The sequence below is a fragment of the Pinus tabuliformis genome, chromosome 5_2, assembly GCF_031772625.1.
Source record: "Pinus tabuliformis cultivar Carrire ecotype Pingquan chromosome 5_2, CPIR1, whole genome shotgun sequence".
Taxonomy (NCBI): domain Eukaryota; kingdom Viridiplantae; phylum Streptophyta; class Pinopsida; order Pinales; family Pinaceae; genus Pinus; species Pinus tabuliformis.
Window position 1 is genome coordinate 839,185,043 of NC_142306.1, and position 72,089 is coordinate 839,257,131.

At 38.0% G+C, this 72,089-nt stretch overlaps 1 protein-coding gene and 1 pseudogene across 1 annotated transcript; one reads left to right on the forward strand and one right to left on the reverse strand.

The window, feature by feature from the left end:
- Positions 1-32,654: 32,654 nt before the first annotated feature.
- Positions 32,655-33,314, forward strand: LOC149161937 (putative protein phosphatase 2C 2 pseudogene; annotated as a pseudogene).
- A 27,827-nt stretch (positions 33,315-61,141) lies between these two features.
- On the reverse strand, positions 61,142-63,958 carry LOC149161938 (uncharacterized). The gene has a single exon (XM_089435048.1). It carries the CDS (start codon positions 63,956-63,958, stop codon positions 61,142-61,144), a length of 2,817 nt encoding a protein of 938 aa, XP_089291174.1.
- Between the last annotated feature and the right edge of the window lie 8,131 nt (positions 63,959-72,089).

Consider the following 72,089-nt stretch of genomic DNA (forward strand, 5'->3'; position numbering starts at 1 on the left):
TTAAGTTTTTTCTGTGGGCACACACCATACAAATAAAGTTAGCAATGATGGAGTTTAGTTTATGAATAATTCTTTGAGGAATATAAAATAGATGCATCGAGTAAATAGGAAGTCCTTGCAACACCGCATTGGTCATGATGACCATGCACCCCAATGACAAGCATCTATGGTTGCATTGAGTGAGCATCTTCTTGAATTTTCATACAGTCTAGTCCCAGTCAAGAACTTTGTAATTTGAGGGTTTTAAAAATAACTCGAGGTATTTAAATCCATTAAACAAGGGGCGGATGAAAATGCCAAATAAATTTTTAATTTCAATTATCTCCGCCAAATTACCATCATCCAATATGAGTTCTAATTTGGAGCTATTGATATGTAGCCCAATTTCATTGCCAAATTTCAAGAATACCTTATGAAAGAATGCCCATCCTGAAATGTTCGCGAAACTAACACAGAATGTCGTCCATAAATAAAATATGGGACAGGTTGTAGGTGTTGGAAATCCTACAACTAGAAATGTTGTCAACTTATTTCATTGCAGAAATTTCCATGCTGAAGGAGTCCATAACAAGGATGATGAGTAAAGGTGACATGATGCAGCCTTGTCTAAGGTCCCGATGCATCTTGAAGAACTGAGTTGGCTCTCCATTGATGAGGACAACCATTGAGGTTGATGATATGCATGCCTTGATCCATGAAACATGCTTATGATTAAACCCAATTTTGTACAATATCATAGTGAGAAATTCCCAGTCCACACAGTCAAATGCCCAGGAAAGGTCAATTTCCAGGAGACAAGATTTTAGTTTCCTCGTATTGATAAAATGTATAAATTCTTGTGCCACATCCTATATCCTCCTAGAGGACAAGAAACCATATTTAGATATACGAGGAGAGAAAATATTCTTGACGTGTTAGTGAGGAGTTTAGACATCATTTTGTATATAGCATTGCACAAGTAAATTGGCCTATAGTCAGAGAAAGAAAGTGGTTTATGGATATCAAGAATTAGAGTAAGAAAGGTGGAGTTAATAGAACCTGGAATAAGCCCAGAAAGCTTCACAGTCTTTGCAAGTTGACTAGATCTGATCACATCATCTCAAAGATGTGGAGGAAGAACTCAGCTGGCCAACCATCGGGCCCAAGGCTCTTATCTTTTGCCATCTCCTTCAGAGTCTGGAGCAGTTCAGCTTCAGATATTGGAGTATCCATGAGTAATGTATCATCATCATTGAGCATGATAGGGAAATGATTTATTAAGTCCATTTTATCTGCCATATGAGCTTCATCCCTATTGATGAATTTCTTTTTGAAGTGTTGGAATGCCACCAACTTGATTTCCATAGGGGAGGAGAGGGTAATACCAACTTCATTTTTGATAGTCCATATCGTATTTTTTTGTTTTCTTTTGGAGGCAACCTAGTGGATTTTTTTTTTTTTTTCTCTTATCTCCACCCTTTATCCAAGCATGGAAACTTTTCTGCCTCCATTCCTCTTCCTGTATTTTTAGGTTTGAATTAGATTTAGAGTTCCCCTGTGTTGTTGGGCAGAGAATAGAATAGGAGTAATCAGGTCAATAAGGAGGAAATCTCATGTTCAATGGAGTGCGGTTGCTGATTGAGTGCTTCTCATTGGAAATAGACCCAGGATTTAACAATAATATTCAATCTCCTTATTTTGTATGAAATTCGATATATGGGATCATTTAGAGGTGGAGAAATTGATGTGGACGAGGATTTGTGGATCAGGTTTTGGAACTCGGGATTATGGACCCATATATGATTAAATTTAAAGGGTATATTTCCATTTGTCAATTCATCTTACCACTCAAGAAAGATAGTGTCATGGTATGACATTTTAGAGAATAGAGTCCAAGATTTGATGTTGATCAACCTTTGGCACAAGTGGGAATCCACAAAGAACCTGTCTAATATTTTTGCAATGAGCTCAACCCCCAAGCGACTATTTCTCCAAGGCGGGAAGAGGGGATCAGGGGCGATGTATTTGAGGGGTTTCTTGTAAAAAAGGTCAATGAGGAAAGCAGAAAGTGCATCCATTTTTGACCTGTGACCCGAACACTCACTATTCTCCAAGGTAAAGTTTAGATCCCCTGCCATGATCATATGATTAATGTCCATAATTCCAGAAGATTCAATCAAATCCCAAAGACCTTTACAATTTTTTTGTTTATGGGGCATAAACATTCATAATACAAAGTTTGTGATTCCAACCCCTGCAATGTTCAGATAGTATACTACCGACAAAAAATTTGAATGCATGAAAGGAGAAGTATGTGGGGTTCCAGATGACAGCTAGACCCCCAGAGAAACCCTGTGAGCTAGTGGCACAACCATGCCACTATGGAAATATTTTGAGAAGAATATCTAGAGCATGTTCCTTAGACAACATACTTTCTTGGAGCAAGACAATCGAGGGTCTATTTGTGGATATGCAGTGTTTGAGGGATCAAATTGTATTGGAAGATCCCAAGCCCTTGATGTTGAGAGACAAAAACTTCATTAAGTAATGGATGTTCCAGGATATGATGCTCTAAGGTCTCGGGAAAGAGATTCCTCTGATGATTCAAGAGATCTATTCACTAGTCTAGGATCAAAACAAGGATACAATGTCTCCCCAATAGCTTCAGAAAAATGGGAGTTCAGTTCAGTTTCAATATCCCCACATAGGGAGAGTTTCCTATACTTAGTTTCCTTATTTATTTTCCCCCGGCCGAGATTAGCATTGTTTGGATCCCCTGTGGACTTGGATCTCAAATATTGAGAAGTAAATTTCTTGAATGATATAGATTCAATACCAATTTTCCATGTGGTTGTTTCTCATTTCTTATCTTTGTCTTTGTTCATCTTATTCTCTCGTTGGAAAGACAACCTATGTCAAGTTCAGGTTTGAAGCCTCGCTTAACCTCCATGGGCTTTCACAACTAGCGATGTTTCCCAAACTCAACTTCTATCTTCATTGGTATTTGAGTATTATTCGCCCTTGGTTACCAGTAAGCTCCATTGTGCTAAGCTAGTGTCAAAATTAGGCACTATGTTTTACTTCCACTGCGACATGTGTTTTCAATGTACTCCCTCATGTTGTGAATAACAAATAAATTCTTGTTCTATATTGATTAACTTTAATAAGGGTTTTCTCCTTAGGTTTGCTTGGTGCATTATTGAGTCACGGAGACAAAAAAACATTTTTTAATGTCTTAATCCCTTTTGGTTACAAATTCTCCATGTTTTGCAAGTCTTTAAAATTGGTTCGACAAACTTCCAATTACTTTCTTGTGAAGGTGGCTATTTCCCTTCAACTGATCTTATATTCTCTCCCCTTGATACTTGACAAGGTTTTTTATTCTCCATGGGTAGAGAAACATCCAATGTTGTGTTCGAATTAGGGTTGTGTCCATTCTCTTTTCTAGATTAAACTTGATGGTGAATACATAATCTTCCTTCCTGTGATAGTAACTCAATTTCTAAAAGAGAACCTGAAATTACCATTGAGGGTTTTTACAACTATTGTATCTTTTTACCCCTGCCCATAATTCTTCTTATGTGTCTTTAGCGGTAATGGTTTTCCAACTTCCTTCAGGTTCTGTTGTTACGACATTTACCCTTGCTATAGTTTTTTTTTTTTTTTTGTCACTCTAATTGTTTTGGTAGTTAATGGGTTTTTACACCCCATTTATATACTATAGGGGGTTTTCCCTTTATGTATTTTTTCTACAAGTGTTCATAAAGGTTTTTGGGGTGTTGACCTTTATATGACCAACTTGAGCTCCATCTAAGCGACTTATGCTCTTCTTAGGTAAGACCCTTGCCCCTTTTGGTTATGATTTCAGTGGTTTTTTTTATTGGTCTTATCTAACTGAGTACTTTATTTTTTCAATTTTTTTTTGTCTCCCTTAGTTTCTAGGGTTATAATGATAACTAGAATCCTTCTGTCCCCAATTTTTTAAGCCACAAAACTCTTTCGAGTTACAAGTTTTAATTTACCTTCTTTGATTCGATTTCAGGGTTTTCTTGTAAAATTTATTTAAAACCCTTTAAGGACCATTGTTTGTTTTTATTTCGAGTTAATTTTTGGGCACTCTTCATTGGACTTACTGTAGATAACCTACCTCATAGGAACTAGGAAAATCTTCATCTTCTCTCTTTTGTGCAAGGTTCACAACAACCACAATGGTGACGAGGTTCAAACTATTTTAATTGTTTTGTCTTCCACTGTATTTGGTCATAGGATTCAACCTCAAATATTATAATAGTTTTTATTTTTATTCCAGTCAGTTCTATGGCTGTAAACAATGGTTTTAGCTGAGGTTATAATACCTAACACTAATTACAATATCTATATGTAACTGTGATCAACTAGAGCAACTTCAGGGATTAAAATTTACTCCCAATTCTTTATGAATCACAAAACAAAAAATTTGATAAATAAGTTGTTGATATTCTTTTGAGTGGTAGTTTATTGGATTAAGTGGGTACATTTTCTTAGTTTTTTCATATTAAAGATTAAAAAATAGATAACATATTGAATTTTCTTAGCGTGATTTTTTTAGTAAACATAAGTCAGTTGAATTTGATGTCATATGATTGTACTAATATGGAAATGGTGATTGCTATGTGTTGTCCTGTCTATGTTTCACCCATTTCCCCAACATTGTCATTATACAATCCTTCTCCAATTCCTCCATGTATTGTTGACCATGGGAGATTAAGGACTCTCTACTCTAAAAGGTCAATAAAATTACAAAGTTCATATCAACTTTTCTTCATAGATAGATGGGTTGTTGGAAGAACCAAGGAACTCGGCTTGGCTAGAGGATTTTTTAAGAGCGGACTTAGTGAAGTTAACCAAGGAGAAGAAAAGGAAGAACAAGTGTCCCAGGCCACACTCATACAAAGGGAAATTGAACTTCCTATACATACGTGGCATTGGTTCCTCTTAGGGTTAGTTTGATTTTTTCTTCCCTCCCTCATCTTCATTCATATGTTTACAAGTTGCAATTACCTATATGTTAAAGTAAGTCATTTTCCAATGAGTTTTGGATTTTTCTTTTCCAGTCATATTGGGAAATAGATTTTTATTTTTACGGTCAATTCGATGATTATTGTTAATGATTGTTTTTTTCATATTTCATTTGTATATTTTTTTATATAACAGACATTCACTTGAGGGCATAATATTGTATGTACATATATATGTTGTTGAGACTTGAGTTAGAATGGTTGGTTATTCCAGTCTAGTAAGATATTTTAATCAAGACCATAGTGCCTTATATGACCTCCTAATTGAGATAATACATGGGTGAGCGATAAATGACACCTAATACCAATATGGGAAGGGTTGTTTATTCTAATTCAGTAATACCTCTCAACCAATACATTATAGATTTGTAAATGACACCTACTTCCAATATGGGATCATAATGCCTTTTAGTACCTCATGTGGACAAGATGATACATTACAGAGTGTTTAATGGCACATAACACTGATATGCACATTCGTGAAATTTAGAGGCACTTCCTCATTTTCACTCATGGTCATGATTGGGTTGGGGGAGAAAAAATTATAGGAAAAAAATTGAGAAAACTCTATTGTCAAAATTTCAAAGATATTTTTGATTAATACCATTAAAAATATCGTCTTAATTGTTCTGTCTACCACTGTGTTTGGTCATAGGATTTAGCCTCACATATTATAACAATTTTTATTTTTATTTAACTCAGTTCTGTAACTATATACAACGGTTTTAGATGAGGTTATAGTACTCAACAACGATTACAATATCTGTATGTAATCGAGATCAACTAGCACAACTTCAGGGATCAGAATTTATTCCCAATTCTTTGTGAATAAAAAATTAAACATATGATAATATGTTGTTGATATTCATCTGAGTGGTAGTATATTGGATCAAGTGGGTACATTCAGTATTTTCATATTAAAGATTAAAAATTAGATAACTTGTTGATTTTTCTCATTAAAAAAAAGATAAGTTGTTGCATTTTCTCAGTGCAATTTTTTTTAGTAATTCAATTTCATTGTTGTGGAATTCATTTCAAGTTGTGTGATATCTACCAGAATGGACTCCAACTTTGCAACCAATGAAGACATATAAGGAGGTACAAACCACATTTTAGGAGAGAGAAGAGCTTTGATGGAAGAGAAGACCACATTTTGTGTATTGTACCAGAGTATAATAAGTTTAACGATCCTATTGTTTGATGCATGGTTTTTGTAACTAGGCTCTATTATTCAATGAAATTATTTGTTGCAAGTAGTTGTTGTGTTGTAAAGTGGGTGTTGCCTATTTTTGTGGTTGATGTGAGTAGTTTTGTAAGTGTGACATCAACATAGAGTGTTATTTGTCTTCAATGCTTTTATTGCATTGTTTGTAAATCCATTCTGTTGAAAATTAGGTAGGCTAGGAATTTAACCTAGGACTTGTTCTACCAATGAGCTACATGCCCTTTTGATGATGGGAATATTTACCCATTTGATACCAAGGTTTGAATTTGTACTTCAAAAATTCCATTGGATTAATGCCAAATGGTGTAGTAGCACATAGATAACTTTTTCAACGACAGTTCATTGGAGTAATTCAAGTTTTATTGATATTCACCATCTACTGCTAGCTAAAAACGTGTTGTAGGTATGGTTAACTCAATGTTGAGTTGATTTTATCATTGTAATAACTTTTTTGTTTTCCAGATAAGACTAAAGTTTTGATGAAATGCACCAACTGTAGTTGGAGTTATTATAACAAGAAAGATCAACACCTAGGTCTTGAGCAATGTTCTTTGCAAGTTTCATATTCTACATTTGCCTCTCGTTAGAGTTCCTTCTATTATCGGGAAAACTAGTGTCTATGCAGAACTGCTAGTCCCACTAAGGGTGATAGCTACCTTAGAAACAAACACACTAAAACTACTTTCATTTTCCTTTATGAGAAATAGATGAGAGAAGAATAAAGGAGACCAACCTCAGTCTTGCGCTTGATTCCTTGTTTGATTCCTCTCCCTTCTGATAGTCCTTTGCTACTTGCTTTCTTGTATACCCAGCTTCAAAGAGCACCTGTAGAATCAAAGCAGCATAACACTATACGAGAACATAGATCTATTATCATAAGCAATATAGGATCAGATGTATTATAACCACACAAATGCATAAAACACCAATCACACAAGTATGTGGAGGAAAACTTGAATAGCTTTATTAATAATCAAGAAAGAGCAAAGAGGATTACAACCAATTGTTCCGACCCAGCATCATCCTCTCAGCAAGAAGCCCTTCTTCTCCTCATGAAAAGCTTAGATCACCCAACACTATGATATTGCACCAAGAAACCAGTAGCACTTCCTTACAAGATACAAAATTCCAGCCTCTGGATCTCTGGGATGAGGGATCCATATATAGATTTTGCAAGGGGGGTGAGTCAACTTTTGAGATTTGATTAGTGTCTTCTCTTTGATAGTTCTTGATTCCACTTGGAGATTGATGATCTCTTACTCATCCCTGGTCGAATTCAGAGAGGCAAGTGTCACAGGAGAAGTTTCTGGAAGATTCCATGCTCCTCCACCTTGCGGATTGACCCTGCCATTTGTCCCTTCTCGCCCATCGCACCCCATAAAATGGTTTTTTGACATGCATCGCACCTACTGTGTGTATTCAGGTGGGATGAAATGCACTTTGCCTATGGAGCAGGTGAAATGGTCCAGTTTTGACCAGTTCTGAGTAGTTTTTCATGGAGAAATTATGGGAGAAGATGTAATCAGTTGACCTTGTTCTTTTAGGGGTCGGAACAACACTTTTAGGGACTTAAGAGCCCTTGGTTTATTGAAATTTATGATTGGGGTTGCAGTGCCCAAAAATGTCTATAACAGTTGCATCCTAAAGCATGAGGTCGTTAATTTGTTGATGTCGGGTGAAATGCTTTATCATGAGGATCTGAAGTTCTTTCAATCTTGAAGGAGACCTATAATAAGATACAATACAATATATTATCTTCATACTATTTTCATGATCTAGCTGAGGCAGGCATTCCCATGCTCAACTTTATAAATTCATTTTCATGTACATGAGACAGACAATCGTCTGAGTGTAGACTGATGATTCTTGGTAGAGCCATCATCCCTTAGATTGGGTGATTATCTGTGCAGCAATGATGTACATTTGATGTCTTTATTTTCATGAATATATATTGCAGCCCGGATGGATGAAACTAGATCCAGGGTCTTCAATCTCGTTCGATCTTAACTCAAAGTACAAGTCGATCCATGTGAGAGATGTTCTGGAGTTGAACATGGAAAGACATCGCCTGATTACCAGCCAATGATGTACATTGTTAACAGGTGCAAGAGGAATCACCGATAATGATGATGACCCTCAAGGTACTACAGTACAATTCACGTGGTGTGAATAAAGGACTTGGCGTCGAACACCACGCAAAATCTTTCGGTTGAAGGCCATTGATGTAAACCTATCGCCGGAAGTGAGAAACTTTCCATTGAGGCATGCAAGCTTCAAAGTACTGAAAGGGTTGTTCCTAGATCGACTTCTTGGATAATGAGCTGATGTAGACAAGAAGCGATCCGTCATAGGAGGGCCTTAGTGAATCCCACATCAATGACACAGAACAGAGCAAATGATTTTAATGGAGGTGAAAATGATCTGGTGATATAAGGTTCAGGGTGGCGGTCATGAAAGAATGGAGCGTAAATGTATTGCAGTGGGTGAGACACAGGTGAATTCTCTAAGCAACTTCTCTTGAACATATCGGCGACACTGACATGATGGATTGGTAGCATTAACCCAAAATGTCGATGGTGTGACAGAACCATGGTGATGTGACTAGTGAATGGAACAACCCAACCCGACTCGGATGCGGAGTGAAAGTGTCATGTTCAAGAGCAACTTTCTACCAACAAAGTTTCTTCAAGTTTTCTTCCCAATTTTTCCCCAGTCATTGCTGACCAGTACCTCTTTATTTTTGTAAAGCTTGAGGAGGATAACATATGCTTGTTCTATAATTTTCCCTTTGGGCAAACCCATCGCTATTTTTTAATGATCTTAGCGATAGTGAAACTCGTTCTTGTCTGTTATGGACAAGTTTGTCGCTATTAGGTTTTAACGAGTTTAACGACAAAGATAACTCGGTCCTTTTCAATTTTAGAGAGTCTGACCAAACTGTATTGGAAGGAAACAAAGCATGTGTTGAGATACCTCATAGGCACTACTCAGTTTGGTCTTTGGTACAAATAGTTAGAGGGAGTGGAGTTGCAAGGCTTCACAGATGTAGATTGGGTGGGGAATCCTTTAAACAGGAAGAGCACATCAGGAGTAATTTTCAGTGTTGGGTCAACAACGATTTCTTGTTACAACAAGAAGCAGATATTTGTTGCACTTAGCTCAACATAAGAATAGTACATGGCTGTAAGTCAAGCAACATGTGAGGAGATCTAGATGAGAAATATTTTTGTTGGGTTATTTGGTCAGATGATGGATCCTATTGTGATTTGCTATGATAATCATAGTTTTATCAAACTCTTTCAGAGAGTCTTGTATTTCATGATCGATCCAAGCATATCGACATCTGGTATCACCATCTACGAGACTGTGTGCAGAGGCAAATTATGTTGTTGGAGTACATTCCTACAAAGGAAAAAGATGCAAATATTTTGACAAAGGCTTTGTCAAAGGGAAAATTTGAGTTCCATAGAGGTAGGATTGAGGTATCATACAATCCCTTTCTTGCTAAGAGGGAGTGTTGAAAATGCAACAAGAAAATCTAGTTTGGACTTTGCCTTGGTCAAAATTGATTAAAATTTGAATTTCAATTTCAGTAAAATACTTGGAGGTAGTTAACTGAGGTGACATGGCATTGTCACTCAGTTAACTCAGTTAATTCGAGTTGGAGACACTTGAGTTCAGTTCAATATGATTGATTGCTAATTTCTAGCAATCTATTTTAGTTAATTTGAGTTATTGTGAGTTAAACTAGTTCTAACTGTTAGAGAACTAGTGAAGGGTCCAGTAGTGGGGTGTGTACCTTAGTGATCAACCAGTTAACTATTCAATCAACCCAGATTAAATGATGCATGCAGAGAATTCGATTTACCTAATTGATATTGGAGTTCAAGGGCAGTGTACTATTAGTTGTAGACTATTTCAAAGTGTATAGGCGATGCATGTAGTGAGAGAAGTGCCTAAAGGATTTGCACACTTCTCAATGAGGAATTTTCCCAAGTAATAGGGGCCTAATTCCTCAAGGAACAAGACAAGGAAATAAGAGCTTAGCAGGCATGAAAATTGGTTAAGTGTTGGCCAAATTCAGTTTATGAGGTAGTGAGATAGACTACACTAGTGCAGAGGTTGCTTAGGCCTGAGAAAGCATTGCATTTATTCTCTATTTTTTTATTAATGAAATACATATAGGAAGGGGTTTTGATTAGTTTCTTTCCCCTAGATAAATATCTGTGTATGTTTATTGAATCATGTCACATGTTATTGATTTCCTTTCTCGATTATGAATTGCTTTCTGTAGATGAGTAGAGTAGATTCATGTTTTATGTTTTAGTAAATTACATGAGTAGTTTTGAATCTACATATAATTTCCACAATATGAACCAAAGGAAGGAAACATCCGAGTCAGTAGCCATTTAATTAGGAGTATGTTAAGACCTTGCAATGTTTTGGAGATTTTCCTTTAGAGGCTTCTCCCTTATCCACACAAAATTTTCTTGAAGAAAGAAGCCTTATGGCATGGTTTCTACAATTTTTTTAGGAAAATATGTTGTGTCTCATTCATGGGAGGAATTTGCTCAGATTGAAAATGAGAATTTTATGTTGAGAAATCTCAAGCTTGCAGTTCCTATGGCAGATTGTATTGTTTTCATACAAAATTTTCTTAAAGTTAGAAGCCTTGTGGCCTAGTTTCTACAAACTGTTTAGGACCATATGCTATGTATCATTCATTGGAGCAGCTTGTTGAGACTCAAAATGAGCATTTTAGGTTGAGGAATCTCAAGCTTCCAATTCCTATGGTAGGGAATACTGGTTTCGGTGATGAATATGGTGAATGGAAAGGGGCTCCAGTTATTTGCAATATTAGTGATGCTGCCTTGTAAATTCCTTGCTTCATAGAGTCACCAAATTATTTACCTTTTGCACAATACTATTTTGGATATGATGGAAATAATTCAAGGAATTCCTCATATGCATTAACCTGCACATAAACATTGTTGTGATATAAAAAGATTCTTACTTGCAATGAATGTTGTGAGAAAATATTGCCTTAGTAGAAAATTGATATCATTGATACAATCATCAAATAGATCGAAATATTTGTTAGTTTGATGTTTCTTCTAAGTTCTAACTGCATATTTGATGTAATTAAAATATCCCAAGCTAGAGAGAATATTTGTCTTGTAACTGAGATATTTTATGGAAAGAGAATCAAGAAACATTTTTCTTGTTAAAGGCATCAAGAGATTGATGCCATACCAAATTGAAATTTTTGTGTTTATAAATAAATGATTCATTTCCAATTTTAGATATTACATGAAGTACAACTACCAGGGAAAATTGATGAAAAAAATCATAGAGTCCAAGATATCGAGGGAGAGATAAATACAAGCGAGTGGTTCAAACATTATCAAAGAACAAAAAGAAGACCAAACATGTCAAAATGTCCAGAGGATCTTTTTGAGAAGATACTGCTAGAGAATTCCACTGATGTATTAAGAGTCAAGAAATTTTTTACAGAGAGCCTAAGAATGAACCTAATAATACAAAATAATATTTCATCTTCATAAAGGATGAAAATAAATGATGATGTTGGACTCTACTTCAACAACTGTAGGATGTTAGAATGAAATTGGACCATGTTGAAGTACTAATGATGAAGTTCATGTAGACCAATTCAAGTGCTTCAAAGAAAAGTCAATTAATTTCCAATTAAGAATGGATGTTCAAAATATAAATGTAGAATTCTAATACAATTACAATAGTTTTAGGAAATTTGATCTCTCATTGTATGTCACTTCTGTTAGCACTTTGTAATTTTCCCTAGGTTGACGAGAGAAATATCAGAGGTAACGAAAACCTAATTTAGGCTAAGGTCCAACCCCCCTAGCCTTGGAGAAGGCTCTCTCACTATCTTGTGCTATCAATCAAATAAATGACTGATAGGATCTAGTCTTAGGCTGGTTATACTGATCAAAAAATAGTTCAAGATTTGTTTTTTTTCATTGAATGAGGGTGTAGAGGGAATAACTACTTATGATTAGAGCACTGTTACAGATCCAAATGAATAAGGGATATGATGTAAGTGAAACAGGGGAAAGATAGGAAGACTTACTGGAAATCAATCAAAATTCATTATAGTGGAAGGATGAGAGAGGTAAGAGAAAAATGACAAATTGAGCATCAAGCCACAGATGAGTTCAAATTTCCATAGAAGAAAATGACACATCTATGATCAGCTGAATCAATCAGAGCAATACATGAATTCTGAAAAATATCCTTTCAAGCTGAGCGTGAGGAAGTTATATAGTATGAAGCTGTATATTAGAAACATATTTGAAAGAAATACATATCACATCACAAGAGAAAAAACATACCAATACTTATGACACATGTATCACTGTCCAAATTACATTCACCTTCTTCTATTCATTTGGAAAAAAGATACAAAATTTCAAAAATCTCTAGTCTAGCCTCTTACACTACCAACCATAACTATTTTCCATGTATTTACGTCATTATATACAATGAGGAATTCGAATTACCACTCTAGGTGGTCAAATTCGCTCCATAGAAGTGTTGTGCTCCACAACAACCCCCCATTTCATAACATTTTATTTACAAAATTATTATATGAAATGGGTCCCTTTAGAAGTCAATTGGTATCAATATTGCATTATTTGTAAAAGGTCTGCAAACCAAATGAAGGCATTATATAAAACCTTTTGAAAAACCCATATTGAATCAAATATAACAATCTTTTATCATTGCGATAAAGCGATCGCAAGATCGCATATCGCAATGACATAGAAGACGCAAATAAGTGACATATGGGATCCCGCCGATGCGATATCGCTATTGGCTATCGGCAAAACTCCATGCACATCATAAAGCACCCCATGCCATTAGTCCCGACACGATGCGCAATCGGCAATCGACGATACTTTATATACAAGATAAGCACCTTAAGTCATTCACCCCGTTCCGATGCAATTTCGCAATCGGCAATCGGCAATATCCCATGTATAATAATAAGGTGCCTAGATTCTACCCCCGATGCGATGCGATTTCGCTATCGGCAGTCGGGGGTATGCTATCCGTATGTTTATATAACACCTATTCTCCCGATGCGATGCGATATCGCTATCGGCGATCGGCGTTTCAAAATTACGGACATAAAGATTTAAAGTGTTCCCGATGCCCGATTGCGATATAGCGCGGATTTCGAAAAAGCCGTTAAATGGAGGGATATTATGATACATTCATATTTAAAGTTTGATCTCTTAAATAGTCCATCACCTGCACTCAACTGCCAAAATATCCATAGCACGCTTAACCGAGTCATTCAGCCGAATAATGGTGTAATGAGCATTTAAGAGGTGGCAGGCCTTAAACGACCATCTAATGTATCTGTAAGATCTTCCCATGGATTGGATCCGCAGCCATTTTTAAGAGTTAATCTCTCAGCACGCTTCGATTGATATATCTTTCCCGTATTGGATTTTCATTAGCATATCTCTGTGTTACGTTTATTCTCGCCGTTGTGCAGAATTCATCCATAGAAGGAAGCTCAAACAAGATGGGGAAGAAATCTAAGAAGACCGCAGGCGCTTCCACTACACCAGCTGCAGGACAAGCTCTCATGGACAAGAAGAAGGGCTTAATATCTGATACTACATGCACGGGTCTCACCAGAGTTACTTGGCAAGGCACTTACAACCTAATTGAAGCCGAAGAACCAGTAAAGACAGTAACAGAAGCTACTGCGGATCCTACTCGGAAGTCTGAATGTACTCTCAAGGATTTAGCCGACTCTTTCCTTCACAGAATAGTGGCCAAGGAGCAAATTCTCCCATACACAGACGTAGTGCGGTGGGCGATTCAAGAAATCCTAATCTTGGATAGAACTCTCAGCACTAGAGATGGAAGAATCTTCGGATCGTTCAGGCCGGATGATCTAAGGCAAATGTATCATTTGCCCAAGCCGGAGAAGATATATAATAAAGCGTTACTGGAGAAGTTTGCAAGCGAAAATGAAGTTGAATCCGAACCCATCCGGGATTGGAGACAAAATCCAGCCAAACACAAACACGAATCTTCCGGTAAGTACTCGGTTGATTCTCTTGCTTCTCCTTATTGCTATGCGGGAATAATGATGTGTAGATTATGGGGATTGCATGACTCTGCTAATTTTACCATAGAGATGGTTCCTCTAATGGAGGCAGCTGTAAACGTTATAATTATGGATTGGGCCACCATCCTTTCTGACAAATTAGCACAAGCTGTGCGTGATTTTAGACATCAGACTGTCGTCACTGAAAGGAAAATTCCCCCATTCTATTACAGTGCATATATCTTAGATACACTATTTTTCAATTCTGAATTTCCCGTGCTCGGCTGGAGGTGGACGCCACAAGATCCCACGGCTATCCACATATACCATCAGAAACTATGGAAGTCCTCTTACAAGCACCATCTGTACCAAATCTGCAATGGCTTTATGGTGCCTATTCATTATTCTATTTTTGATAAACCCATTCCCAAGATTTCCTATCAAGCTTCGTTTGATATAACAGCGGTAGCAAGTTGGTTTGGAGAGGAGAGATTTACCTACATAAGAGTTTTCAGCAGCCAAGCCAACCCACATGTTCTCCCTTTGTATATACCAGATAAACTGCTAGCAAGAGAAATCGCTTATCAAATTATGGCTGAGAGTGTTACACAGACTCTCAAGAAAGAAAAGAAGAGGGGTTGGCCCTCTTTTCCCTTGAGGTGTGGTGTCTATACTCTGCATGATCTCAAACATGCAGAAAAGGAAGCCACAAAGATTGAATCCTTAACTCTGGCGACTATCCCAAACAGGCCATATGATCCAAAGAAAGTTGCCTACAATGCACTAGAACAGGCCAAATTGAAAAAATTTGAGCACAAAGAAGATATGTTTGACGACCTATTCGTTGCAGCCGAAACAATAGGTCAGGCTAAAGAACTCGCTCGAATGAAATATAATGATGAAGGGCTGACTGAGTTTAATAAGCTTAGAGAACAGAGGTTGCAAACTCTGCCTCTAGATTTACTAGCAACAACCCCGACGACATCATCAAGCGAGCCTGTTCGGCAACAGTCAAAGGAACCTCCGATTGTAACAAAGGATCATAAAAAGGAACAGGAGGAAAGGCAGAGAAAAGAAAAAGAAGAAAGGCAGAAGAAAGCACACGAGGAGAAACCGAGGAAAGAGAAATAGGAACAACAAAAGAAAGAGCAAGAGGAAAGGCAGAAGAAAGAACAAGAGGAACATCAGAAAAGAGAGCAGGAAAAGGTGCGGAAGGAGTCCCAAGCTGAAAAGGAAAAACAAACCACCACTGATGTCAATATAGATACTACTATTGACCCTAATTTGCTTCAAGAGTGGAAGCAATTTGACTCTATCATCAGTGGGTTGGAATGTTCCAAGGATACAGACACTTCCAAGACAAACGATATACAGGACATCACTTCACCTCAGGTTCTAAGTGGAACCAACGGCCCACCCATTTCCAAGGATGTTGAGATAATACCGAAAGACCCCTCCGACCAAATCATTCTCCAGGTAGAAGATATTCCTCCCCTGGATGTTTTCTACAGCCCGAGGCATAAGGCAGTGCTAAAAAGACAAAGAAAAAGGAGGAAGATTGATCAACCTCCCCTTTTTCCAGAACAAACTATAACGGGCAGTGTGGTTTGGAAGGAGGAATTCGACCCCTCTGATGACCTAACAAAACTGTCACAGTATGCGGGAGCCTATTCGGCAGCAACAATCGACAAGGCATCGGAGGTAAGTCTTCTACTAAAGACTAAGGACCAAGAAATTTTCGCATTACAGGCAGAGTTGGCTGAATCAAAGCAGAAGGCAGAGCAGGCGGAGTAGCAGTTGTCGACACAACAACAATTGAACAGTCAATTAACTCAGCAATTGCAGGCAGAAAAGAAAAGGTTCGACCAAAACGCAATCCAGAAACAGAAGGAATTATCAGAGGCATTGGCACAATTAAGGGCAGCAAACGAGCAAATGATGAAAACAAAAGATGAGCAAATCGCTCAATTGTCATCGCAGCTCGAAAAGATAAAGGGCGCTCAACAGGTGGGTGAATTCAGAGCAGAAGCAGTGCAAATAAACACTGCATTAATATCCCAAATCAGGCTCTTGTGTCAACAAATCACTCAGGCAGAGCCATTGTGTGAGCTAACGACATCAATAAATCAGCAGGTAGAGAAGGCCAGGAATGAGTTAGACCAAGCCGAAGAGATCATAACCGGATATCTTTACTGGCAAGATTCTGATCAAGGGAGAGAAGCAAATTTGCCCAAGATTTCAGAAACATATAAAGACATACTTTTCACAGAATGGCACACTCAGGTGATGAAAGCAGAAAGGGTAGCTTCAAGATGTAAATCAACTTCCAGCAATCTGGTTGATCTAGTTAACAACACTCTCTACTTAGCAAATATGATTTCCCAATGTACACCAGGAAAGATGACAACAACAAATACATTGGAACAATCATGCTATCCTGATTTAGAGGAGAAAGGGAGATTAATCGCTGGGATTAATAGTTTAACTATGGAAGCATATTGGCTCTTCCTGGTAAAGCCGCATACACAGAGAGCCGCCCTAAAGTGCCTAACAGATGCAATCGGGTGTATAATTCCCGATATTCAGGATGCCACCTATGCCGCCCAGCTCAGTTCGCGCCTCAACAGGCCTCCTGAAGTAGAGCCAATGCTTGCGATAAGTCAGCTCAGATTTAAAGGCAAGCAACCTACCTGATGAATCATGCCGCCGATTGCCAGATCGCTGAGGAAAATAGGATCAAAATTTATTGATACCGATTTAGTTGCATTTCAGTTTAATAGATATTTAGATTAATTTAGTATTTATAGACCCTTTCATTGTTTTGGAAAGGGTCGTAAAGTTTTGTACCAGACTTAAAGACTGAAGTTTGCACTATTGTGCTTCAGTCAATATTCTTTTATGAAACTGGACCAGTCTTTCTTAATTCAACAAAGAAGCTTTTTGTGCAATTGTGCACTATTGTCGTTGTTGTGAATGTTTCTGCATTGAAGAAAGAATTACAAGTAGCGATTCATATCGGGAGTGTCAAAGCAGCTCATATGGTATTTCTATCTATGTCTGAATTCATTCCTGTTATGTGAATTGTTATTTGATTATCCTTGCTATTGTTGATTATATGCATGTGCTGTAACAGCAGATCTACATTCATACCACTATTGGATGTTTTATGATATGTTTCCCTTTCAATCATGTATATGTCGATAATATAAATGATGAGTGCGGTAATATTGCTGTAATCGCTGGGCTTAACTATTTAGGCACAGTAATCTTGAATGAATTAATATCTATGTCTGATCGATGGAGTCATCTATATGCCTGTCCTTAGACACAGACCATTAAACGCTGCACTTTAAAGTTCAATAGATTCCCGGGATAGGTTATAGTCCTTGTATTCTTGTTAAATAGTTTAGTTATCCGCCCATCGCTAGCTTAGTTTTATAAATCATCCATTCATCTCGATTATCTACTTTTGGGACACTGGTCCCATTATCCCCAGTCGGAGCCACTATTCCAAACGGAAAAGGAGCTGTACTAAGGTCCGGACCGGGTGGTTATCCCCGATGTTATTGCAGCGATTTTCGAGGCATCAACATTTTTGGCGCTAGAAGGAGGGCCAACGACTATGAATGGCACATAAGCCAAAACCTATAAGCCATTCTAAGAGTAATCCTCCCTCCGAATCTCCTCGGTCTTCCTATTTGCATACTGGTTCGCGAGTACCCAAACAAGAAGAAGAGTAATCAACTACCGCTGCTCAAACCCATCATACTCCAGAACAATTAAGTCTTGAATCACCTGAAGTCCAGTCTCTTATCCACAAACTTCAGAGCTTCTCGATTTCACCACAGAAATCTGAGGTATCACAAAGCAGTGCGACTTCGCAGTTCAATTTAACTCATCCTCTCACTAGACTTCAGAGCGAAAAGCTTGGTATTGAACCCACTGAGTTCCCTTTACCCAAAAGGAAAAAGGCGAAGAAAAATACTGAAGGATCTGATAGTGAAGATCTTTCATCCACATCCTCCATTGCATCTTCCCCTCTGCAAAGTCAACCATCCACTCCCCCATTACATATTGTCGTTCACCAGGGATTAGAAGCTTCAACATCTCAACCTGCCCACTCCTCAGTATTATTTCCTTCTCATACATCTGGAATTCCAACAGTAGTATCAACCACTGTTGCTATTACAATGGCAGATCCATGGAACAGACCTGGTGTAGTCAACATGCCTGCGCCATTGCATCCATTACTAGATTATCCTGAAAAATGGCTACCCAAGTTTAATCCAGATGATGGAACCCAAGCTGAGGAACACATCAATAATTTCATGTTAGCAATCAACATGAAAGGAGTAACAGAACAAGATGTTGTTGTTAGACTTTTCCCTTACACCTTACAAGGATCAGCAGGATCCTGGTATTTTTCTTTACCCTCTGGTTCCATTACCAGTTGGAACACTTGCCAAGAGCAGTTTCTTACCAAATATGGAGATGATAGGTCTTTGGCTACCTTAATAAACGATCTCTCCAATCTGAGAATAGAACATAGGGAACCAATTAAGGAATTTAATGCACGCTTCAATAAACTCCTAAATAAAATCCCTACAGCCTCCAAACCAAGCGAACAAATTCGGAGCGAATGGCATATAATAGCTCTGCCTGCCAATATAACCATCTTTGTAGATAGAGCAGGGAAACCTACCTTAGCCGAAAATATGAAAGAAGCGCTTGCTGTGGAAAAACGCATCAATGCCCTGGAAAAGAAAGTTGCCCTGGAAGACAGAAAAGCCAAAAAAGTCTCTTTCAAAGATGACTCAAAGAAAAAGACCCCAAAAGACCCATACGACATGGAAGGTTTGCAAAAGGTCTTAAAAACGTTATCAAATGAAATGGTCGAAATAAAGAAACAAGTGGCCGAAACCTCAACCAAAAGACCCTTTAGAACTTTTAAGAGAAATGAGTCAAAGCCCCCAAATGTCATATCTAACGCAGAATCAGAGCAAGAAGAAGAAGAGGAAGAGGAAACAATCGCACCAACTGATGATGAAGAAGAAGTAGTAGAATGTCATGGAATGTGGGATTTTATACTCCCCAACTTCGATACTGATAATGAAGAAGAAGCGTTCTGAGTTACTACTAGGAGCAAAAGTACTTCTGAACCTGTTCAGGTATCATCAAAGAAGAGGAGTGCAGGTGCCACTACAACCAAAGAAAAAACACCTGCAAAGAAATCACCTGCAGCAGTTTCCCAAAACCAGCCTTTAAATTCTAATACTCCTTCAACATCCAAAACATTAGTCGTATCCGATTCAATGGAGTATAATATTGTTGATGACATGAAGAAAACTAAAGCAAACATTACTATGTTTGAGCTCAGTAAATTAAAGCATCAGCAGAAATTACTTCTTAAAGAATTGAATGTTGTTCCCTCTACATCGCTTCCCAGTGCAAAAGCCGCTAATGATTCAGGCCAACCTCCTCCAGGTATGGTTGAAGCTACCGATTCAGTTCTAATTGGAGATAGATCAAATTCTCATACTCCACCCTTCCTGCTAACATATGAAATTTATAACAGAAACCTGCACAACTGTTTAATCGACTCAGAGGCATCATCTAACATAATGCCAGCTTCAGTTTGCTCTAAACTGAACATTGAACCCCAGAAGTCTGCTATTCATATTGTACAGTTGGACAGGACCAAAGTGCAGGTTGTGGGAGAAATTAATTCCGTAACTATCAGGTTGTCTGCTGATCCTAGAGTAGTACAAAGGATTGACATCCTAATAGCCGATATACCTGAATTTTACGGTTTAATTCTCAGTAGGGATTGGTCCGAAAAATTGCATGGGTATATTTCCACTGATTGGTCACATATGTGGCTTCCCTACAAGGGCAAGCCAAATCAAATAAGCATCGATCGAGAGAAACATATGACTCACACAGTTACTGAATTTGAGCAAGAAAACCAACCTGTAGCGTTCAACAACAACATTTTGGGGAATTATTCGTCAGAATCATTCGTTGGCAACTTTGTTGCCCAACCATCTCCTTTTTCAGTCAATCATTTTACATCTCAGATTGAAATTTTTTCACAAACTGATAAGTCTAGATGTTTCAATGATGCTGAGAAAACTGTAAATACTTTTGTTAATACCTCTTTTTTTGGTCTTTATATTTTGATGGCTCCAAGTCCAGCGAGGGCTCAGGAGCAGGTTGCATTTTGGTTAGTCCACAAGGAGAAAAGATAATGCTGTCATGTAGGTTGGAATTCGAATGCACTAACAATACAGCCGAATATGAAGCCTTAGTCCAGGGACTGTATAAAGTGATCGGTCTTAAAGTGCAATACTTGAAAGTATTTGGCGTTTCTGAAATTATTGTTAAACAGGTGAGGAATGCAATTCATTGTCTTTCAAATCACCTCAAGCACTATCAATCGCTAGTACAAGAACTTACTTCGCACTTTTCCGCGTTCAACATTTCCTCCATCCCCAGGTCCCAAAACTCGGCAGCCGATCTCCTAGCCAATGTAGCTTCCAAGCTTCTACCTTCTGAAGACTACAGCCTAGATAGATTTTCCGTAGAATTGCTTTTTAGGCCTTCAATCCCTGACAATGTCACTAATTGGAGAGTATTCAACCATGATGAGGATATTTTACAATTTCTAACTTCTGAAAAGTCCTATGACGATCAAATTATTGAGGAAAATGACCATGATCTACAAATGAAATAAATACCTCAGGAAAATGAAATTCCTAAGCCTGTGGTAAAGCTGGAAGATCTTTATGATATCAAAGACAGGTTTAAACCTGTAATTAATGCAAAGCTCCAAAGTTCTAACCTTAGGTTCGAATTGATAAATCTAGGTACTGAGCATGCCCCTCAAAATATTAATTTAGGATTAGGACTTTCCTTAGAAGAGAAGGAGGCATTCATCAAACTGTTAAGAAAAAATAAACAGGTTTTTGCTTGGAAATATGATGATTTGAAGACTTATGATACATCCATTATCCAACATACCATTCCTATGCTTCCCGATCAGAAACCGATTCAACAGAAGTTAAGAAAAATACATCCAAATTTGGAGAGCCAGATTAAATCGGAACTTAACAAACTCTTGAAGGCCAAGATTATTTTTCCTGTCCGACACTCAAACTAGGTCTCTAATATGGTGCCAGTTAGAAAGAAAAATGGCGACATTCGAATTTGTATTGATTTCAGAAATTTGAACAAAGCGAGCTTGAAGGACAATTTCCCATTACCTACTATGGAGCAAATACTCCAATCAGTAGCAGGCTCTGAATTGATGTCCTTTCTTGATGGTTTTTCAGGATATAACCAAGTTTTGTTTCATCCTATGACCAGCTTAAAACCACATTCAGAACAAAATGGGGAACGTATGCATATCAGAAAATGCCTTTCGGACTTATAAATGCAGGAGCGACATTCCAAAGAGCTATGGATATAGCTTTTAGAGGGTTAATTAATAGAACAGTAGTCGTCTATCTAGACGATATTACTGTATTCTCTACGGAGAGGTATAATCATTTGCATGACCTAAATCAAATCTTTCAGTGTTGCAAAAGATATGGTATTTCTCTTAACCCTAAAAAGTCTTTCTTTGCTCTTGATCAAGGAAAACTCTTGGGTTTTATTGTGTCCAAAGATGGCATTTATATCGATCCTGATCGGATCAAAGAAATCTCTGAAATTCCTTTCCCACACAATAAAAATTCGATGCAGTCGTTTTTAGGCCAGATCAATTTTGTTAAAAGATTTGTTCCAGATTTTTCTCAAATTATTTTGCCACTTCAAACAATGATTAAGAAAAATGCAGTCTTTAAATGGGGATCAGCAGAGAAGGAAGCTTTTGATCTAATCAAACAATCAATAATCAATGCCCCAGCCTTGAATACTCCGAATTTTTCTAATCATTTTACATTGTATACCATTGCATCCGACTTTTCTTATGCTGCAGTACTCACGCAACTAAATGATCACAATTTGGAAGCACCCATTTCGTTTTTTAGCTCAAATCTTCAGGGTGCTGAATTGAATTACTCCGATGTAGAAAAACAAGCCTTTGCTGTATTTAAAGCAGTCAAGCATTATAGACCCTTCCTTTTGAAAACCCACACAAAAGTTATAGTTCCTTTCCCAGCGGTTAGGCAACTATTAATCCAGAAAGAACTAGGTGAAAAAAGGGCAAATTGGGTCACAGCGCTTCAAGAGTATGACTTAGAAATTAGGCCAGCAAAGATTGTTAGGGGCCAAGGTTTTTGCAGGATATTGGCAGGAGCATCCAACATTCTAGAATCAAGTGATACAGAGCAAACTGAAGAAATCAATCAGATAAGTGTTACTGATTTTGAATCACAATATGCAGATTTAATCTTTTATTTAAAGAATGGTTATGCACCTACAAACTTATCTTACAAGAACAAAAGGGCCATTAGGTTGAAAGCAAAGAATTTTACAATTATCGATGACGTGCTTTTTAGGCAGAATTATGATTCTATCTTGTTAAGATGCCTTGAGAAACCTGAAGCCGAAAAGGTTTTGCAGGAGTTACATGATGGACCAGCGGGAGGAAATTTTGGAGCTGATACAACAACTCACAAAATTATTCATGCTGGTTACTATTGGCCTACTCTGTTTAAAGATGCCCACGAGTATGTAAGGAAATGCCTCAATTGTCAAACTGCTAGTGGAAGACAACGTAAATCAGCTTTCCCTCTGCAACCAGTCAACATTGAACAACCATTTGAGCAATGGGGATTGGACATCATTGGGGAGATTACTCCACCATCTTCCAAACAACATAAGTATATCCTTACCGCTATCGATTATTTTACTAAGTGGGTGGAGGCAATCCCTTTAAAGACAGCAAATTCTGAAGCAATCATTGAATTCATAGATCAATTCATCGTTACCAGGTTTGGTGTCCCAAATGCTCTTGTCTTTGATAATGTATCTTACTTTTCAGGCAATGCTATGTTTGATTTCGCTATTAAAAGAGGATTTAGATTAAAATATTCTGCTAATTACTATCCCCAGGGTAATGGTTTAGCAGAGTCTACTAATAAAAATCTGATCAAAATCATTAAGCGAACTATCGAACAGAATCATAAAAACTGGCACAAATCTTTAGTGTTTGCATTATGGGCTGATAGGATAACACAGAAAGCTTCTATAGGATCTTCTCCGTTCAATCTTGTGTATGGAAAAGAAGCAGTACTACCCACAAATCTCATTCTTCCTTCTTTAGCCCTAGTGCAGTTCATTGAGGAAAGTCCTTCCTCTTCTATTCAGCTTAGACATGACCAAATCCTAAAATTAGAAGAGGAAAGAGGAAAAGCCAGAATTATTCATGCCAAACATCAGCAAGTCATTAAGGCATCTTTTGATTCAGTCTCATCCGGTTCAAAACAATTCCAAGTCGGTGATTTAGTTCTGAAATGGGACAAAGCCCATGAGGATAAGGAAAAACACACAAAGTTCCAGAAAATGTGGCTTGGACCGTTTCAGATCTGTGAAAAGATAGGCCAATCGACCTTTATATTGCAAGACTTATCAGGGTTGAGAGATTCTCTCCCCGTTAATGGCCTTATCTTGAAGAAATTCTTTAATTGAGGAGGTAACCCCTTCTCCTTCTAGTTTGATAGATTTTTGTAGTTTGTAGGATTTGCAGAACATAATGTTGTGAGGTATCCACTATTGACCTTTGCTGTGTTTGAAAAGTTGTCCCACAGAAGTAGCATGGATATTTGTTTTTTTTTAAATAATAGAACTCTTAACCAAAAGGGATAATTTCTAGGAAATTAGGTATCATTGTATTCTGAAACTACAGTTCAAGTTTTGTGAACTCCTTTCAAAATTTAAAAGTATTGTAAATCATTCTCTGTTTTCAAATTCGTCTCAAAAGGTTATCAATATCAAGATAGAAGCCAATCCAACTTTAGCATCTTCAACTTTTACCCTGTCATCCATTAACTCTTAAGGAGAAGATTGTTCATCCCATTCACTAAAGTTTATGATTACTCAGAGTGTAATTCTAAAATATCTGATATTAAAGATAAAAGGTCTTATTGCAAGCCTGCTTACCATGTTCATAGGGAAATAGTTTAACTGACATTACCAATACTGCATACCAAAACAGGGTAATGGCTTAAAATTACAAGACAAGGGGTATCATCACGAGCCAGCTTGTTCAGTTAGACTACTACCAGTGAATGGCATTGTCAACAGCTGGCCACCAAACCAGGACAATGGCTTTTTATCTTATCAACAACAGAAAAGGAAATGAAATACAAAATATGAAAACATGTTTTGAATTCATTCTGTTAATCCACTCTTAATTGAATGGAACAATGGACAATAACATGGTTAAAAGGTATCCCTGTCGAAACTATAAACGTTTGCTGGCAGCAGAGGCTCTACCTATGACAGATGAGTTCACTTTAAAAGCTGATTTGGAGAAGTTTTCTGTTTTATCATTATAAACTCAAAGAGGCTCATTTAAAACTTAGAATGTATCTATTTTCTTAAAAAAGAGAGGAAATTAGCAAAAATAGATTCATTTCACTTGGAATGCATATATACCTAGTTATATTAGAATTTTCCCCTTTGATTAGAATTCTATTTTTGAAAAAGTTTAAGTATTTCTATACTTTTCAGAGATAACTGTTTCTTCCAGCGAATCACCAATTGTTGTGCTCCACAACAACCCCCCATTTCATAACATTTTATTTACAAAATTATTATATGAAATGGGTCCCTTTAGAAGTCAATTGGTATCAATATTGCATTATTTGTAAAAGGTCCGCAAACCAAATGAAGGCATTATATAAAACCTTTTGAAAACCCATATTGAATCAAATATAACAATCTTTTATCATTGCGATAAAGCGATCGCAAGATCGCATATCGCAATGACATAGAAGACGCAAATAAGTGACATATGGGATCCCGCCGATGCGATATCGCTATCGGCTATCGGCAAAACTCCATGCACATCATAAACCACCCCATGCCATTAGTCCCGATGCGATGCGCAATCGGCAATCGACGATACTTTATATACAAGATAAGCACCTTAAGTCATTCACCCCATTCCGATGCAATTTCGCAATCGGCAATCGGCAATATCCCATGTATAATAATAAGGCGCCTAGATTCTACCCTCGATGCGATGCGATTTCGCTATCGGCGGTCGGGGGTATGCTATCCGTATGTTTATATAACACCTATTCTCCCGATGCGATGCGATATCGCTATCGGCGATCGGCGTTTCAAAATTACGGACATAAAGATTTAAAGTGTTCCCGATGCCCGATTGCGATATAGCGCGGATTTCGAAAAAGCCGTTAAATGGAGGGATATTATGATACATTCATATTTAAAGTTTGATCTCTTAAATAGTCCATCACCTGCACTCAACTGCCAAAATATCCATAGCACGCTTAACCGAGTCATTCAGCCGAATAATGGTGTAATGAGCATTTAAGAGGTGGCAGGCCTTAAACGACCATCTAATGTATCTGTAAGATCTTCCCATGGATTGGATCCGCAACCATTTTTAAGAGTTAATCTCTCAGCACGCTTTGATTGATATATCTTTCCCGTATTGGATTTTCATTAGCATATCTCTGTGTTACGTTTATTTTCGCCGCTGTGCAGAATTCATCCATAGAAGGAAGCTCAAACAAGATGGGGAAGAAATCTAAGAAGACCGCAGGCGCTTCCACTACACCAGCTGCAGGACAAGCTCTCGTGGACAAGAAGAAGGGCTTAATATCTGATACTACATGCACGGGTCTCACCAGAGTTACTTGGCAAGGCACTTACAACCTAATTGAAGCCGAAGAACCAGTAAAGACAGTAACAGAAGCTACTGCGGATCCTACTCGGAAGTCTGAATGTACTCTCAAGGATTTAGCCAACTCTTTCCTTCACAGAATAGCGGCCAAGGAGCAAATTCTCCCATACACAGACGTAGTGCGGTGGGTGATTCAAGAAATCCCAATCTTGGATAGAACTCTCAGCACTAGAGATGGAAGAATCTTCGGATCGTTCAGGCCAGATGATCTAAGGCAAATGTATCATTTGCCCGAGCCGGAGAAGATATATAATAAAGCGTTCCTGGAGAAGTTTGCAAGCGAAAATGAAGTTGAATCCGAACCCATCCGGGATTGGAGACAAAATCCAGCCAAACACAAACACGAATCTTCCGGTAAGTACTCGGTTGATTCTCTTGCTTCTCCTTATTGCTATGCGGGAATAATGATGTGTAGATTATGGGGATTGCATGACTCTGCTAATTTTACCATAGAGATGGTTCCTCTAATGGAGGCAGCTGTAAACGGTATAATTATGGATTGGGCCACCATCCTTTCTGACAAATTAGCACAAGCTGTGCGTGATTTTAGACATCAGACTGTCGTCACTGAAAGGAAAATTCCCCCATTCTATTACAGTGCATATATCTTAGATACACTATATTTCAATTCTGAATTTCTCGTGCTCGGCTGGAGGTGGACGCCACAAGATCCCACGACTATCCACATATACCATCAGAAACTATGGAAGTCCTCTTACAAGCACCATCTGTACCAAATCTGCAATGGCTTTATGGTGCCTATTCATTATTCTATTTTTGATAAACCCATTCCCAAGATTTCCTATCAAGCTTCGTTTGATATAACAGCGGTAGCAAGTTGGTTTGGAGAGGAGAGATTTACCTACATAAGAGTTTTCGGTAGCGAAGCCAACCCACATGTTCTCCCTTTGTATATACCAGATAAACTGCTAGTAAGAGAAATTGCTTATCAAATTATGGCTGAGAGTGTTACACAGACTCTCAAGAAAGAAAAGAAGAGGGGCTGGCCCTCTTTTCCCTTGAGGTGTGGTGTCTATACTCTGCATGATCTCAAACATGCAGAAAAGGAAGCCACAAAGATTCAATCCTTAACTCTGGCGACTATCCCAAACAGGCCATATGATCCAAAGAAAGTTGCCTACAATGCACTAGAACAGGCCAAATTGACAAAATTTGAGCACAAAGAAGATATGTTTGACAACCTATTCGTTGCAGCCGAAACAATAGGTCAGGCTAAAGAACTCGCTCGAATGAAATATAATGATGAAGGGCTGACTGAGTTTAATAAGCTTAGAGAACAGAGGTTGCAAACTCTGCCTCTAGATTTACTAGCAACAACCCCGACGACATCATCAAGCGAGCCTGTTCGGCAACAGTCAAAGGAACCTCCGGTTGTAACAAAGGATCATAAAAAGGAACAGGAGGAAAGGCAAAGAAAAGAAAAAGAAGAAAGGCAGAAGAAAGCACACGAGGAGAAACAGAGGAAAGAGAAAGAGGAACAACAAAAGAAATAGCAAGAGGAAAGGCAGAAGAAAGAACAAGAGGAACAACAGAAAAGAGAGCAGGAAAAGGTGCGGAAGGAGTCCCAAGCTGAAAAGGAAAAACAAACCACCACTGATGTCAATATAGATACTACTATTGACCCTAATTTGCTTCAAGAGTGGAAGCAATTTGACTCTATCATCAGTGGGTTGGAATGTTCCAAGGATACAGACACTTCCAAGACAAACGATATACAGGACATCACTTCACCTCAGGTTCTAAGTGGAACCAGCGGCCCACCCATTTCCAAGGATGTTGAGATAATACCGAAAGACCCCTCCGACAAAATCATTCTCCAGGTAAAAGATATTCCTCCCCTGGATGTTTTCTACAGCCCGAGGCATAAGGCAGTGCTAAAAATACAAAGGAAAAGGAGGAAGATTGATCAACCTCCCTTTTTTCCAGAACAAACTATAACGGGCAGCGTGGTTTAGAAGGAGGAATTCGACCCCTCCGATGACCTAAAAAAACTGTCACAGTATGTGGGAGCCTATTCGGCAACAACAATCGACAAGGCATCGGAGGTAAGTCTTCTACTAAAGACTAAGGACCAAGAAATTTTCGTATTACAGGCAGAGTTGGCTGAATCAAAGCAGAAGGCAGTGCAGGCGGAGCAGCAGTTGTCGACACAACAACAATTGAACAGTCAATTAACTCAGCAATTGCAGGCAGAAAAGCAAAGGGTCGACCAAAACGCAATCCATAAACAGAAGGAATTATCGGAGGCATTGGCACAATTAAGGGTAGCAAACGAGCAAATGATGAAAACAAAAGATGAGCAAATCGCTCAATTGTCATCGCAGCTCGAAAAGATAAAGGGTGCTCAACAGGTGGGTGAATTCAGAGCAGAAGCAGTGCAAATAAACACTGCATTAATATCCCAAATCAGGCTCCTGTGTCAACAAATCGCTCAGGCAGAGCCATTGTGTGAGCTAACGACATCAATAAATCAGCAGGTAGAGAAGGCCACGAATGAGTTAGACCAAGCCGAAGAGATCATAACCGGATATCTTGACTGGCAAGATTATGATCAAGGGAGAGAAGAAAATTTGCTCAAGATTTCAGAAACATATAAAGACATACTTTTCACAGAATGGCACACTCAGGTGATGAAAGCAGAAAGGGCAGCTTCAAGATGTAAATCAACTTCCAGCAATCTGGTTGATCTAGTTAACAACACTCTCTACTTAGCAAATATGATTTCCCAATGTACACCAGGAAAGATGACAACAACAAATACATTGGAACAATCATGCTATCCTGATTTAGAGGAGAAAGGGAGATTAATCGCTGGGATTAATAGTTTTACTATGGAAGCATATTGGCTCTTCCTGGTAAATCCGCATACACAGAGAGCCGCCCTAAAGTGCCTAACAGATGCAATCGGGTGTATAATTCCCGATATTCAGGATGCCACCTATGCCGCCCAGCTCAGTTCGCGCCTCAACAAACCTCCTGAAGTAGAGCCAATGCTTGCGATAAGTCAGCTCAGATTTAAAGGCAAGCAGCCTACCTGATGAATCATGCCGCCGATTGCCAGATCGCTGAGGAAAATAGGATCAAAATTTATTGATACCGATTTAGTTGCATTTCAGTTTAATAGATATTTAGATTAATTTAGTATTTATAGACCCTTTCATTGTTTTGGAAAGGGTCGTAAAGTTTTGTACCAGACTTAAAGACTGAAGTTTACACTATTGTGCTTCAGTCAATATTCTTTTATGCAACTGGACCAGTCTTTCTTAATTCAGCAAAGAAGCTTTTTATGCAATTGTGCACTATTGTCGTTGTTGTGAATGTTTCTGCGTTGAAGAAAGAATTCCAAGTAGCGATTGATATCGGGAGTGTCAAAGCAGCTCATATGGTATTTCTATCTATGTCTGAATTCATTCCTGTTATGTGAATTGTTATTTGATTATCCTTGCTATTGTTGATTATATGCATGTGCTGTAACAGCAGATCTACATTCATACCACTATTGGATGTTTTATGATATGCTTTCCTTTTAATCATGTATATGTCGATAATATAAATGATGAGTGCGGTAATATTGCTGTAATCGCTGGGCTTAACTATTTAGGCACAGTAATCTTGAATGAATTAATATCTATGTCTGATCGATGGAGTCATCTATATGCCTGTCCTTAGACACAGACCATTAAACGCTGCACTTTAAAGTTCAATAGATTCCCGGGATAGGTTATAGTCCTTGTATTCTTGTTAAATAGTTTAGTTATCCGCCCATCGCTAGCTTAGTTTTATAAATCATCCATTCATCCCGATTATCTACTTTTGGGAAACTGGTCCCATTATCCCTAGTCGGAGCCACTATTCCAAACGGAAAAGGAGCTGTACTAAGGTCCGGACCGGGTGGTTATCCCCGATGTTGTTGCAGCGATTTTCGAGGCATCAACAAGAAGTCAAATGGGCTAGATACAATGCATCTTTACTTGATATGTAGAAACATTGGAACTGCTATATCAAGACTAATACAATTTAGAAACATTGACCAAGTTGGAATATTTGTTTAACAACTCAAAATAACTGAATTTAAACTTATTAAAACTTATCCAATAACCAAAATTACTTCTAGATAGAAGTTCCAAAATTTGAAAATTTATAAAATAAAATTGAATGATATGTTTGCGCAATAGTTGCACAACAGAGGGCATAAGTCTTCAAATTGGTGTGGTTGCAGGTGGTTCCTATGCAAAACTGAGTATGTAGATGTGCTTGAGATGACCTGGTGTTGATGTATAACCCACTAAGTGCTTCCTTCCATGCTTACAAGCCTTCAAAATGACTATTTTTAGTTTGCGCAACAAATGCGTAGCAAGTCTGCTACGAAACTGGGATCGAATTTATGGAAACATAGGGTTCGAAGACGAAATCATATATCTTGAATCTTGTGAGCTGTTACAAAAAAGAGGGAATTTTTTGTAGATGAGAGTTTTCTTGAGAGAAACTTCTCTCAGTTTCAAAAAATTCCTATCCATCTCCTCACAATATGCACCCAAACATCATAACTAAAACATGAAATGCTAAAACCTGAAAAATAGACTGTAAATATGCATTTTACTCTTCCAATACATGATACCTGTACATAAACTGAAGGAGGTTTTTTTCCTTGGCTTGTTCTTGGAAAAAACCTCTTTCGGTTTTTTTAAGTTCATTTCCATTTGGTCCTAAAACACTTTTGAAAATGATGAAAAAAACAATTAGTTTCATAACAAATTCATATCAGAGTGTGGCAAACCTCCATGGTTGATATGGTTGCGAAAATTTCCTAGAAAAACGGAGAAAATGGGCATGTTTGTAATGAAAGTTAGATGGTCTAGAACCCTTGAAGTATTTTTTTCAATTCCTGCAGACCTTCAAGATAGCTAAATCCAACTTGCACAGCATATGCATAACGACCATGTACCTTGAGCTTAAACCTCCTCCTTCAACTATGCAACATTCTTTGAAACCTCATACTAGTTCAGAGCTCGAATTTCACTTTGGATGAAGGAGAAACGAGGGATGGCTTGCAAAATTTTTGAATTTAATGCCACCACAAGCCCTCTCATGTCATGATGACGAAATTTGAAATCATGGACATATGAGAAGTATAAATTGCTAACAGACCCATGACATGACCCCTTCAACTCTAATAATGACCTCTCATGGACTATTATACCTTTACAAGTTCGACTTTGGGCTAAAAGACCCCTTTATGACATGAAAATTTACAATGACCTTAACTTGTATGACTCTTTATACAATGACCCTTTAGACTATGACATTTAGTGACTCATAGGCTAAAATTGAAAAAAAGACCCCCAAAATGAAATAGTAAGATAGGAAAACACACTTTGATTCGTAGATTATAGGATCCTAACAACTTCCATCATTTTATTTTTGAAAGAATCATTCTACAAATATACACCATTCCCAAAGTTACTAATGCACTAGTTGAAGGCACATGTTTTGTAGGAGTATCAAAATATTAGCTAAAGCTAAATTGTAGAAAGAGAGATGTGAATCACAAGTCTCAATTTTATTTGTATTAGATTCTAATTTCATGAAAGTATTTGTTTTCCCATTAATTTTCAATGCTTTCTAATTAAGAATTTATATTATAACGTACAATTTTGCATCATAAATTTTAGGGCATATGTTGAGAATTCGAGTACCTCCCTTGCCTTATACACCATGTCCCATTGGAGCAAAGTGGATTCAAGTTACCAAGTTCCAGTGACAAAGTGTCAAGCGTTTGGCCAGAATCAAGGTTGAATTCAACATAGTTGCAAAGAGCAGGGATTGAATAAAACGTGAACAAAAGGGATAATAGAGAGGCATGGTCAGGTTGACACACAAGCAATGATAATATATTGAAATATAATTGTAACTTTGCCTACAAATAGATGATTATGGATGAGTTCATCCCCCCCGAAAATAGAACATACCAACACGGTATACTCAAAATGGTTGGAATTATGCATGAGTTCAAAGTCACCACCATGGCTCGTGAAAATTTATTTGGACATTTCACATGATTTATTACAACTCTATAATGAAATTTTGTGGAGTAATACCCATCCTGCATGTTAAACCATACAGATCTTACATACAACATAGGTATATACCCCCATGCCACCAATCCCTCAACATCCTCTTAAGCCTTCTATCCTTCTATAAAAAAACATGATTAATAATTTAATTGACTATAAATCACCACTTCTGTGACCCTACGGGCCCACTATTTTACCACTTGTCTCTTTATCTTGTTATCACCCAACCATGTGGGCCCACTATTTTACCACTTGTCTATCTTATAATAACCCAAGATGCATGATGGACAACACAAAAAAGAGCTCTATTTCGATGACACGTCTGGTTACTTTCCATGAAAGACAAATTGAAAAGTTGGCAGTGAGAGCCGGGTACTTGAAAACAGATGAAGGCTTTTTGAGCAAGGGAATTGACATGGTTAGCGGTACTACTTGCCTAAGTGCTGTGATCATAGATGGGAACTTATTAGTTGTTTCTAATGCTGGGGATAGCCGAGCAGTTATTAGCAGAAGAAGGGGAGAGGCCCAAGCTCTGACATGTGATCACAAACCTGGAAGGCCAGACGAGCAACAACGCATAGAGAATCGGGGTGGATCTGTTTTTCGGATCGGCAGAGTTTGGCGAGTTCAGGGAGGGCTAGCAGTGTCCAGGGCAATAGGCGACGCCAACTTCAAACAATGGATATCAGCTAAACCAGATACCACAATTATTCCAATTACAGGGGACTGTGACTTTTTAATTCTGGCATCCGATGGGCTGTGGGACGAGGTGAGTGATCAAGAAGCGGTAGATATTGCGAAGCCTTTTTGCCTCCAGAATGTGGTGCCTGAAGTTAATGGGAAGCCATTAGCAGGTCCTTCAGCTGCTTGCCAGAAGCTGGTGGAGGTAGCACAAGCCAGAGGATCCAATGATGATATAACTGTTATGATAGTTCAGCTCTCACATTTTTTGAAGGGTGCGGAAAATCTGTAGATAATCCAGCGTTGCCATCAAGGGTGGGGAAAATCCTTAGAGATTCCAACTAACTCAAATTTGATCATTATATGTTTCATTAAACGATGAATACTCCAAAAACAAAGATCCCCCCTTGATAATTTTGTGTTTAATTAGTTCCCTGATTATTATATCTATAATTTTGATTTGAAAAAAAAATTGATTTATTATTTAAATAATTAACTAGTAAATTTCACAAATAAAATATGTATGGTTAATATTTTTATTATTTTTATTTTTAAAATATTTATAATATTATAATATTATAATGTTAAAATTATAATTTATTTAATGTAATTAATATACATATTTTGTTAATGCCTCTCTAAACACAATTATGACCATATATTAATATATTATAGGCCTAGAGGTTCTAGTGTGATGTGTAACACTTCGTCATCAAAGTTGAATTTTTGCTCATGTTCACTAAATAAAAATAAAATAAAATAACTATACAAAACAATTAAATAAAAAGAATTAAATAATTATATAAAACATTTAAATAATGTCTGCTCATAAAAGAAATTACACTTAACTTATAACCACATATCGACATATTGGAAGCCAATCTTTTCATACTCACTAATTTATAACTTCTTTAATCCAATCACTGATATATACATTAATACCATTAATACATTGGACAAAAAGTTTATATATATATATATATATATATATATATATATTCATTTTGGACTATATATATATATATATTAATGATCTTGGTTACTTTCCAGAGTGGACAATTTCATATAACTTACACCGAGATTCCCATTTCATAGAAACTTAAACCATATTTTTACCTAGTAATAAGGTTTCCACTTTGTTAAATTATTGGTGCAACAGTCCAGAAATAACTTTCTCCAGCCTGGATTTGTGCGTTTGCACAACACCCATAGATAGTCCAAATTCCATGACTTGGACTTTGCATTAAATGGAGCTAGGACAAATGACAAATATTAAACATCACAACAAATATCTAGCCTTCCATTAGGCATTTAAGACACCCTAACATGACATTTCAGAGTTATTGGATCATATACAATGACATATGATCCAATAACTACTAATTTTCTAGCCATCATCCCTATTAAGATTACTCGGCCTCCTTTCAATTTCAATGGCCTCCCTAAACTTTCCGGTGATGAAAAGGAGCAATCCTAGCAATGAATTGGGCCTACTCAATGCATATATGATGATTAGTCTTCTTCGCGTGTTCTGCAAAAGTTGAAGACCAGGTCCTCTCATGCTTAATGTTGACTGTGTGCTCAGAATTTTTTGATTAATAGAGCGCCCAATTTCACCAACATAGGAGGTCCTAAAAGAACATGGAATAACATAAACACCTTTCATATCCTTAGGGTCAACAGGGTTTTTTGCAGATCTTAGGGAGCTACAAATGTTGTTAAGGGGTCTAAACGTTGAGGGAATATTATGCTTCCTTAGGATTCTCACAATCTTGTCAATGGTCCCCTGGATGAAAGGGAGATGCACCCCTGGGATTCGATATTTAGGGTCTTTCTTAACCTTGGAACCTATGTTAGCTTTAAGGAAAGCTTTAAGACCCTACTGCCTACTATATCCATTATTAACAAAAACATTAAGGAGATGGGCTTTCTCTTTATAAAGGTGGTTTTCATTAGATATTCTCATCGCACGAGTAGCTAGCGTTTTGAGAAAACCAAACTTTTGAGTAGGGAAATGATGAGACTTGGCATGAAGATACTACTCAGTGTGAGTTTTCTTGTGAAATACCTGGTGGGAGAAAAAACCATCATCCTTCTTTGAAATGAGAACATCAAGAAAAGGCAGCAACCTGTAAACTTCCTGCTCCATAGTGAAATTTATGGAGGTAGATTGATTGTTGAGATGTTGGAAAATTTGATCTAAATTTTCTTGGCCATGAGACTAGACAACACATGTGTCATCTACAAACATTTTCCATAGCTTGGGTTGGAAATGGGCTAAGGCCAAATCCTTGGATTTCTTTTTGTTATTGATGGAAAAAGTAATTAATTAACAACATTCCTTAATAGGATTTCTAAGGATTAATGGTCATTGGCTTGTGATCAAATGTGAGATCCAAGCGGAGCTGTGTAGAAAGAAATCCAATCTTTAACTATGTGGGGGCATTATATGTAACTATCTACTGAGTCAGTTGATTTACGACTTGATGATTTTTTGAAAGGTTTTTGAATATTGAAAGGCTCCTCTTCCCTTTTTTTCTTCTATTCTTTTGGGTCATGTTGCAATTTCCATAAGCAAGATCAATTTTTCTTTCTTTCGCTGCTACAAAAAAGATCCACTTTAATATGAGGGAGAAGATCTAATTATAATCTAAATTAAATGAATTATAATTTAAATTAATATTCAAATTAATTACTTAATGAAGTAATTTGGATGAGCAAGATTACATTGGTGGCATGTTTACATAGTTATCTTTGTTGTATCATTTTCAAGTCTTTGATTTTCTTCACCTCTTTTGAGGCAGGAAAAGATTCACATGGTGATTAGTAATTTTAGGTGGGGTATATTTTCTTTTGGTGTGGTTTTTTTAGAAAATTTGATATTGATATTGTAGTGGTAGTGGCAAGTTAAAAATTTTGATATTGCTTATCCAAATTATTCCAAATAGTTGCATAAAAGAAAAACATTTCAATATACAAAATCCCTTCATAAATCAACTAACTTAGTAAATAGTTACAATGAATGACCACACATAGTGAAAGATTGAGGATTTATTTCTTTTGGCATCATCAGTAAATCAATGGATGATTATATATAGACATGGAACAAAACAACTCACTTGGATCTCACATTTTATAGCAAGAAAATAGCCATTATTTCTTAGAAAACATAATAAGGAAGATTTGTACTTAATTAGTTATTCCATCAATACCTATCACATTGCTAGAGCGCCCCTCAAGTTAAGGCAAATCAAGTTCTCTAAGAAGGCATCACCAACGAGGTTCCTCACAATGGAGGTGAACAAATGACAAGTACTTCAATCCCATACTACATCTATTTCCCTTATACTTTGTCACATGTTAGATATATTATGCTTGCGGAATTAGCATCCAACATTAACACAAGTATAATTCCAAACATTCGTCCATAAACATCCTATATCATCCACATGTACATGTGTGCTACATTAAAAATGTCACAATACAATGACACATTGTTACATATAAACATCCCTATAAAATGTACATTAATAATGTTCATGGGATGAGACCCCCTGCTCCACCAAAATATGTCAATATAAAATATGATATTGCTACAATAATACAATGTACAATAATGGAGAAAGCCTCCAAGTATTCTACATTTAAGCTTCCCAATCTTAATGTCACAATACACTGGAAAAATAATCCCAATAATCCTACACACCCTAGCTGAGCACCCTTAGGGTATGGAAAGGGTTCCCCATAATTAGATATGAAATCAAATGAGAAATCACCCTAGAATGGGTGGCTAGGGTCCCACCCATTCTAGGGTGATTTCTAATTAGTCGTTGAGCCACCCTAACTATCCACCCTAATGAGTCGTTGAGCCACCCAACCCCTACTTTCAAACCTACGATCTTGTTTCTCTCTACCACATGTTTAGAAACCCCTTTACATGTCACCCTTTGCAAATACATCGAAATGAATTCCATCTAGAAACTCCATTGTCTACTCCACATCCAAATCCATGAAGAGATCTAAAAAATAATTAGTTTGCAATTTAATAATTCAATCCTCTCATGATGATCAAATGTCTGCAACCAAACTCTAAGGTGCTCCATCAAGTAGCTAGATCCACTACTCCTACTATCGTCCATGTCGCTCCACTCCTCATATCTCCTCATATATGAAAACATGTTACTCACACATCTATGAAGAAGGAAAGTCCCACTTGCCTCATCATCTCATCTACATACCAAGTGGTCTCCATAGATTTCCAAGTCCTCCTCCTCAAGAAGGCTCTCTAGATCATGGAAAAATTAACCTCATCAATCATCCCAATCTACAAATCATGCTACAATGGCTAACTCTCCGAGACTCAACCCATTGAATAAGTTTCACACCAAGGTTCCATCATAACTACAACCAAATTTACCCATCTCTATCATTGGGTCATGTTAATAAGCTATCTCAAAATTGATCTTTGTTTTCCAAGCATGCTCCAAAGAGACACATCCCATACTATGTCTAAATTAGGTGGCACTTAGTTTACCCAAGTCATTGATTCAATCTCTTCATGAAATTAGAAATACTCCAAGATCACCATTGATAACCAAATTAAGGCTCCATTGGTCACAACTACAAGTCCATGAACATGTCATCTTAGGCTCCTTGAACCCAAGCCAACATCATCTTGATCATCATGTTGTCTCAATGGATAGCTCATTTATCAATCAATGTATCCACCCCCTCATAGGTCACCAAGATCTCATCTCGATTCACATTGATGTTATAATGAAGAAGTCCAACCAAACCATGATGATATATAATCTCATATGATATTTTTCCATTCTACTTCTAGTGATCTCATCCAAACAATCTCAGTTGTTTAGTTGTGTCGAATGCTTGGCCAATCCATTGTTGGAAAATCAGAAAGGCAGAAGTATTGTCTTTATGTTGATAATTACTTGTGATATTATTATGTTCTTATTAACTTTCTTGTCTTCTTCTTTTATCTTAGTTCATAAAGCAATTACAAAAACCATAACACGAAGATCAAAGACACTAGATGTAGGTGGACATACAGGGAAAAACCCCTATCTAGGGGAAAATCCAGTGAAAAAATCTTCCTTCATTAGTTTCACGAGATGATCCAAGACTCTTTGACCTAGACACATAATTCCTCCAGTCATCAAGTCAACCCTTCCATTCTTCTGCAGATGATAACCTTCTAATAACAACTTAGACCTAGTAGCAACAATAGATCTTTGACCTAGAAGAAATGACACTTTGAAGCATCAACACTTTGACCTTGAAGCAACAACACTTCAACCATGAAGCGATAACAAAATATTGACCTTGATGATCTGTTATTGAATGTTAGTTTTGCTGTGATAATTTCAATTACATATTTATAAACAAATGCTTGTTCATTTCTTCCTATGCATAGGTTTCCTTAGGTTGTTTGGTGATTGTAAATAGGTAAATTACATCAAGTTTAATGTGACATTCATGAGAAAATTAGCTTAAAAGACAAGTGTTGAACAACAACAATAAAAAGTACAACAAACCATCAATTGAACACTTAACACAATGTTTTGATGAAGGAGTTCACCCCTCCTGGGCTACATCTCCTTGGTCCAACTTCCATGGCTTGGGCCTTTGTATCAACTCAATATGGAAAAAATGTTCTTTATAAAGCTCTACTACTCTTGATACCTGCACCAATGTATTCAGAATGTCAAAATTAGCTAGGAACACCTTTTCCTGCTCCATTTGATGATCCAGACTTAAACAGGAACGCAACAAATTACAGAGATAACCATAAACACGGATATGCAGCGGAAATAATGCTTCATTTAATTAATGTAAAATACTGAAATATGCTTACAAACAGTAATGGAAATAAACTAGCTAGGGCGATGGTAGCTTATCTCTGAGAAGAGATGTGGTGGCTACATGCCTCTGAACTGTGTTACAATGAGGCTCGAAGGCCTATTTATTGTTGAGAAACAATGGAAAACCCTTAACATTCCAAAACCTAACCCTAGAAGATGAAACGCCAAACTGTGGGCCCCGTTTGGGTAAATTGGTACACCAACTTCCCGGGGTCGTAACTTTGGCATACGATCTCCGTTTGACGCGTACAATAGCTCGTTAGAAAGATCTATCCGAGCACTACCACTTTGGGAGGCAACATCGGTCAATGGACCCATGTTGCCCCATATTTCCTAAAAAACGTCGTTTAGGGCCTCAAAACGGCTCCGGAAGTTCAGGACCCGAAAAACTGCTAAAAGTAGTAAGTTGTGCTACAATTAAGGAAACTGAAAATGCTAAGAGAAACAATGGTGGGGGTCTAGGTGGACTTGGCAGGTGGCCACCAATATCCACCTGGATCATTCCTCCCCCCTTAGGAAGCAATGGTCCCCATTGCGTTGAGTTCCTCCATGAGATGAGGAAACTTTTGCTGAACTTGTTCCCTGGTGAGCCACTTGCCCTGGTGAAGGAGTTGGCCTGCTTTGACAACTCGATACAGTTGGATATTCTGTTGGCGAGTGTTCTTGATCTGTGCATCCATGATCCGATCAGTTGCAGCTTGTTCCATGCAATATGGATTTAATTCTGTGGGTGTGAGCTGTTCTGCAATGTCGGATGTGTCTAGCAATGGTGGAAAGTATGGCCGAAGGCGGTCCATATTGAACACTGGGTGCAGGCCAAGGAATGGGGGAATGCTGAGCTCAAATGCATTGTCTCCCATAGCCTTAGTAATGGTGTAAGGACCATATCGGAGTGGTCTTAGTTTCCGATAGGCTCCAGTAAGGCATTCCTTTTGCAAATGCAACCAGACTTTGTTGCCCACCTGAAACTTGTGTGGCACCCGATGTTGATCATGTCGCTACTTGTACTTGGCATTTGATTTCTCTAGAATGTCATGGACTTGCTGGCGAATATATTGGATGCGCTCAATGAAGCTGGTGGCCTTATCTGTTTCGGACTAGACATGAGCTGAATTTATGTGAGTAGCTGCAAGTGGCATGGCCACATCAATGGGGCATAGTGGCTGGAATCCCAAATCCACCTGAAAAGGGCTATGGCCAGTGGAGCTATGAAGAGCTCGGTTGTAGCTATACTGAACATAGGGGAGGCTCTCGTCCCATGTGCGTGGATGCTTTGAGTTATACATGCGCAAAATGTGCACAATCATCCTATTGACAACCTCTGTCTGGCCATCAGTTTGAGGATGGAAGGCTGTGGACTTCGTGAGTTTGGTGTCCAGCATTGACCAAAGACTGGACCAAAATGTGCTGAGGAACCGATTGTCCCGATCTAAGATGATAGACTGTGGGATCCCAAAGTGCACCCACACTCGTTCAAAGAAGTGTTTAGCAGTGGCTTCTGCTGTGATATTCTTCTTGCAGGCTGCCATAATGGCCATCTTCGAGAACCTGTCAATGACCACAAAAACACAGTCATTTCCATGCTTAGTGGAAGGAAGGCCTGATATGTAATCCATGGAGATGGATTCCCAAGGTCGACTAGGGGTAGGCAACGGGGTATAGAGGTCGTGCTTCTTGATGGTCGGTTTGGCAATGGCACAAGCAGTACATGATCTGATGTACTTCAAAACATCCTGTCGAAGATTCAACCAATAGAAATAATTTTGCAGTACTACCACTGTTTTCTCGACCCTGAAATGCCCAGCAACCCGACTCTAGTGTGCTTCCCAAATCATCTTGGCACGCTCGCTTGAAGGAACACAAAGGTGACCCAGGTGGCATAACAGGGCATCCTGGAGGTGAAAGTTTGGAACACGCCGACCCTCCAAGAGTGTCTGGTATGTGTGGCCGAATTCTGGGTCGCTTTTGTAGAGAAGTGGCCAATCAAAAGTCTCGTGCCCACAAGAGTTGAGCATGGTGGTTAACGCCATGATCGGTGGTCGACTGAGGCAATCTGCTACATTATTAGTTCTGCCCTTCTTATACTTGATATTCAAGTGAAACTGTTGCAGGTATGTAGACCACTTCTGATGGCGATCATTCTGCAATTTCCCTTGGGTCTGTATGAATTGCACGGGTCGGTGGTCTGTGTGGATGACCGTTTCCTTCCCCAAAATGTAATGCTTCCATTGTCGGCAAGCCTGCACAATGGAATACATCTCTTTATCATAATTGGGGTACTTCTGGACTGTGTCTGAAAGTGTTTCACTGTGATATGCCACTGGATGTCCATGTTGAGTAAGGATTGCCCCAATAACATAGTCAGAGGCATCTGTCTCGACCTCAAATGGTTGTTGTAAATCTGGTAACGCGAGCACTGGTGCCATGCAGAGGCGATCCTTCAACTCTATGAATGCCTTCTGTTGAGATTCAAACCAAAAGAATTTTGCTTTCGCTCGTCCCTTGGTGACTTGAATCAAGGGCCAAGTAATATGAGAAAACCCCAACGCGAACCTGCGGTAGAAGTTGGCAAGACCTAGAAAGCTGTGGAGCTCTGTTAGAGTGGTTGGAGATGGCCAATCCTGAATGACTTGGATCTTGGCTGGATCCACATGCACCCCCTGTTCATCAATAATGTATCCCAGATACTGAACCTGGGTCATGCCAAAAGTGCATTTCTCCAAATTGGCACATAGCTTGTGTTGCCGTAGTGTTTGGAGAACCTGTCGGATGTGGTGGAGGTGCTCTTCCCAACTCTGGCTAAAGATCAGAATGTCATCCAAGTATACTACTACAAATGAGTTGGTGAATGGCCGCAAGATGTCATCCATTAGCCTCATGAAGGTTGCAGGAGCATTCGTCAATCCGAAAGGCATAACCAACCATTCGAAAAGGCCCTCCTTGGATTTGAAGGCAGTCTTCCACACATCAGAGGGTTTGATTGGTACCTGGTGATATCCTGACTTCAGATCGATCTTGCTGAAATATTTCTCCCCCTTTAGTTGGTCTACGAGGTCATCAATCCGCGGGATCGGGTACCTATTACAGACAGTGATCTTGTTCAGTGCCCGATAGTCAATACAAAGTCTCCACGTCCCATCCTTCTTCTGTACCAACACGATCGGGCTCCCACAAGGCGATGAACTCAGACGGATGTGACCTTTCTGCAGGAGCTCTTGAATCTGCCTCTTGATTTCATCGTTCTCTAGAACAAAGCACTGATAAATTGGTCCATTGGGTAGCGGCGCACCTGGGGTCAGATCGATGGAGTGCTTGACCTGACAGTACAGAGGAACCCCTGTGGGGGAGGTGAAGATGTCCTCGTACTCCTCCACGACCTTGTCCATCTGTAGTTGTCGTGCGGAGGGGCCCTGTCTGGAGGCCATGGTCACCGTCTTCTTCTTTCCTTGAGAGCGTATCATCAGGAAAACAAATTTCTCGGTTTTGGAAATGAGCTTACTACATTGTTTTGTAGTAATCAAAGAGATGGCGGTAGGTGGTGCTACCTCTGGTATCCTGTACAACTTATTTCCCAATGTAATAATAACAACACGGGGCCTTGATTCATACACAGCATGTCGCTTCCACAAGTATGGCTATCCTAATAATACATCACAAACTTCAAGGGGAGCAATGTCACACAATAACTCATCCGTGAAGGGCTTGATGTTGTATGGAAGGCGACACTGTTGGCTCACACGAAGATCTCGTCCTTGGAGAAGCCACCCGATGGTGTACGGTTGTGGATGTGCTGTGGTCGGTAAGCCCAACTGCTTCACGACCTCTGCCGAAACGAGGTTCTTTTGGCTCCCGCTATCAACAATGAACTGTAGTGGGGAGCCCTTTACCCACATCTGGGAGTGGAAGAGACACTCCTCCTCCTCTGGATCTTCGGGTTCATTTTTCTGGATTTTAGCGGTAGCAATAGTGGCGTTGGGATCCGCATCAATGATCTACTTCCCTTTGTCATTCCCCTTGTCGGGTTCTGACTCAGAGTCAGAACATGCATCTGATTCTGAAACCTTTAGCTCAGCCACTAGTGACTGCTTGGCCCGACACTCACTTGTGTTGTGAGTGGAGCTCTTATGGAAATCACACCATTTTCCCGTGTCCCTTTTCGGCTTCACGGCGCTGTTCTTTGCTTGCAGCTTCGGCGGGTTGTCTTGGGCTTCCCCGCCTTGGCTTTGTCCTTTGTTTTGTGGTTTAGGGGCACCTTTCCCCTGCTTTGGATTTGCAGATCCAAAGTCTCGCTTCTTTTGTTTAAACTTCTGATCGACCTTGACGGCATATCGGTATGCTGTGCCAAGCGAGGAGATGCTCAGGAATTGTATTTCTTCCTGGATGTACTTGTGCAGGCAGCCGTAGTATTTGAGTATCAAATGCTGCTCCGAATCCTTGATACCCAACTTTGTGCGAAGGGTATGGAAAAGATTGGTGAACTCTAGCACGTCTTGGTCCCTTCCCTGCCGCAGTGTGGTCCACTTTATGTATTCATCCTCATAGCTTCTTACAGGGTAGTACTGCTCCTTGATGGCATCCCGGAATGAATTCCAGGTGGGTGCAGCTGAAAATAGTGAGCCAGTACTTTCATCCTTCTACTCGCAGTAGGTTTCCCACCAGTCCTTGACGTGGGGGGCTGCTTTGAGAAGAGCGAAAACAATCTTTTCCCGACTCAAAAATTCATGAACAGAAAAATAACCCTCTAGCAGATTTAACCATTTATCTACGGCATCTGTGTCTATCTGACCCTCGAATATGGGGATTTCAAAATTAACTTGTACCTTAAAAGGCGTGGCATTTCCAGAGTAGCTGCTGGAAGCCGATGCGTCGCTTCTGGGTAGCCGCTGAAGGATCTGGGAAAAGCTGTCCATCATCGCGTTCTGTTGTCGCTCGAGGGCTTCTTCGAACAAGATTTTGATAGGATCTCCTGCCCCCTCGTCTTTCTTCTCATCCGTGATGGGAGGCCGTCGGGATTTGCGAGGCTGGTCTTGCAAAGGTTCGACCAGTTCAAGCCCTAACTCCTTATATCCCGACCTTGTTGGGGACATGCAAAGAAAAACAGAGAAAAAGCAGACCGCTCTGATACCACTGATCCGGAGTTAAACAGGAACGCAAAAAATTACAGAGATAACCATAAACATAGATATGCAGTGGAAATAATGCTTCATTTCATTAATGTAAAATACTGAAATATGCTTACAAACAGTAATGGAAATAAACTAGCTAGGGTGATGGTAGCTTATCTCTGAGAAGAGATGTGGTGGCTACATGCCTCTGAACTGTGTTACAATGAGGCTCGAAGGCCTATTTATTGTTGAGAAACAATGGAAAACCCTTAACATTCCAAAACCTAATCCTAGAAGATGAAACGCCAAACTGTGGGCCCCGTTTGGGTAAATTGGTACACCAACTTCCTGGGGTCGTAACTTTGGCATACGATCTCCGTTTGACGCGTACAATAGCTCGTTAGAAAGATCTATCCGAGCACTACCACTTTGGGAGGCAACATGGGTCCATGGACCCATGTTGTCCCAGATTTCCCAAAAAACGTCGTTTAGGGCCTCAAAACGGCTCTGGAAGTTCAGGACCCGAAAAACTGCTAAAAATAGTAAGTTGTGATACAATTAAGGAAACTGAAAATGCTGAGAGAAACAATGGTGGGGGTCCAGGTGGACTTGGCAGGTGGCCACCAATATCCACCTGGATCATTTGGTCAAAAAATGCTCCAGTTATGGCTCAAACAATTTTCGCTAAAAATCCTCCTCCAAATATGGAAGAAATCAGTTAGGGCCACCAAATCTGGGAGCAATTCCGAAAATAGTGGAGACCACCAAAAATACGCCAACTATTAATATGAGTTTAGTTAACTATAAGTGGAGTTTAAATAGTGTTAAACTGTGGATTAATACACAATTACCGCACAATTAACTAATCATTTAGTCATGGTTTTCGGAGCGGTCACATATGACATTTTCTGGCACGGTTTCCCCAATGGTTCCGAAATTGTAACCCTGATGGTTTTCTACGGAGGCGACACATGTAATTTCTACTCGGTGGTTTAATGTTAGGGTGAAGGTGTTTTGTCCACCGGTTAACACTAACCATTTGTCGTAACTATGGGTGCGTTCACATGAATGGCATTAATTGTCGGGTTGTGGTTTTATGTTGGAGCCATTTGCATTAACCGTTGCTGTCATGCTGGCACGTTCACATGGGGAGGGCTGGCCCCACTAATCGCCAACCCCAAAACAATTAAACAACAAATAGTTATGGCATGCTATATGGTTAAGAACCATTGTATAATAGAGACGATTAATATTTTTGGACTATGTAGCGAAGGTCACAGGGTCGAACCCCAGCGCCTCCATAAAATTTTTATGAACTGTGCTGAGCCCGACTTTTGGCGAGGGACACATGGCGGCCTCTGGGCTTGCCACTTGTCCACTCCTCATTGGTGCAATTCAAACCACTAAAAATGTGCCACATCACCTCCTCTAATAAACCAATAAAAAGCTAACACTTGACAAGCTCCAATTGGTCCATTGACCATAGTTGAACCTGAATAGTCACTTGCCATGTCAGCAATACGAATTTTCGACTGTGCAGTGACTGGGCATTTTTTTTGTGAAATTTGGCCTGTTTAGCAAAGCAGACAGAACTCAATAACTTCCTCATACGAACTTGGTTTTCAGTGAAACGAGTTGCATTAGGATTTCTTTGCTGAGATGAACGTGGCCGTTTAGGTTTCAAGCCATTATGAAAACTTTGATTTTTGAGCTAAATACTAAGCGCCTGATCATTCCTCCCCACTAGAAGCCTTTTATATCCAAAAATATATTATCAATTGTTCAGCAGGTGAGGGTACAACTCCCTCACCTTCTCTATCTGCAACCATTTGGCTTTAAAAGGATTTTGTCCCTTGAGTTCCACTTTAAGGTATTCAACATTCCCTCTCTTCGAAGTCTTGGTTCTTCTTGTCAAGTATGAGACCCTGTTGAAGTTCATCAAGATATTTTGGCAATAAATCATCTATTGATGGAAGCTGAACATGATCTCCTTGATCATCAATCAAAGGAGGCTCAAACAATATCAAATTCTCAACATTAACAACATAGTATATTTGCATATAAGGAGGCAAATCAAGCTTAAATGCATTGTTACCAATCTTTTCCAGAATTTTAAAAGGACCACGAAAGATTGGCTTAAGTTTTTAACCTTCCCCTTGAAGTATCTCTTTGATAATATATAACAAAAATTCATCTCCAACTTGAAATTTGTGATCAACCCAGTGTTTTTCATGCCTTGCCTTGTAGATGCTTCGACTTTTCTCAAGATGTTCCTACAATGTATGATGTATCGACTGAATTTTCTCCATGAACTTCCTTGCCTTATCGATGTCACTATGACCATCGATGGAAACATATTTCTCAAATATGAATTCCAACGGCGATCTTGGAAAGTACCCAAAACATGCCTCAAATGGCGATGTGTTTGTGGAAGAGTGATTTGCCCCGTTGTATGCATGTTGTATGTAATGCAATTGTTCATCCCACAACTTGGGACGTTTGTTGCAATATCCTCTAAGAAGATGAATGACTATTCTATTGACCACCACGGTTTGTCCATTTGTTTGCGGATGAAAGGTTGTACTCTTCTTCAACTTTGTGTCTGTCATGTCCCACAAATTTGACCAAAAATTCCCAACAAATCGAGAATCTCGATCACTTACAATGGAAGTAGGAAGACCAAAATGAACCCAAATGTTTTGGAAGAAAAAATGAGCTGTTTATTTAGCTGTAATTTTCTTTTTACATGGTGTTAGTATACACATTTTGTTGAACCTGTCTACAACTACATACAAGTAATCTTGGCCTTTCCTTGACAATGGAAGACCTCCTACAAAATCCATTGAGGTACTCTCCTGTGGATGTGAAGGTACCAGAAGTGGAGTGTACAATCCTACTTTCCTATTACTAGGCTTAATTGTTGCACACAAAGAACATCCTCTAATGAATAGAGATACATTATCAAACATGAGTGGCCAATAACAATACCTTTAGAGATTTGCTACTGTCTTGCCTACACAAAAGTGTCCAGTAATCAATGAGTTGTGCGCCTCCCTTATGACACTATTTCTTTCTCCCTGTGGAATACACAACTTGCCCAAGTGATACAACAAACTGTTATGTACATGATAATCCAACTCTTCAATTTGGTTTCCCTGACTCAAGTTTGCATACACATCTCGAAAGTGATTATCATATGCATATTGCTCAATGTAAATTTCATGCAAAATATAATTATGCTTGAGTATAACAGATGAATTTACAATAGGCCTTGAAAGCATATCAGCTACCTTATTGTAGATTCCCTTTTGTACCTGATAACCAAATGAAACTGTTGTATAAAACCCATCCATATGAAATGTCGTGACTGCTACAACTTTGACTGTGATTGTAAATACTGAAATGGTTGATGGTTGGTATGGATAATGGTCTCCTTTCCCATCAAGTTGTGTTTCCTTTTTTTGACACTTTGTACCAATGCGTAAAGTTCTTTGTCATAAGTGGGATAGTTAGTTATAGCTCCATTAAAAATTTCATAATGAAATGAAATGGGCTTACCATGCTGCATAAGAACTGCTCCCATGGTGTAATCACTTGCATCCGTTTGAATCTCAAATGGTTGTCTAAGATCCAGAAGAGACAATAGTGGTGCTGAACTGATCTTTTGCTTCAAAGCATCAAATGATTTATGTTGTACATCTCCCCAATGGAAGACTTTCTTGACACTTGTCAATGCATGTAATGGAGTTGCAATGGAAGAAAAATTAGCAATAAATTTCCTCCAATATTGTGCTACCCCTAAAAAGCTTCTTACCTCTGTAACTGTATTGGGCTTGGACCAATTCAGAATGACCTCAACCTTAGAGGGGTTGATATTCAACTCACCTCCTCCAACAATGTGTCCGAAATAAACTAAAGAAGTCTTTCCAATTTCACACTTTGACATCAAGTACTTTATTTTCTCAAGACATCAAGTACTTTGTTTACATGCATGACATGTTCATCTCTGGATTTGCTGAATATGAGTATATCATCTAAGTACACAATGAAAACGTCATCTAGAAATGGTCTCAATACATCATTCATAACTCTCATAAAAGTAGCTAGAGCATGTGTAGGACTAAAAGGCATAAAAAGCCGCTAAGACAATCCTTGTTTAGTTTTAAATGTGGTTTTCCAAATGTCCTCTTTAGCTATTCTAACTTGATGATAACCACTTCGTAAGTCTAACTTAGTGAAATAATTTTCATACCTCAACTGATCAAGAAAATCATCAATTATTGGGAGTGGATAACGATTCTTTACCATGATTTTGTTCAGTGCATGGAAATCCACACACATGCGCCAAGTCCCATCCTTCTTTGGCACCAAGACAATGGGCGAACCACATGGCGAAGTAGATGGGCATATGATATCTTTGTTCAACAATTCTTGAATTTTCTTCTTGATTTCCATACTCTCCATAATCGACATGCGATACATGCTAATGTTTGGAAGTGGAACATCCTGTTGTAGCTATATATCATGTTGAATTCCCCTCTTGGGAGGTAAACCCTTTGGTTCCTGAAACATCTCGCCATGCTTTCTTACCACATCAAACAAATCAGGTTTCAATTTTTCATCACAATCTTCAAAAGATTCATAATCATTATCATTTTTTTTCTTGATCATGAGAAGCACAAAATTTTTACTTGCATTTACTAGTCTCTTCATTTTCCCTACATTAACCAAAGAAATGTTTAGCTTTTTGTGATGGGCTCTCACAATGTACTCCACCCCATTCTTGAGCAATAAGTATTTGTTTTCATGGTGATAAAACATTGCTTTCCTATCATACAAATATGGACTACCCAAAATGATTCCTGAGAGGTCAAGTGGAACTACATCTAACTCAACTTCATCAATGAACTTTTCAGTAATGGCAAACTTCAATAAGCACTTCCCTGTAACATGTAAATTTGCATTATTGACTATCCAACCTAATGGATATGGTTTATGATGAGGTACAATTTCAAGGTTAAGCTTTTTGACCAAGTCTTCTGAAATTAAGTTTGATTGTGACCCATTATCAAATAATGCATAAATCTTTGTATGATTTGAAATTACCCTTACATGAAACAACTCTATTCTTGATTCTTCATTTGGAGTGTTGTTTTGAATGTTTAAGGAACTAGTGTTTGCAACTTCTTTCCCTTTTGTAACCATGGCTGAAATCTTGGTCTCATCACCAAAATATGATCCAAGGTCATGTTGTGTGGCAGCGGTCGTATTTTGTTTTCCCTTATTGTTTTGTTTCTTAGGTCTTAGTTCGGGATGTAATTTCCAACAATGGGCTTCATCATGCCTAGCTTTGGAACAATGTTGGCAAATGGTTTTCTCCCTTTCTTTATTCACACTTGCATTCTTCCTTCCCTTCCATTCCCATCTCTCGCTCGCCCCCCGTCCCCACCCTGGCACCCCCCCCCCCCCTTTTTTTTTCTCCTTACCCTTTAATGGCTTCTTCTTACTACCCTCTTCCTTAATGTTCTTTCCCCTCGCTCCAAGGTATGTGGCTTGCACACATACCTAATCCAAATTGCTTGGATTGAACATAAGGATAGTATGTTTCATATAGGAATATAAACCCCCAATATATTTCAACAGTGTATCTTGGGAATTCAAGTTTACTCCTAATAACAAAGCCCTCTTTCTAAACTCCTAGGTATAGTCTCGGACCGTTTTGCCTTTAAGCTGCCTAAACTTCTGCCAACTCATAATGGCTTTTTTCATATAGGCTAAAGGGTAAAGCTGTCATTTAATTGTAGAAACAAATTCAACCCAAGAAATGGATATATTACCATGGACTCACATTTCCTCTTGGGTCTTTTCTTCCCACCAGACCAATGTTGCTCCTTCTAACCTCAATTAATCCAAGTGGATCTTTATGTCATCTTCTTAAAGGTTCTGAATTCTGCAGTATACCTCCAATTGTCGAATCTAATTGTCTAACTTTTATGCATTTACTTCACCATTTTACATGGGAAGTTCAAACTTAATGTCCTATCTGAGTGAGGGAGTTTTTTCTTTTGGGGTTTGGGAATGAGTATGGACAGTTTTGGTGGTGGAAGTGGAAGATGTTTGAGATGTTGAGGATGATGAAGATGATGAAGATGGTGGAGATGGAGGTGGATTTCCTCCATTACCCTTGGAATCCTTCTTATCATCTTTTTTGTCTCCTGAGCTTCCTTCTCCATGTGGAGGGTTAGAACTCTCTCCAACCATTCTAGTGTTCCTATCTTCATAGAGGACTCTAACCATATCACTCAAGTCATAGAATTATTTCTTGAATGCTTCCTCTTCTAAAAGACGTTTAGTCTCTCTTGCTCCTGACATGATGGTTGTGGATTCAGGCCCAGTTTCTGGTACTTCTTGTACCTCTTCAATCTCAATTGAAGGCAAAACTTGAGGTGTTTCAAGTGCAGCTGGAATTGGAACTTTGGGTGGTGGATATTGTGGCCTTGTGGCTCTCCTTCTTCTGGTCATTACCTCAGGAGTTGCAACCAACAATTTCCCTTCTCCTCTCTACAAATTTAACCTTGTAAGCATCACAATTTTGTAACCATTAAAACCCTACTTGCACAAAACTCAAGCAATCAAGAAAATAAACCTTTTCTCTGATACCAACTTGATCTATTATTGAATGTTAGTTTTGCTATGCTAATTTCAATTACAGATTTATAAACAAATGCTTGTTCATTGCTTCCTGTGCATAGGTTTCCTTAGGTTGTTTGGTGATTGCAAACAAGTAAATTACATCAATTTTAATGTGACATTCATGAGAAAATTAGATTAAAAGACAAGTGTTGAACAACAACAATAAAAAGTACAAGAAACCATAAATTGAACACTTAACACATTGTTTTGATGAAGGAGTTCACCCCTCCTAGGCTACATCTCCTTGGTCCAGATTCCAAGGCTTAGCCCTCTGCATTAGCTCAATATGGAAAAGAATGTTGTTTACAAAGCTCTACTGCTCTTGATACCTACACTAATGTGTTTAGAATGTCGAAATTAGCTAGGAACACCTTTTATTGCTCCATTTGGTCTAAAAATGATCCAATTATGGCTCAAATAGTTTTTCCCTAAAAATCCTCCTCCAAGTCTGGAAGAAATCTAGTGAGGGCCACCAAATCTAGGGGCAGTTATGAAAATAGCAGAGTCTGCAAAAAAGTCGCCAACTGCTAATCCAGGCTTAATTAATTGTAAGTGGAGTTTAATTAGTGTTAAACTGCGGATTAATGCACAGTTAACTAACCGTTTAGTTGTGGTTTTGTAGTAGTCACATATGACGTTTTCTGGCATGGTTTCCCCAATAGTTCTAAAACCATAACCCTGATGGTTTTTTGTAGAGGTGACACATGTTGTTGCTACCTGGTGGTTTAATGTCATGGCTAAGGTGTGTTGTCCGTCGGTTAACACTAACCATTTGTCTTAACTGTGGGTGCATTCACATGAATGTCATTAAATGTCGGGTCATGGTTTTATGTTGTAGCCATTTTCATTAACCATTGCTGTTATATTGGCATATTCACATGGGGAGGGATGGCCTGTGGGCTAAACACCCGACCCCCCCCCCCCAAACCGCCAACCCCAAAACAATTAAACAACAAATAGGTATGGTGTGTTATAAGGTTAAGAACCATTGTATAGCAGAGACAACTAAGAGCGGTGGACTATGTAGTGGAGGTCGCAGGGTTGAACCGTGGTGCCTCCATAAAATTTTGATGAACTGCGCGGAGCTCGACCTTTGGGGAGGGACACGTGGCAGCCTCCAGGATTGCCACTTGTCCCCTCCTCATTGGTCCAATTCAAATCACTAAAAAAGTGCGACGTCACATCCACTAGTCAACCAATAAAAAGTAGACACTTGGCGAGCTCCAGTTGATCCATTTACCACATTTGACCCTACCTAGTCACTTGCCACATCAACAACACAAACTGATGACTGTGCAGTGACTGGGCATTTTTTTTTTGTAAAATTTCGTGTGTTTAACAAAGCAGACAAAACTCAATAAATTCCTCATACGATCTCAGCTTTCAGTAAAATGAGTTGCATTAGGATCGTTTTTTCGAGACGGATGCGGTCGTTCAGGTTTCAAGCCATTCTGAGAACTTTGATTTTTGAACTAAATATTGAGCGCTTGATCACTTGAAGCAACAACAAAAACTTTGATCTTGAAGCATCAACAAAATATTCGATCTTGAAGCATCAAGAAAAAGTTTGATCTTAAAGTAGCAACAAAATATTTGATCTTGAAGCATCCACAAAAAAATTGATCTTGAAGCAACAAAAAAAACTTTGATCTTGAAGAAACAACAAAAACTTCGATCTTGAAGCAGCATCAGAAATTTTGATCTTGAAGCAACATCAGAAACTTCGACCCCCCAGTAGTAGCCCAGTAACTTCACACGTGTGAGAGATATATACCCTAGAAACTTTGATCTTGCAATCCTTCACCTTCTTCTGCAATTTTGTACTCTTAAGCTTCTTCTGCTTGTATATTGAACTTGTGTGTGATGTACTTCAAATGAATTGAATTGTTCTTTATTTATAACCTCTTCTATGGGTCTAATTACCATCATGTAGGCCGACTTGATTAGGTAAGGGTCGAATTGGTGTGGAGGTGACAAATAACGTATTTGACTTAATAAAAATCCTTTCTACATGATTCAAAAGCCCAAGAAGTGTCTCATAAAATGCACATTGACTCTAAAGAGTCAATATAAAACCTAGAAGTCCTCAATTGGGCCTTTAACCTATAACATGATGAACCAAGCATGAAACCCATGCCTTAATAAGCCATAATATTAATAATGAAAATTAATTTTCTTTCTTTTGATAAATACATTTCATTATGACTCAAATACAATTACGAAGACTGAACCTAGTTACATTCTTCAACACTCCCTCTTAACTAGGGAGGTATTCATAATTAAAAATATATATACAAGTACAAGGAAAATATCAAAACAAATGAACCACAAATAATTTAGGCACACACGGTGCCACCGAATAGATTCCTGACGGGATATCTATCCGAATGGGAGTAATAGACTAAAGCTTTCAGCTTCTCTAGGTACCATCACGCTTAATTGCTAACCATCAACCCAGGGAACTAGGTGCGTAATTCAAGGTCATAGCTATATGATCTACACCACCCTCCCTACTTCAGGAACTAGACATCAACACACAGGTCGACCATATGTCCTCCTAGGCATTACACAATGCCTCAACACTCTTAGTTATCAAACTGGTAACAAATCTCTCGTGGTGAACTAGATAGGTAACATCAAGCATGCAAAACATGCTTCCAATAATTCTAGAGATTTACCTGTGCAAACACAACCCCAATCAGTAACAATATATCAAATATACATAAGTAATTACAAACCTTTGAGGCCTTCAAACATATTGATGCTGCCTTGATTATCTCAATTTATCACAGTAGGACTTAGAGACTTCCCAAACAAAATTTTCCTCAATCATATAACTTCCTTTCTTACTTCACATGAAACAACATATTCTACAAATGGATCTTGATTGGAGGATTTCCACAAGGCCACACCATTCAATATTCGTCCTCTTCCAACTTCCAAACAGTTAGAGTTAGAGTCAGAGTCACTCCATGTCCCCTTTTTTGGTGTATTTGATGGTCAGGCAGGAAAGCTGCAAAATTTTCTGCTGAAAATCTTGGGAAGAACATTGTGGATGCTTTGGCTAGTATACATCTCAATAGTGAGGAGATGGCAAACAAATTAAAAAAGAAGAACAGTATTGAGGGGGTAGTGCGAGCAGGGTACTTGAAAATAGATGAAGGATTTTTGAGGAAGGGAATTGACATGGTAAGTGTACTATTTGTGTAAGTGTTATGATCATACATGAGAATTTTTTGGTTGTTTCTAATTCTGGGGATAGCCAAGAAATTATTAGAAGAAGAAGGGGAGAGGCCCAAGCTCTAACATGTGATCACAAAGCTGGAAGGTTAGACGAGCAACAACGCATAGAGAATCTAGGTGGATTTGTTTTTCGCATCGGCATATTTTGGCGAGTTTAGGGAGTGCTAGCAGTGTCCAAGGAAATAGGCGACGCCAACTTCAAACAATGGATATGAGCTAAACCAAATACCACAATTATTCCAATTACATGGGACTGTGACTTTTTAATTCTGGCATCAGATGGGTTGTGGGATGAGGTGACTGATCAAGTGGCGGTGAATATTTCTAATCATTTTTGCCTCCAGAATGAGGTGCCTAAAGTTAATGGGAAACCATTAGAAGGTCCTTCAACTGCTTTCCAAAAGCTGGTGGAGGTAGCACAAGCCAAAGGATACAATGATGATATAACTGCTATGATAGTCCAACTCTCATAGTTTTGGAAGGGTGTGGAAAATATGTAGAGAGTATAACATTGAGAATCCAAGAGAACCCAGCGTAAGGTGGGGGGAATCATAGAGATTCCAACTAAATCCTCAAATTTGATCATCATTTGTTTCATTAAATGATGAATACTAGAAAAGCAAATTTCCTAATTTGATAATTTTTTGGCTAATGAATTCTTGATTGTTATTTTATATGTTTCGACCCATATAAAAAATAAATATACTCGTTTGATAATATTTTTTATTATTATTTAAATAATTAACTAATAAATTTCAAAAACAAACTTTATATCTTAGTAATATTTTTATTTTAAATTGTTTATAATATTAACATATCAAAATTATAAATATGTCCATATGTGTGTTTCCTTTGTGGAGTTAGGGTGAGTAGACTGTTCACCCCAACCAATCACATAGGTGCGGTATTTTTTTGTATTTTTGTTTTTTTTTGTCTTTTGTTTTTGTTTTGTTTTCTGTTTTGTTTTTTGTTTTTGTTTTGTTGTTTGTTTTGTTTTTTGTTTTTGTTTTGTTGTTTGTTTTGTTTTTGTTTTTTGTTTTTTGTTTTTTTGGTTATTGTTTTTTTGTTTTTTGTTTGTAAAAAAACACTTTTGTATTAATAAGAATGTTTTACATAATCGATCAATCTTTAACAAAGGTGACAACACTTCTTACTAATGTCCATCAGGCCAAGCAATAAATATCTTCAGTGCCAACAAAAAATACCCTGCCTCTCAAAGAGGCATACATTGCAAAGAATAACAACGATAATAGAATAGAGATAGAGAAATAAAGGAATGACTTCAACTCTTGCAAAATCCTAATGGAAAAAAGAAAATAGCAGGGGAAAAATCTTATAGCTCAAACATTCCCTCTCCATAGATCGCTCCACTTTGAAAGACCTCGAATAACATATATCATGGAAGCATGGGAACCCCACGCTTGGAAAGAAGGTATGCTTAAGAGTTTTTCTCATAGTAGATATGTTGGAAAGAGACCTCCATGAAGGCAGACCTCAGCTCTGAGAGCATCTGTGCCTAGTTACAAATTTAGGGGACATCTAGAGTATGCTGACCGTGAATCCATCAGATCACCAAGAGGGAATTCCCTACAACTAGAAAATTGTTTAAATCCAACCATTTTGAGCATTGGAGGGCACCCCATAATGCCAGAAGCTTAGGCCGAAAATTATCCCAAACACCAATAGACCAATAGAATTTGTAGTGGACAGAGGGATCCAATTTGAGTAAGACACCACAACCACAATTGCCATCTAAGGAAGCACCATCAAAGCAAATCAGGAATCTGCCATCCAAATCAACAAATGAAATGGATCTGGATGCAGCTTAGGGGTACCAATGGCTAAATTCCATGAAAAGAGTAACAATCCGGAGGGAGGAAGACATAGTGTTGGAGGGAATGCCTTCGAAGACTAATTTATTTCTAGATAACAAAATTCCCCGCAAGACATAAAGGGGGACAACTCTATAAGTAATGACTTGGAGAGACTAGAACTCAAAACATGCAAGAAAAGAGGAGCAATTAGAATGGTTATTGATACCAAGGAGGAGAGGGACCACAGTCCAAATGATAGCAACAAAGGGGCAATGCAAGAATAGATGAAGACAGTCCTCCAAATCCGATTGGCAAAGAGAACATCTACCAGGCTCCACAAACCATTTTTTAAATAGTTTATCCCAAGTGAGGATGTAATTGTATGAGACTTAAAGGGAATTACCATAGCCATAATTTGGAGGTGCAATCCGCTATAGGAAGAGGGGGGATGTTGGAGGAAATATAGTTATGCACATCCTTGCAAGAAATCTTCCCATTCAAAATTCTTCCACCCCAAATGAGTTTATCAGGATGCATATTGAATGAGATGCGAGCCTCTCGAGAATATTATGGAAATATTACCATTCAATGGACAAGGTGTTTGGAATGCCTAACTATCGAGCATGAGGCGAAACTAGAGCACGGTAAGGGAAGGGAATGTCTGATCTGAGGCTAGCCAGATTATGGAAAACCAACTGGATGAGAGAGTGAATCAAGGGGACTGATAATATGTCGTAGCCCAGCATACCTTTAATGACATCCTTGTCAACAAGAATTTGTTGTCCATCACCCAACAAACAATGAAGATCGTTGCAGAGCCATGAAACAACATGTTTGAAACTATGCCAGATAGATGACGTATTGGGATTCGATGCCACCCCCGCCCGCACCCATTCCTCCAGACCCTCAAAGTGGATGTATTTAGTGAATAGAATGGTCAGCCAAAGACCTCTTTCCTTGTAAGCTCCTCCATAGATTCGTGGTCAAGAGGGAAATATTGAATCTTATGAGATCTAGGATGCCCCAACTGCCCAAATTAACATGCATGGAGTTTGTGCTAACAGCCACAAGGTTAAGTTATTTATGTGGGCACACACCATACAAATAAAGTTAGCAATGATGTAGTTTAGTTTATGAATAATGCTTTGAGGATTATAAAAGAGATGCATCCAGTAAACAGGAAGGCCTTGCAACACCGCATTGGTCATGATGACCATGCCCGCCAACGACAAGCATTTATCGTCGCATTGAGTGAGCATATTCTTGAATTTGCATGCAATCTAGTCCTAGTGAAGAACTTTGTAATTTGACGGTTTTAAAAATCACCCGACGTATTTAAATCCATTAAACAAGGGGTAGATGAAAATGCCTAATAAATTTTCAATTTCAATTATCTCGGCCAAATTACCATCATCCAGTATGAGTTCTGATTTGGAGCTATTGATATGTAGCCCAATTGCATTACCAAATTTCAAGAATATCCTATGAAAGAATGCCCATTTTGAAATGTTCGCAACACTAACACAGAATGTTGTCCATAAATAGAAGATGGGACAAGTTGTAGGTGCTGGAAATCCTACAACTAGAAATGTTGCCAAATTATCTCATTGCACAAATTTCCCTGCTGAAGGAGTCCATAACAAGGATGATGAGTAAAGGTGACATCACACAGCCTTGTCTGAGGTCCCGATGCATCTTGAAGAACTGAGTTGGCTCTTGATTGATGAGGACAACCATTGATGTTGATGATATGCATGCCTTGATCCATGAAACATGCCTATGATTAAACCCAATTTTGTACAATATCATAGTGAGAAATTCCCAGTCCACACAGTCAAATGCCCAGGAAAGGTTGATTTTCATGAGACAGGATTTTAGCTTCCTCGTCTTGATCAATGTATACATTATTGTGCAATTTCCACCGCATCCTATATCCTCCTGGAGGACAAGAAACTAAATTTAGATATACGAGGAGAAAAAATCTTCTTGACATGTTAGCGAGGCGTTTAGAAATCATTTTGTAAATAACATTGCACAAGTAAATTGGCCTATAGTCAGAGAAAGAAAGAGGTTTATGAATCTTAGGAATTAGAGTAAGAAAGGTGGAGTTAATAGAACCTGGAATGAACCCAGAAAGATTCACAATCTCTGCCAAGTTGACTAGATCTAATCCCATTATCTCAAAGATGTGGAGGAAGAACTCAACTGGCCAACCATTGGGCCCAGGGCTCTTATCTTTGGCCATCTCCTTCAAAGTCTGGAGCAGTTCAACTTCAGATATTGGAGTATCCATGAGTAATGTATCATCCATTGACCATGATAGGGAAATGATTTATTAAGTCCATTTTATCTTCCATATGAGCTTTTTCCCTATTGATGAATTTCTTTTTGAAGTGTTGGAATGCCGCCAGCTTAATTTCCATAGGGGAGGAGAGGGTAATACCAACTTCATTTTTGATAGTCCAAATTGTATTTTGTTGTTTTATTTTTGAGGCAACCTAGTGGAATTTTTTTTCTTATCTCCACCATTTATGCAAGCAAGGTGACTTTTATGCCTCTGTTCCTTTTCCTATATTTTGAGGATTTCCTCCTTCCTTTGAATTAGATTTAGAATTCCCCTGTGCTATTGGGTAGAGAATAGAATAGGAGTAATCAGGTCAATAAGGAGGGAAATCTCATGTTCAATGGAGTGCGGCTCCTGATTGAGTGCTCCTCATTGGAAATGGACTCATGATTTAACAACAATCTTCAATCTCCTTATTTTGTATGAAATCCGATATATGGGATCATTCAGAGGTGGAGAAATTGATGTGAACCAGGATTTCTGGATCAATTTTTTGAACTTAGGATTATGGACCTAGATATGATTGAATTTAAAGGGTATATTTCCATGTGTCAATTCATCCTACCACTCAAGAAAGATAGTGTCATTGTATGACATTTTAGATAATAGACTCCAAGATTTGATGTTGATCAACCTTTGGCACAAGTGGGAATCCACAAAGAACCTATCTAATATTTTCGCAATGAGCTCAATCCCCGAGCAAATATTTCTCCAATTCAGGAAGAGGGGATTAGGGGTGATGTATTTGAGGGTTTTCCTGTAAAAAAGGTCAATGAGAAAAGCAGAAAGTGTATCCATTTTTGACTTGTGACCCCAACACCCACTAATTTCCAATGTAAAGTTTAGATCCCCTGCCATGATCATATGATTAATGTCCATAATGCTAGAAGATTGAATCAAATCCCAAAGACCTTTACAATTTTTTTTATGGGGCATAAACATTCATAATACAAATTCTATGATTCCAAACCCTGCAATGTTCAGATAGTATAATACCGACAGGAAATTTGAATGCCTGAAAGGAGAAGTATGTGGGGTTCCATATGGCAGATAGACCCCCAGAGAAACCCTGTGAGCTAGTGGCACAACCATGCCATTATGGAAAGATTTTGATAAGAATATCTAGAGCATGTTCCTTAGACAACATAGTTTCCTAGAGCAATACAATCGAGGGTTTGTTTGTGGATATGTAGTGTTTGGGGGATAAAATTGTATTGGAAGATCCCAAGCCCTTGATGTTGAGAGACAATAACTTCATTAAGGAATGGATGTTCCAGGATATGATGCTCTAAGGTCTCAGGAAGGAGCTTCCTCTGATGAGTCAAGAGATTCGTTCGCTATTCTAGGATCAAAAGAAAGATACAACGTCTCCCCAATAGCTTCAGAAAAATGGGAGTTCATTTCAGTCTCAATATCCCCACGTAGGGAGAGTTTCTTATAATTATTTTCCTTATTTGTTTTCCCTGACCGAGATTAGCATTGTTTGGGTCCCCTGTGGACTTGGATCTCAAATATTGAGAAGTAAATTTCTTGAATGATATAGATTCAATACCAATTTTCCATGTGGTTGTTTCTCATTGCTTATCTCTGTCTTTGTTCATCTTATTCTCTCGTTGAAAAGACAACCTATGTCAAGTTCAAGTTCAAATCCTCCCTTAACCTCCATGGGCTTTCACAACTAGCGATGTTGCCCAAACTCAACTTCTATCTTCATTGGTCTTTGAGTATTATTCACCCTTGGCTACCAGTAAGCTCCATTGTGCTAATCTAGTGTCAAAATTAGGCACTATGTTTTACTTCCAATGCAATATGTGTTTTCGATGTACTCCCTCATGTTGTGAATAACAAATAAATTCTTATTCCTTATTGCTTAACTTTAATAAGGGTTTTATCCTTAGGTTCGCTTGGTGCATTATTGAGTCACAGAGACAAATTTTTTTTTAAATGTCTTAATCCCTTTTGGTTACAAATTCTCCATGTTTTGCAAGTCTTTAAAATTGGTTCAAAAAACTTCCAATTACTTTCTTGTGAAGGTCGCTATTTCCCTTCAATTGATGCTATATTCTCTCCCCTTGATACTTGACAAGGTCTTTTATTCTCCATGGGTAGAGAAACATCCAATGTTGTGTTCGAATTAGGGTTGTGTCCATTCTATTTTCTAGATTAAACTTGATGGTGAGTACATAATCTTCCTTCCTATGATAGTAACTCAATTGCTAAAAGAGAACCTGAAATTACCATTGAGGGTTTTGACAACTATTGTGTCTTTTTACCCTTGCCCATAATTCTTATTATGTGTCTTTTTGCGGTAATGGTTTTCCAACTTCCTTCAGGTTCCGTTGTTTCGACATTTACCCTTGCTATACTTTTTTTTTGTCACTCTAATTGTCTTGGTAGTTAATGGGTTTTTACACCCCATTTATATACTATAGGGGGTTTTCCCTTTATGTATTATTTCTACAAGTGTTCATAAAGATTTTTGGGGTGTCAACCTATATATGATCAACTTGGGATTCATCTAAGCGACTTCTGTTCTTTTTTTTTCCACAGAAAAAGTCCATCTTTTTATTTGAAAAAAATTGGGTTACATAGAGTATGTAAGCAAAACGCCAAGGCTGTATCCACCAACAAGCGGGGAGAGCCTCAGCTACCAAACCAGCTCGCTGACAGTGCAAGCCATCGCATGAAGGAGAAACTCCTCCCAAAAAACCACAAATCAATGAAACACAACCCAAAAGCCCGCAGCTATAAAGGCAAGCCACCGCAAGAGGAACAAATCCTCCAAATCCAACCGATTCGTTGAAATCAAGACCACGCTGGAGTGTGCGCGATCAGGAAAGGGGTCTCAGAGATCCGCAATAAGCTTGAGGATTCTGAAGCCACTACAGAGAAAAGACGTAACCACTTCCTAGGCATCCACAAATAGGGAGAACAGCCCAAGAAAACCGGCAGAGGAAAAAACAGAGAGAAGGAAAAACATGAAAAAAGAGACAGAAACACCACACAGTTATTTACAGGAACAGAGGAAACGAGCGGAAAAGTTAAGCAAAGATGGGTTGTTCAACAAGTCGAACAACCCCATTATCAACCTCCGAGACAGCCCACGACCCCATCTCAAGATCAACTCCTTCTTTAGAAAGACGGTCCGCTTCAGAATTCCTTTCCCGGAAGATATGACTGAGAGAGATCTCCATGAAGCTATTTCTAAGCCGAGAAACTTCTCTAAACAGAGGAAGCAGAGTAAGATTGCTGCAGCGATTTGCCCCGTTGAACCATTTCACCACATTCATGGAATCCCTGAAAAGCTGAGCTTCTCTCACATTTCGAAGAATAAGCCAGCTGAGAAGGAGATGAAGGGCTTTCAATTTGGCAAAATTATTTGTGCCCTGTCCCAGGCCTATTGAGGCTTTAACAATATTCTCCTCTGAAAAATGAATGATCAAGCCAGCCCCACATCGACCATTAATATCCGAAGCCCTGTCAAAATAAGCCCATGGCATAGAGTGTCTAATGACTTCTTGACTAACAACTCTGGAGGAATTAAGAGCTTGAGGGATAGGAATGCTTTCATAGATGGCAGCTCCTTCAGCGGCAAGTCTTCCAATAGGAAATGCAGAGTCCTTGAAAATAGCTTGATTTCTGGCAAGCCAAGTCCCCCATGTAATGAGTAACGGAATGGTTCGTTCCCTTTCGTTTAGAGAAACGTTCCACCAACTCTGCCAGGCCTCTAGGAGCCCCTGCCCTTCCCATCTATGAGGTACATTTATTAAGCTTAGCATTGCTGCCCAAAGGCTAGAATTGAAAGGGCAAAAGAGAAATAAATGCTGAACTGTTTCAGCACTGTCTTTACACAGTGGACATCTACCAGGACCAATTCTGCCTCTTCTTTGAAGGAAATCCCACGTAGGAACTTTCTGGAAAAGGACGCACCAAAAGAACAATTTTGTTTTAGCTGGTCCTTTTAACTTCCATAACGGTTTAGTCCACCAGTCCGGATTCTCCCAACCAAATTGTGACATCATCCATTTGTAACCTGCCTTTGGGGAATAAAGGCCATTCTGAGCAAAAACCCATTTTAGCTCGTCCGGAGAGTCAGATAGCCGCACTGAGGAATTGAGGAGATCCCTTGTGTACCTGTCCCATTCCTCCAACCTATCGTCGGCCAGATCTAAGTCTCGTCCTTGAAGCCACCCTTGGTTCCAAATGGAAGAGGCCCGGGGATCAGCTACCTGGTTTAGAGTGTATAGACCTCTGTCTTTTAAAGCCTCAACCAAACCTTGAGATAGAGTAAACCCCTCAGAGCAACCAATCCAAGGATCTCGCCCCAAGCGGATCTGAGTTCCATCTCCCACATACCATGCCAACCCCTTCTCAATGATGTGAACAGATGCAACCACTGCTTTCCAGACCACCGAGGAATTTTTGGACGACTTTTGCGGCAGTCTGATCCAATCTAGCGTTGATAATGGATCTATATATTTCCTTTTAGTCACAACAGTCCATAGATTTTCCGTTGAAATGATCCTCCAAGCCAACTTTGCTGCAAGGGATTGGGAGAAACTAGCAAGGTTTTTTATACCCCAGCCTCCCCACTCTTTAGGGCGAGCTATTTTGTCCCATGCGATCCATGGGGTAACTCTCTCTAACTTGGACCCCGCCCACAGAAAGCTGCTGCAAAGTTTCTCAATAGAGTTTAGAATACCTTTGGGCACCCAAGTCAGGCTCACCCAATAGACTGGAATTGCCATCAGAACAGATTTTATTAAAACAAGCCTACCTGCTCGAGAGAGCCACTTGTGGCTCCAATGTTTCAGTTTCGAATCCAATTTTACAAGGATCCACTGCCAATCTTTTATCCTATAATTATCTGGTTTCAAATAGAACCCCAGATATTTGAAAGAATCCTCGAGCGATTTAACTTCAAAATTCAGAACCAGGGACACTCTACGCACCTCCTCTCTAGCCATACCAGAGCAAGTGATAGTAGATTTTCTCTCATTTATACAGAGGCCAGTCGCTTTCAAAAAGAGGTCCAAGATCCTCTTAAGCATCCTGCAGTCTTCGAGGCTGCCATTACTGAAGAGAATGATATCATCCACGAAGAGAAGGTGAGTGACCCATAAATTTGGAGCAACTTCGATTCCTTTCAACAAACCTTGACTTTTTGCTTCATGGATCAAACGACTGATTCCATCTGCTGCCAGCAAAAACAAGAGGGGGGAGAGGGGACAGCCTTGGCGAAGGCCACGTTCAGGGCTGAAGAAACTGGAGGCTGCTCCATTGATCAGAACAGCTATGGAAGAAGACGTGACACAGCTCATAATCCATCTTACAAGATCAAACCTGAAGCCCAGATGAGTTAACAAAAGTCTCAAGTATAGCCAACTGATTCTATCGTAAGCCTTCGATAAATCTATTTTCACAACGACTCCTTTTTTCTTTCCAACTTTGAGACTGTGGAGCATTTCTTGAGCAACTCCCACAGCTTCATGAATTTGCCTGCCATCTAAAAAGCCAAACTGCTCCGGAGAAACATTTTTAGAAAGGAAGGGTTTTAGCCTGACAGCAATGATTTTAGCAATAAGTTTGTAAACACAGGTACACAAAGAAATGGGCCTGAAATCGGCAAACGAGCCTGGGAGATCAGACTTGGGAATGAGAGTTAAAAATGTAGCATTAAAGGGTTGATAGATAGAACCTGAAAGTCTGGATTCTTCCACTACCTCCACTAACTCATCACCAATGAATTCAAAGAAATGCTGGAAGAATTCAACTGTCCAGCCATCCGGGCCGGGGCTTTTTTCCTTTTGCATCGATTTGAGGACGCTTGCAACCTCCTCTTTAGAAATAGGTGCCATGAGAAAATCATTGTCTTCCTCCTCTATGAACCGTGGGAAAATCTGGGCAACCCTTATAACTTCTGCAATAGAAGCTTCACCTGGAGCTTTAAAGAGGTGTTTAAAATAATTTACCCCCTCAGAAGCCAACTCTTCGAAAGAGAGCGCTAAATCTCCATTTGCCTTACCCTTGCCCCTTTTGGTTATGATTTCAGTGGTTTTTTTTATTGGTCTTATCTAACTGAGCACTTTATTTTTTCGATCTTTTTTGTCTCCTTCTCAGTTCCTAGGGTTATAATGATAACTAGAATCCTTTCGTCCCCAGGTTTTTAAGCCACAAAACTCTTTCGAGGTACAAGTTTGAATTTACCTTCTTTGATTCGATTTCAGGGTATTCTTGTAAAATTAATTTAAAACCCTTTAAGGACCCTTGTCTGTTTTTATTTCGGGTTAATTTCTGGGCACTCTTCATTGGACTTACCGTAGATAACCTACCTCACAGGAACTAGGAAAATCTTAATCTTCTCTCTTTTTTGCAAGGTTCACAACAACCACAATGGTGACGAGGTTCAAACTATTTTAATTGTTTTGTCTTCCACTGTGTTTGGCCATAGGATTCAACCTCAAATATTATAATAGTTTTTATTTTTATTCTAGTCAGTTCTATAGCTGTAAACAATGGTTTTAGCTAAGGTTATAATACCTAGCACTAATTACAATATCTATATGTAACTGTGATCAACTAGAGCAACTTCAGGGATTAAAATTTACTCCCAATTCTTTATGAATCACAAAACAAAAAATTTGATAAACTAGTTGTTGATATTCTTTTGAGTGTTTGTTTATTGGATTAAGTGGGTAAATTTTCTTAGTTTTTTGATATTAAATATTAAAAATTAGATAACCTATTGAATTTTTTTAGCGTGATTTTTTTTAGTAAACGTAGGTTAGTTGAAGTTGATGTCATATGATTGTGCTAATATGGAAATGGTGATTGCTATGTGTTGTCCTGTCTATGTTTCACCCATTTCCCCAACATTCTCATTCTACAATCCTTCTCTAATTCCTCCACGTATTGTTGACCATTGGGAGATTAAGGACTCTCTACTCTAAAAGGTCAATAAAATTACAAAGTTCCTATAAACTCTTCTTCACAGATAGATGGGTTGTTGGAAGAACCAAGGAACTCGGCTTGGCTAGAGGATTTTGTAAGAGCGGACTTAGTGAAGTTAACCAAGGAGAAGAAAATGAAGAACAAGTGTCCGAGGGCATAGTCACACGAAGGGAAATTAAGCTTCCTATATATACGTAGCATTGGTTCCTCTTAGGGTTACTTTGATTTTTTCTTCCCTCCCTCATCTTCATTCATATATTTACGGGTTGCATTTACCTATATGTTAAAGTAAGTCATTTTCCAATGAGTTTTGGATTTTTCTTTTCCAGTCATATTGGGAAATAGCTTTTTATTTTTATGGTCAATTCGATGATTATTGTTAATGATTGTTTTTCTCATATTTCATTTGTATATTTTGTTCTATAACAAACATTCACTTGAGGGCATAATATTGTACGTACATACATATGTTGTTGAGACTTGAGTTAGAATGGTTGGTTATTCCAGTCTAGTAAGATATTTTAATCAATACCATAGTGCCTTATAGGACCTCACCTAATTGAGATAATACATGGGTGAGTGATAAATGACACCTAATACCAATATAGGAAGGGTTATTTATTCTAATTCAGTAATACCTCTCAACTAATACATTATAGAGTTGTAAATGACACCTACTATCAATATGGGATCATAGTGCCTTTTAGTACCTCACGTGGACAAGATGATACATTAGAGAGTGTTTAATGACACATAACACTGATATGCACATTTATGAAATTTAGAGGCACTTCCTCATTTTCACTCATGGTCATGATTGGTTGGGGGAGAAAAAATTATAGGAAAAATATTGAGAAAACTCTATTGTCAAAATTTCAAAAATATTTTTGATTAATACCATTAAAAATATCGTCTTAATTGTTCTGTCTACCACTGTGTTTGGTCATAGGATTTAGCCTCAAATATTATAACAATTTTTATTCTGAGTTTTTATTTTTATTTCGCTTAGTTCTGTAGCTATAAAAAATGGCTCTAGATGAGGTTATAGTACTCAACAATGATTATAAGATCTGTATGTAATCAAGATCAACTAGCACAACTTCAGGGATAGGAATTTATTCCCAATTCTTTGTGAATAAAAAATTAAACACCTAATAATATGTTGTTGATATTCATCTGAGTGGTAGTATACTAGATCAAGTGGGTACATTCAGTTTTTTCATATTAAAGATTAAAAATGAGATAACTTCTATTTTTCTCATTAAAAAATAGATAAGTTGTTGAATTTTCTTAGTGTAATTTTTTTTTAGTAATTCAATTTGATTGTTGTGGAATTCATTTCAAGTTGTGTGATATCTACCAAAATGGACTCCAACTTTGCAACCAATGAAGACATATAAGGAGATACAAACCATATTTTGGGAGAGAGAAGAGCTTTGATGGAGGAGAAGACCACATATGGTGTATTGTACCAAAGTATAATAAGTTTAACGATTCTATTGTTTGATGCCGGGTTTTTGTAACTAGGCTCTATTATTCAATGAAATTATTTGTTGCAAGTAGTTTTTGTGTTGTAAAGTGGTTGTTGCATATTTTTGTGGTTGATGTGAGTAGTTTTGTAAACGTGACATCAACATATAGTGTTATTTGTCTTCAATGCTTTTATTGCATTGTTTGTAAATCCATTATGTTGAAAATTAGGTAGGCTAGGAATTTGACCTAGGGCTTTTTCTGCCAATGAGCTACATGCCCTTTTGATGATGGGAATATTTACCCATTTGATATCAAGGTTTGAATTTCTACTTCCAAAATTCCATTGGATTAATACCAAATGGTGTAATAGCACATAGACAACTTTTGTAGTGACAGTTCATTGGAGTATTTCAAGTTTTATTGATATTCGCCATCCTCTGCTAGCTAAAAACATGTTGTAGGTATGGTTAACTCAATGTTGAGTTGATTTTCTCATTGTAATAACTTTTTTGTTTCTAGACAAGACTAAAGTTTTGATGAAATGCACCAACTCTAGTTGGAGTTATTATAACAAGAAAGATCAACACCTAGGTCTTAAACAATGTTCTTTGCAAGTTTCATATTCTGCATCTGCCTCTCGTTAGAGTTCCTTCTTGAATACTTATTTGAGTTGGTGGAGCTTAGAGTTCATAACACTTCCCAACTTATTTCAAAATTTATTCCCTATTTTCATGCAATATTGTCACAGTTTTCATTATGGAATGGATGTTGAGACTGGTTACCTTTTCTCCAGACTAATCCTGGTTCAATTATACAAGGACTTCTCTTAATAGCATACGTTGTGTTGGGTGCCAAATTTTACATTTTTATTATTGAAATTCAACTCAAGAATGTGGCAATATGGCCATATGTTTACCGTGTTTTTTATTTTTTAGTTTTGGTCTACCAATCATGTATAAGGGATTTTTCTCTTATTCTCACAAGATAAGAGAAGGCATGTTATGTATGTTCATTACTTAACACTTAATGAGTAACTTCCACATGATGTGAAGTTAATTTCATTATTATTTTGACAAGTTAAAAATATGTACCCTATGTACTAATTAAAAAAATATTTTTGAGGTTTTCATGTAGAATTTCAACAATAGTGTGACATATAAATCCAATTTTGAGCACTGAAATAATCTCTGTTTCTACAAAAAATTGCAGTGTTAATGTTTGTTTCATTCTTTCATATTTTCCCAAACTTGTGGGTTGAAGCAAACCTTTTTAATGGTTCACTTGGTAAATTCATTTCCATCTTCTATGCACCTGGCTAGAATTATCATCCTTTGTGGTGGTTGACTTCCACCAATACAGAGGGACACCATATACACTTAGGTTCACCACCTATAAGCTGGTAGTAATGTCTCCCATGTTTCTAGAAAGTGTAACATAAGTAGAGGGTGTTTGGGATTCCAAGATAGAATTTATTAAATTGATCTCATTGCTAGCAGGACAAACTATGAGAACAAAGAAGTCTAATGAATGATTGAAGTTTGTTATGTTTATAATATAACAACATGGTTCATCTACCTGCAAAAGTATCTATAATAAATCTATAATCTATAAAGCCTGATATGGACACTAATGTGGTTCCCAGACTTGAAAAACTCTTATCAACAATGGAAAAGAAAATGTAGATGCAATACAAGACAATTTACAAAGCTTATTACTATCCTCTTAATATTAGGCATGCAAATTCTAAAAAATAACACCGCAAGGGATTCCACCATCATGGAACCTATAGGAACACTCTTTCAAACACTATCCAATGCTTCTATAATATTGTCTATACTTATAGTCTCTAGTTGCTCAACCTCTTTCTGAAGTCATTCCTTTTCTTTTTAATACCACAAACTCCCTTTCATGCCTTCAATTCTGATTAAAAAATGAACATCTACCTTTGCCATATCAATGATCAACATCACACTCTATTGCAGCCCTAGATTTCACATCAAATGTATTCATGGTTTTAAAATATACCCAGATTCAAGACTCATTAATCCAAGGGTAAACTGCAGTGTGGAAAAATATAGAAATGGAAGACTCGTCAATATTTTAGGGTGGATTACAGTGTGCACTACACCTCTTGACAATTTTAGGATGAATCTCCATCTGAACATTTTAGGATGGAATTGGACAGGTGATATATTGATTAGGGTTAAAAAAGTATTTGGCTAATATATAATATATTTATTGTTGAAATATATTTTATTGGCTTAATTTTAGAAGAATGTATTACAATATAAAAATTTCACCAATTGAAAATTTCAACACCTCATATTTCACCAACTTGCAAAATTTTGCCCTCAAAAATTTCACTGATCAAGACACATTATTTTTTTCTTAGTTGGTCGATAACTTAAACAGACATCTGAGTACATTTGAACCACTAGACTCTTGCAACCTTGAAAAAAATTAAATCCCACTTTTCTTCTTGAAGTGGAACACTACACCCATTCCTAAATTTTTAATATAAGAAGGCTAATGACAAGATTCTGACACAGAAGAAAATTCTATAGAATTTCCTCCACCATATTCAACTGCTAAGTCTGAATATAAAAAGTCTGAAGCACAAGAAGCCAACATGGATCACAACTGAAGAAAACCAACACAAATATCAATTGGTCAAGAGATTGACTAACTGCAACCAAAGTGTCCTATGAAATAATCAAATTTGCAAGTGGGTCAAAACTTGAAGATACCATATGAAGATAAAAATTCTGAAGCACAAGTAGCGAACATGGATCACAATTGAAGAAAATCAACACTAATATCAATTGATTAATATATTGACTAACTACAACCAGTGTCTTATGAAATAATGAAATTGTAGGTCGGTTGAAATTTGCGGATACCATAACTAGTGGAAAAGGTGCATGTTGGGCCCCCTATTTAATCAAATGACTTAGACTGAGATTCAGGATGAAATAAAGTTAGAGACCAAAGAAAAATACAATGTTTATAGGCAACAAATTCAACATAGAGTGTGAGAATGTTGAGTGTACTGAAACAGATGGTAATGAAATTCTAGTGGGTATACCACATAAATTGAAGCAAGCACATTAGTTTTCCACTCTATAACCTTAAGCCATGTAAATCATTGATATAAAACTTAAAGAGTGAGATAAAAAGTAAAAAAACTCAGTTTCACCTCCAAAGCCTTGTACTGGCTCAAGGAGATATTCTTTCTCAAGACCTAAAGTTAACATACTTTGAGTTAAGGTACCTCCAAGAAAACATTTGTTCCTATGGTAAGTTGTGCTTGCAGAGGAAATATGCATCATTGAGAACTGCATCTACAAAGTGAAATGCCATTTTCATGCTTTGATCTGAGTATTAATGTGATAGGGAGGTGAATCATCCAAAAGAAAGCAAATGTAGGCATCACATATTAAAGAAACTTCCAAGATAGAGATAAAGGATGCATCATGCATACATGTTCTAAAATGTGCCACTGTGCATACAAAGTAGTTATAAAATGTGCCACTAAGACTCTTATCACAATAGTATGAATATTTAAATAAAAGAAACAAAATTAAAACCAATACAGCTCATCGACAAAAAATACATAGAAATGTGGGATGCCATGCAACCAGGTAAACATTAAAAATATATTAAACATTATCAACATCAAAGAAAGATATGGCACAAGTATTACTTCTAATTTTATGAAGAAAAATTAAAGAACATGATAAAAGGAATAAGCAAAGCTTCAAAGTATTACTAGACATGGGAGTGGACGAAGAGAATTGAGGGTTCAATTTGGTGTGGGAATGATCCTTTCTTTAGGATGGTATGTACATGTCATGCCAAATTTGGCCACCTATTTTAGTAGTCTCTTCTCTTTGTTGGAAGATTTTGATTCAACAAGTTCTTCAGGTAGTGAATTTGATGCAGACAAGGTAGCATCTCCAAATGCAGGCCAGAGGGTAGGATTCGATGATCTTTCCTATATGGAAAATATATATTTTCCAGACTGTTTTCCTTTTGTATGCAAGTGTGTGGAATTTTTATAGATTAATGTTAAAAGGTTTCTAACTAGCTGAAAATGTCTCTCTGCATTGTTTTCCAACAATACCACAAGAGAAAATTTTCTCAATTGTTGTCTACCATTAGAGAACCAACACAAGTCTGGAAAAAAATAGTGCAAAAAGTGTGTTCTCATCATTAGGTTCTTACCATACTTATGTGCTTTACTCTTATCATGATACATAAGAGATTTCCTAGTTGCATTTTTATGTTGTTTTAATTAGTTTGAGTATTAACTTTGCAGGGGTTGTGAGTGAATTAGATAAAGAGATTGATAATTCAAAGCCTACTCCTACTAATGTTGTAGATCAGTGTCAAGAAAGTACAATTCAACATATGTTCACAAAAATGGTATCACATGGTGGGTTTTAACATTTCATGTCTCTGTGTGACCTTACATTTGTAATATGGTCATTTGTTAGGTGATAGTTCTCCATATGAAAGACAAGTCTCCCCATACAAACATTATCATGCTTCATTGTTAAGGAAAGCCCAAGAGAAGACCCTTAATTAGGTAGTTTAGTAGATCATGTAAATTGTTCCTTGATTGATCTTTTTTTTTCCACTTATTTTTTGTTGTTGTGAAATTATACAGGTTGAGTCATCCTGGGGAAATTATTTTCTCTTTGTCTAATATGAATTCTTTTGATTTGGCATTTATGCCTTATATATATTAGAGTGACAGGGGAATTCTAGAAAATATGCAACATGAACGAGAGGAATTAGAAAGGCCTCTAAGAGAAGTTTGAAATTTAGAAGCTTTGAATCCATAAGCTTTGATTGATATTTTGGCCTATTGTTAAATTTTACATTGGTTAATTTCCATTAGAGAAATAAAGACTTCAAGTGGAGCCAAAAGCTACAAAATTTGATTGTATGGTACCTGAAGCAGAATTTGCGGCTGAAGCCAAACAAAAGTTTGAGATTAAGTGTGAATTTGCACACTTGGAAAGGTTATGATTCCCTCTATTTTATTTATTCTCGTTTCTTCTTATCACATTTTTTTTCTTGCAAGCTTCAAGTAGTGAGAGCCCAAAAAACAAGAGAAGTTAGTATTGATGATTTTATTACCCTTGAAATATAAACACATGTAAGATTGATGAAAAGACTCAACTTCTCAAGAACTTGAAGATGCTAAGATATTATCAACCTAATCACATTCCTAGTTTTGTGGATGAGACATGTCTTGTTCATTTCAAGATAGTATGGTACCCTATCTGTTGTAGGGAAGAAAATATTTGGAGCATTTTGGTTTGTTCATGGGAAATGAAGATGAAGAGGAGGAAGAGGCTATTGCTGGTGGAAGAGTTGTTGAAAATGATAATGTAAAGGAAGAGAAACTAGATTATCATAGCAGGCTACATATTATTTTATTTCTTTTTTCTTTTGTGAGAGAGTGAAGTGATTTGGACTTGAAGTCCCTTCTTGTTCTAAGGCTCAAAATTATTGTGAAAGAGTTAGAGGTGGGTATAGAGAGTGTTATATAATGTT

Bases quoted from the DNA above. Each gene is read 5' to 3' on its own strand.
- LOC149161938 (XM_089435048.1), bottom strand. From the start codon at position 63,958: ATGGCACCTATTTCTAAAGAGGAGGTTGCAAGCGTCCTCAAATCGATG.